The 51545-nt window shown below is 37.9% G+C and overlaps 2 protein-coding genes across 3 annotated transcripts; both read right to left on the bottom strand.

Moving 5' to 3' along the window:
- Nucleotides 1-22943: 22943 nt before the first annotated feature.
- On the bottom strand, nucleotides 22944-30649 carry zglp1 (zinc finger GATA like protein 1). Of its 2 annotated transcripts, none has more exons than XM_057844112.1 (5): nucleotides 30533-30649; nucleotides 26846-27831; nucleotides 26653-26750; nucleotides 23951-24044; nucleotides 22944-23513 (listed from the first exon to the last, which is right to left on the bottom strand). In XM_057844112.1, exons 2-5 carry the CDS (start codon nucleotides 27772-27774, stop codon nucleotides 23399-23401), a joined length of 1236 nt encoding a protein of 411 aa, XP_057700095.1. In that variant the 5' UTR covers nucleotides 27775-27831; nucleotides 30533-30649; the 3' UTR covers nucleotides 22944-23398. The 2 variants fall into 2 exon arrangements, with proteins under 2 accessions (XP_057700095.1, XP_057700096.1); XM_057844113.1 differs by having other exon boundaries at nucleotides 30436-30547.
- A 1691-nt stretch (nucleotides 30650-32340) lies between these two features.
- Nucleotides 32341-38343, bottom strand: fdx2 (ferredoxin 2). The gene is made up of 5 exons (XM_057843635.1): nucleotides 38128-38343; nucleotides 37780-37831; nucleotides 37295-37401; nucleotides 34173-34260; nucleotides 32341-34070 (listed from the first exon to the last, which is right to left on the bottom strand). The coding sequence occupies exons 1-5, from the start codon at nucleotides 38303-38305 to the stop codon at nucleotides 33914-33916; spliced, it is 582 nt and encodes a 193-aa protein (XP_057699618.1). The 5' UTR covers nucleotides 38306-38343; the 3' UTR covers nucleotides 32341-33913.
- Between the last annotated feature and the right edge of the window lie 13202 nt (nucleotides 38344-51545).

The following is a 51545-nucleotide window of genomic DNA, read 5'->3' as shown; positions in this document are numbered from 1 at the left end:
ATGTGCTGCTACAATGTGGTAGCTGCTGATAAGAGCCTCAAAAGCTGCCTGTGGCCTAGAGATAAGAAACCACCACTGCCCTCCTCACCCACAATTCAACACCACCACCCAGCACACACACACTCTTCATAACACACACGCAGCTTGAGCCATGCATACACACATACTGTATGTACACTACGCATGGTCAGTAGTAGACTGATTGAGTTGCAATCAGGCAAGTGATGTACGGCACACACATGATTACCTACCTAGATCACGCATGATTATAGTCATGCTGAAAATATGGGTGTAAAAAAAGTTTGTTATTACTGCTTTCACGCACACGCAAACAGGAACCTCTATGGTGCTGTACAATACTGATACATTTTTCAAAATTAAATTGGAACACAGAAATAATAATAAACAACATTTTGGATAATAAAACCATGCTTGCTTATCAGGAAAAAAGTATACAATAAATACTATGATTAAATGCATATTCAACAACAAAAACAACAGAACTGTGCTTAATAAATGTTCTACAGTGGGATGAAAAAGTTTTGGAAATTCTCACATTTCTGCATAAAATCACCATCAAATGTGATCTGATCTTTGTCAAAATCCCACAGATGAAAAAACAGTGTCTGCTTTAACTAAAACCACCCAAACATTTATAGGTTTTCATATTTTAATGAGGATAGTATGCAAACAATGACGGAAGGGGGAAAAGTAAATAAGTGAACCATCACATTTAATAATTTGTGCCCCCCCCCCCCCCCCCTTTGGCAGCAATATATTCAACCAGACGCTTCCTGTAGCTGCAGATCAGTCTGGCACATCGATCAGGACTAATCTTGGCCCATTCCTCTCTGCAAAATCGCTGTAGTTCAGTCAGATTCCTGGGATGACTGGCATGAATCGCTGTCTTTAGGTCATGCAACAGCATCTCAATGGGGTTCAAGTCTGGACTTCGCCACTACAGAACCTGTATTCTGTTCTTCTGAAACCATTCTGAAGTTGATTTTTTCTGTGTTTTGGATTACTGTCTTGTTGTAGCATCCATCCTCTTTTTAGCTTCAACCGTCTGACAGATGGCCTCAGGTTTTCCTGCAAAACATCCTGATAAACTTTTGAATTCATTCTTCCATTAATGATTTCAAGTTGTCCAGGCCCTGAGGCAGTAAAACAGCCCCAAATCATGATGCTCCCTCCACCATGCTTCACGGTGGGGATGAGGTGTTGATGTTGGTGAGCTGTTCCAGTTTTCCTCCACAGATGACGTTATGTGTTTCTCCATAACAATCCAACTTTCGTTTCATCAGTCGACACATATTTTGCCAAAACTTCTGTGGAGTGTCCAAGTGAATTTTTGCGAACATTAAACGAGCAGCAATGTTTTTTTTTAGACAGCAGTGGTTTCCTCTGTGGAGTCCTCCCATGAACACCATTCTTGGCCATAGTTTTTCATATAGTTGATGTGTGCACAGAGATAATGGACTGCGCCAGTGATTTCTGTAAGTCTTTAGCAGACACTCTAGGGCATGGGTGGGCAAACTATTCCACAAAGGGCCGCAGTGGGAGCGGGGTTTTGTTCATACCCATCATGAGGACAGCCTTTCACCAATCTGGTTTCCTACAAGTGCAATCAGTTTATTGCAGTCAGGTGCTTCTTGTTTCTGTTCACACCTCATTGGTTAAACTGTCTGTTCTGAATCAGTTGGAACAAAGACCAGGACCCACTGCGGCCCTCGAGGACCGGTTTGCCCACCCCTGCTCTAGGGTTATTCTTTTTTCTAAGTATTCTGAGCTGAACTCTTGGCAAGTGCCTTTTCGCGGACACTAAACGAGCAACAATTTTTTTTTAGACAGCAGTGGCTTCCTCCGTGGAGTCATCCCATGAACACCATTCTTGGCCATGGTTTCACATTTAGTTGATGTGTGCACAGAGATATTGGACTGTGCCAATGATTTCTGTAAATCTTTAGCAGACCTTCTAAGGTTCTTTTTTACCTCTCTGAGTATTCTGCACTGAACTCTTGGTGTCATCTTTGGTGGACGGTCACTCTTTGGGAGAAAAGCAACAGTGCGAAACTCTCACCATTTGTAGACAACTTCTCTGACTGGCGATTGATTAACATCCAGACTTTTCGAAATGGTTTTGTATCCTTTCCCAGCTTTTTACAAATCAACACTCCTTGACCACAATTTTTCAGACAGCTCTTTTCACCGAGCCACGATGCACATCAGACAATGCTTCTCATCAAGACATTTCTTACAAGGTGTGTGTTTTATAGTGGGCAGGGCAGCTTTAAAACACTCATCAATGCTTGGGTACACACCTGACTTGAAATGTTTGGTAAAAATTGGTTTCAATCGCTCTTTAAGTCTCCTTAGGCAGGACTTACTTACTTTCACTTACTAATTTTCCCTCTTCTGTCATTGTTTGCATGCTATCCTCATTAAAATATGAAAATATATTAATGCTTGGGTGGTTTTAGTTAAAGCAGACACTGTATTTTCATCTGTGTGATTTTGACTAAGATCAGATAACATTTGATGGTGATTTTTTGCAGAAATGTGAGAAATTCCAAAAGGTTCAGATACTTTTACATAGCACTGTATATGGTGATATATTTGACTGAAACATGCACAATTTCACTATCTGATGATTATTTTGTGCACTACCTGAGAGAACCTTCATTTAGTATTCTTTATGAATTTGAATCTCAACAAGTACGATATGATATGAATTACACACAATTAAATGTTTCTGCCACCAGGCATTGCCATCACCTTGCAAACCAACCGGTTACCATTTGTTGCATGTATGGGTTTAATTCTTTAAAAGTAACAACTCTTGTAATCACCAGCATATCCAAAATCAACTACGATTTACGTTTTTTTCATTTGCAATATAACTGATTATTTTTGCATTTTGTAAAGAGATTACATAACATTGTTTCAAGAAACACATTTCTCATCAGCCATGCCATCTGCATTGGAAATTCACCACCGCCACTTTAATTCACAAGTGCGTGTGTGTGTGACAGGATGGAACATTTTCATTCATGGCATATGAGCGGGAATTTGGGATGTGCTGGCATCGCGCACCTGTGTCGCTGATGGCCAATAAGAGTCGTCATCATGGCCACTTTCCTCTCTAACTTCCTTCCTAAATGTGTCTCACGCCTGCTCTTTGTTCTCTGGCGAGTGCTCGCTGTCTGCGGGTGTCACAACCTGGGGGTCAACACCTCTTCTCCATTCCCTCGGCGGTTTCCTCCTCAGACGCTCACCCGCACACAAACACGATGTCCACTCTACTGTAACGTGACCTTTGAGGTCCTGGGAAAGAGGGCACTTTGCTGAGTAACTGTGTGACATATCTGTCATCAGGGCCATTGTTATTTTATTATTACTGTACTCTATGCTCATCATCATCGTCGGTGCACACGAGACGGAATATGCAGTCTGCTATTATTCAGGGGGTCGTTTTATGCTGCTTTGCATCCCACAGCTGCAGTTCCACTTGATCAACCCTTTTATGAAAAAAAAAAAAACATAAGAAAATGGAATAAAATCCAGAGGGAACTGACTTCAGTTACCTGAGCAACCAACTAGTTCACAGCCAGCCAAAGTCAAAGAGTATATGTAGTATGTTAGTTTGCAAAAAAAGGGAAATTGATATTAATAACACCTATTGACAGCAATAGACGTCCAATTCATTTTCTAACTGGGAAGGGCAGGAAGCAATCATTCTTAATGGCGGCCAAAGAGTGAAGCTATGTGAGGTCACAAAAAATTTATAAAACAAACTAAAAAAGAGAAAAATACACTGGTTCCACACTTACTTAAATTTCTTCATTCTTTTTCAATTTATTACAATTTGTTTTCATTTATTTTCATTAATTCATTTTGTTTTATTTAGAATCACTTATCCTTACAGTGAGTAGCAGACATATTTGCACCCCTTGAGATTTTGCAAGTTCACACACTTAGAAAATAGGTAGAAATCTGAATTTCAATCATAGACGCAGTTCCACTCATGGAGATATACTGGAATCTAAAAAAAACCCAGAAATCACATTGTATGATTTAAAAATAATTAGGGCTGTCAAACGATTAAAATTTTTAATCGAGTTAATTACAGCTTAAAAATTAATTAATCGTAATTAATTATAATTAATCGCAATTCAAACCACCTATAAAATATGCCATATTTTTCTGTAAATTGTTGTTGGAATGGAAATGTAAGGCACAAGATGGATAGATACATTCAACATACGGTACATAAGTACTGTATTTGTTTATTATAACAATAAATCAACAAGATGGCTCTAACATTATTAACATTCTGTTAAAGCGATCCATGGATAGAAAGACTTCTAGTTATTAAAAGATAAATGTTAGTACAAGTTATAGAAATTTTATATTAAAACCCCTCTTAATGTTTTCATTTTAATAAAATTAGTAAAATGTTCAATCAAAAAATTAACTAGTAGCCCACCATTGTTGATGTCAATAATTACACAATGCTCATGGGTGCTTAAGCCCATAATATCAGTTGCACCCAAGCGCCAGCAGAGGGCAACAAAACTCCAAAAAACACAAGTAACAAGTTGGCATTGCACTGTGCTGTCATTTTAATCTGTTTGAGCGGGGCATGTGCGGTAATTGCGTCAAATATTTTAACGTGATTAATTTAAAAAATTAATTACCGCCCGTTAACGCGATAATTTTGACAGCCCTAAAAATAGTAATAATACTTTATTTGTAATTTACAGGGGTTCATAAGTATTTGTACCCCTGCGAATCAGCAGTAATTATGACACTCAAAGAGTTGTCAGTCTACTTTAAAAAAAAATTTAAAAAAATGGCCACCTTTAACCCATGAATAACCACCCACCCCCCACCCGTTGGAGCTCAATATTGTCACCTCTGCACCCCACAGTCAGTCATAATCCAACTGCTACCATGGGCTAGACCAGAGAGCTTTCGAAAGACACCAAAGAAAAAATTGTTGAGCTCCACAAAGCAGGGAAAAGGCAATGGGACAATTGGAAAGCATCTTGGTGAGATTAAATCAACAGTTGCAGCAATTGTTAGAAAATGGAAAAGGCTAAACATGACTGATAATCTACCTCAAACTTGGGCTCCATGTAAAATCTCTCCTCGTGAAATCCTCCATCATTCATGATGAGAAAAGTGAGATCTCAGGCTAGAACTACAAGGCAGGAGCTGGTCAATGACCTGAAGAGAGATGGATGCACAGTTTCAAAGACTACTGTCAGTAAAACACTGTGGTGCAATGGTTTAAAATCATGCATTGCTCAGAAGTTTCCTATTTAAGCCAATGCATGTGAAGGCCCGTCTGAAATTTGCCAGGGACCATCTGAATGATGCAGATGGGTCATGGGAGAAGTCATGTGGTCAGATGAGACCATAGTAGAAACTTTTTGGTGCAAACTTTACTCGTCGTGTGTGGAGGAAAAAGAAGGATGAGTAGAATTCCAAGAACTCCATCCCCACTGTGAAGTATGGGGGTGGAATCCTCATGTTTTGGGGCTGCTTTTTGGCAAAGGGGGCAGGACGACTGTACTATATAGAGCAGAGGATGAATGGTGAAATGCATAGTCAGATTTTGAGCCACAACCTTCTTCCCTCAGTCAGAGACTTGAAGATGAGTCGTGGCTGGGTCTTCCAACATGACAATGATCCTAAGCACAGAGCAAAATTGACCAAGGAGTGGCTGCGTAAAAAGCATATCAAGGTTCTGGAGTGGCCTAGCCATCTCAATCCAATAGAAAACCTGACCGATATAAAAAAAGATTTGTGTGGAGGAATGGGCCAAAATCCCTATTTCCATATATGAAAACCTGGTGAAGAACTACCGCAAGCATCTGACCTCTGTAATTGCAAACAAAGGCTTCTGCACTAAATATTAGCAATGATTTACTCAGGGGTACAAATACCTATGAACCCCACAAAATAACACAAAAAATATTGAAAAATCATAAAATGTGAGTTCCGGATTTTTTTATTTATTTATTATTTTTTTTAGATTATGTCTTTATAAGTAGAAATGCATCTATGATTGAAATTTCAGACCTCTAAATATTTTCTAAGTGGGTGAAATTGCAAAATCACAGGGGGTGCAAATACTTCTGCTCCTAACTGTATGTATTTTATTTATAATGGTTTTTTGTTTATTTTATGTTTTGTTTTGTTTTTTCCCTGCAGGCAACACTAATACGAGATATAATAATTGGATGTCAAATGGAGGCCGCAAAATATTGCCCCGAGGGCAGTAATTGGCCCCTTGGCCGAAAGTTTGAGATGACTGTCCTATATAGATAATAATCATATTTAAAGAAAACAAGTTATTCATGCAACCCTGCCTGTTTCCCATAGTTGGCACAGAGAGGCTCCAGCGCCGCCACAGCCCTTGTGAGGATAAGTGGCATGGAAGATGAATGCATCAAAGGGTTTGAAAAAAAAACATGTCCACACTGCCATTTTAAACCTCAAGCTGACATAAATTTGTAATTTATTACATTAAAATATATGACTAAGCATTACATGAATCACTCATAAAGACAAAGATTAATGAAGCACATGTAGTTTCACTGCCCAGAAATAGCTAAATTCCTTACGCTTGTGTGTGTCCACTCGAACAAACAATACTTTCAATTCAACACTGAACAGTGAGGACACACACATTCAGAGTGAGACACACTCCAACAAGTGGAGTCCATGGCCATGTTTCCTCCCCAGCATGTAAACACTATTGTGTGCACAGTGATAATGATCATGGGACCTAATTGTTTGAGGCAATATTCACGGCGCAATTGATGGAGAAAGTGACAAACAACGGTGCAGACACTCGCCTTGACACATGCTCTCTTTTCCTCTATTCGTCTTCTGCGACAAGTCTTGCTGCTGTTTTATTGGCTTCTTTGTTCTGGGTACTTAAAACATCAATCAATCCATCCGTCCATCTATACAACTAATCCTAGTCACTGTCGCGGGGTGCTACAGCCTGTCCTAGCTAAAAAGGACAAACAAAATACTTTCGTAACTGGTCGCTGGTCGAGCACAAGGACATATACAGCGATTGAAAACCTTTTGCACTACATAAAATTAGGGGTCATGATGAAACAATTAGGGCTGTCAAAATTATCGCGTTAATGGGCGGTAATTATTTTTTTAAATTAATCATGTTAAAATATTTGACGCAATTAACGTACATGCCCCGTTCAAACAGATTAAAATGACAGCACAGTGCAATGCCAACTTGTTACTTGTGTTTTTTGGAGTTATGTCACCCTCTTCTGGCGCTTGGGTGCGACTGATTTTATGGGCTTCATCAGCCATGAGCATTGTGTAATTATTGACCTGAACAATGGCGGGCTACTAGTTTATTTTTTGATTGAAAATTTTACAAATTTTATTAAAACCAAAACATTAAGAGGGGTTTTAATATAAAATTTCTATAATTTGTACTAACATTTATCTTTGAATAACTAGAAGTCTTTCTATCCATGGATCGCTTTAACAGAATATTAATAATGTTAATGCCATCTTGGTGATTTATTGTGATAATAAACAAATACAGTACTTACTGTATGTATCGTATGTTGAATGTATATATCCATCTTGTGTCTTATCTTTCCATTCCAACAATAATTTACAGAAAAATATGGAATATTTTATAGATGGTTTGAATTGCGATTAATTAAGATTAATTACGATTAATTAATTTTTAAGCTGTAATTAACTCAATTAAAAATTTTAATCGTTTGACAGCCCTATAAACGATACGATATCGATTCTTTGGGCAATGATACGACTGTCGACCATGTTTAAGTGTATTTGAACAAGATACTGAACCCCTTAATGCTTCTGATGCTGTGTCATCAGTAGGAAATTGTGCCAAAGTGCTCAGAGTAAGTTGAAGGTAGAAAAGCGCTGGACAAGTGTGAGCCCATTTACCATTTTACTAAGATCGATTTGGTTGGATTATTGCAGTGGTTCTTAACCTTGCTAAAGGTACTGAACCCCACAAGTATCACATGTGAATTTACCGAACCCTTCGGAATGAGAAATTAAGCATTTTTTAATATCTAAGCTAGCAAGCTAATAATTTAGTAAATTCCCATTCAAAATTCTTCTCATTTTGACAGAATTTCTATAAACGGGTCATTATTTGAGACCATGCTGCTCATTGGTCTGTTTTATTCCCTCATACCAAGTGCAAGTCAACCTTCCACTGAGCAAACCAGTTTCTCCTCCTATCAGAGTGAGGACTAGCAATTAAAAGAAATAGATTAAACCTGTAAATTGGGAGCAAACCAGTCCAAAGCCTGGTCTAAGAAGCCACTTTGCGTGGATTTAATCAGCATACGAAAATAGGGCTCTGCATTTCTTTACCTTCACCGAACCCCTTAGACTCACTCACTGAACCCCTGGGGTTCGATCGAACCCAGGTTAAGAACTACTGGATTATTGCATAGGCAATCAACATATTGACCCTTATTAAAATCATGAGGAAGATAAATGGTTAGAGTGGCACAAATCCTGTGTTGCAAATCCTGAGTGGCACATTTCGATTCTTGATTAGTGAAAAACAAATCCTGAAACTGAAGAATGAATTCATAATACGGTGATCCCTCGCTACTTCACGCTTCACACTTCGCGCCCTCAGTCCATCGCGGATTTTTTTTTTCCAATTTAAAAAAATATATAAATAAATAAATGCAGTATTTTATAGAGCTGTTCCAATCCGATCACGAAGTCTCTCACTCTGGCTCCTGCCGCTTTTCTTGGTCAGGCAATACACTGGAATTGCTTGTTAAAGTTAACAATGATTGACAGACATTAAGGTTTAATCTTGCCAGAGATGCTTGGAAGCCGAAACTTCAAAGCGCTGCATGCGTCAATCATCATTTAACTTGTTAAACAGTTGCTGTGGCAACTCATTGTGTGTAAGTGAGCAGCTTGATTTGAGTGGACTCTAATTTTAAAAAAGACTTTAAAGAATTTTTCTACTTTATTCTTGTTTAAAAATAATTTGGAGGGACAGTAACATGTTTAAAACGTATCATAATCATTACGTTTGAAGTGCTTAAAAACAATTTATTAAAATATACGTATATATATTAGAAAAAGGTGTTTTTTTTTTTTTTTTATTATAAAAGTGAATAAAACGTGTCTTATATGTACAGTGGGGAGAACAAGTATTTGATACGCTGCCGATTTTGCTGGTTTTCCCACTTGCAAAGCATGTAGAGGTCTGTAATTTGTATCATAAGTTCTCTTCAACTGTGAGGGACGGAATCTAATACAAAAAAACAGAAAATCACGTTGTATGATTTTTAGATAATAAATTTGCATTTAATTGCATGAAATAAGTATTTGATACATCACGAAAGTCGAACTTAATATTTGGTACAGAAACCTTTGTTTGCTATTACAAATACCAAATGTTTCCTGTAGTCCTTGACAAGGTTTGCACACACTGCAGCAGGGATTTTGGCCGACTCCTCCATGCAGATCTTCTCCAGAGCCTTCAGATTTCGGGGTTGCTGCCGGGCAACACGGACCTTCAGCTCCCTCCATAGATTTTCTATCGGGTTCATATCTGGTAACTGGCTAGGCCACTCCAGGACCTTAAGGTGCTTCTTACGGAGCCACTCTTTAGTTGCCTTGGCTGTGTGCTTTGGGTCATTGTCATGCTGGAAGACCCAGCCACGACCCATCTTCAGGGCTCTCACTGAAGGAAGGAGGTTGTCAGCCAAGATCTGGCGATACATAGCCCCATCCATCCTCCCCTCAATACGGTGCAGTCGTCCTGTACCCCTTGGCAGAGAAGCAGCCCCAAAAAATGATGTTTCCTCCTCCATGTTTCACGGTTGGGATGGTGTTCTTGGGGTTGTACTCATCCTTCTCTTTCCTCCAAACACGACGAGCCGAGTCTAGACCAAAAAGTTCAATTTTGGTCTCATCCGACCACATGACCTTCTCCCATTGCCCCTCTGGATCATCCAGATGGTCAGTGGCAAACTTCAGACGTGTCTGGACATGCACTGGCTTCAGCAGCGGCACCTTGCGTGCGCTGTAGGATTTTAATCCATGACTGCGTAATGTGTTTCCGATGGTTTTCTTCGAGACTGTGGTTCCAGCTTTCTTCAGGTCATTGACCAGGTCTTGCCGTGTAGTTCTGGGCTGATCCCTCACCTTCCTAATGATCAGTGATGCCCCACGAGGTGAGATCTTGCATGGAGCCCCAGAATGAGGCAGATTGACCATCAACTTGAACTTCTTCCATTTTTCTAATAATCGCTCCAACAGTTGTTAACTTCTCACCAAGCTGCTTGCTTATTTTCCTGTAGCCCATCCCAGCCTTGTGCAGGTCTATTTTATCCCTGATGCCCTTACACAGCTCTTTGGTCTTGGCCATTGTGGAGAGGTTGGAGTTTGTTTGTTTGAGCATGTAAACAGGTGTTTTTTATACAAGTAACAAGTTCAAACAGGTGCAGGTACTTCCGGTAATGAGTGGAGAACAGGAGGGGTTCTTAAAAAAGAACTAAGAGCTGAAATATTTGCTAGTTGGTAATGTATCAAATACTTATTTCATGCAGTTAAATATAATTTTATTATTTAAAAATTATACAATGTGATTTTCTGGATTTTTGTGTTACATTCCGTCCCTCACAGTTGAAGAGAACTTATGATACAATTCACAGACCTCTACATGGCTTGCAAGTGGGAAAACCAGCAAAATCGGCAGTGTATCAAATACTTGTTCTCCCCACTGTATCTCTCTACAATGCTAAATCTTTTGGGGGTGGGGGCTGTACTTCGCAGTGTCACTTATCGCAGCGTGTTCTGGTCCCCATTAACCATGAAAAACGAGGGATCAATTCATTTATCATTCACAGACCTCTACATGGCTTGCAAGTGGGAAAACCAACAAAATCGGCAGTGTATCAAATACTTGTTCTCCCCACTGTATCTCTCTACAATGCTAAATCTTTTGGGGGTGGGGGCTGTACTTCGCAGTGTCACTTATCGCAGCGTGTTCTGGTCCCCATTAACCATGAAAAACGAGGGATCAATTCATTTATCATGCACTATGACTATTGAAATGATGAGTTTCTTTATTTATTTACTTATTTCTTATGGCACTGTTACTGCATTGTAACTATTATTTTTTAGCTGTCATTATTCTTACTTTTTTGTAAGATTCAGGCTTTTTTTCTTGTACAAAATGCCCATCATGATTATAACATTAAAAATTGTGATTTTGTCACTTAATATTTTATCATACCAATTATATAATAGTAAAACCTTTGCTTGTAAAATTGCAACATTTTATCATATTACATACAATACATTTCATTGTTTTATTTTTCTCCATCACTATTCATGTAATGCTAAAACTGTATCTCTTAAAATTTAAACTGTCATGTTCAATTGTTGTTTTGATTTAATTCTCCAACTATTATGACTTTATTCTTGCATTATCTTATTATGTATTTTAATTGGCATGATGTAAATTATATGAGTATTTTTAAGATTTTTTTTTTTCTCGTAAAATTTATGGGCGATTCTTCTTTTTTTATTATTATTTTTTTACCATCCCTATTGCGCAGAATATTTTCTTTGGATTATTTTCATTTTGTGGCAACTCTCAGGACTGAAAGAGCCTCAGTCACATATATCGACGGTCACACATCGCTCATTTTCCCAGGATGCACCTGGCACAGGGCGAGCGAGCGGATGCAGACTCCAGCTGTTTCCTGTGCACACTTCCTGGTTTGGTTTTTACAGGCCTGATGGTTGGTACTAGTTTTAGTGATTCGGATAGAGGTGACTTACACAGGTTTTCCCACGTAGGGCTTGTCTGCCATGGCTACAGGTGTGAGGTTAGCATCACTCACTTTCTCATATGCTGGGGACTCCAAGCACACCTTAAACACAACACAGGGAAAATCATTGAATAATTCAAGGATAAACAGGTCTCCTTATTGTTTGCTATCTCTCTTTAGACTTCCTTAGGCAGTCAGGGGGATTTCAGACAGGGGCTAATGAGAACATAATGGGTTCAATCAATTGTTTCCTTGATTGAGCACACCCTCTACTTTCCTCATCAACACTTGGCCACAAGCCAAAAAGAATACACTCACTCGGGATTTCAATATGAACACTTGCACAGTGTAATGCGGTTTAGTCCCAAAAAAAGTTTCATTTATTATATGTACTAGTATATTAGTTATGATAGTCAGGTTTCAAATCCTGACTGGTTTTGATCTTTCTGTAGCATTACTGTTTACACTTGACAAACGATGCAGCAGACACCGAAATTGTGGAAATACATTACACACACAATTTAATACTAATTTCGATGAAGCAAGAGTGTGTGCAACATGGTTGTGCAGTTGTACCCTCAGGTCACGGTGACACAATGTGAAACAACAGTGCATTGTGTCTATCTTGTGTCATATTTCTCATCATCAGCGTCCAAATTCCACAGTTGCGTCGGAGTTTGGCTTATTGTTGACCTCCATCCTGTAATAATAGGAAACACCGCATCACTTTCCAACTTTCTCTCACACGCTTTTCTCATTGTCCCTCTGCTTGCTTGCATGAGCTAAAATATTGTTGCACTAAATATCTGTCCATATTTTTCATTTAACTTAATTTCATATCTATATGTGTGCCTTAAAAAAAGAGTCAGACCAGACATAATTTGTGACTTGAGGCCTGTCTAGCATGTGAAAACATTTCAATAGCTTGGTGCTAAAGATTGGGGGGGGGGGGGGGGGGGGGGGGGTTATATTAGTATTAGTAGTAGTACGCACTATTGTTTATTATTGGAATGTGACACCAACCGATTTTTAATAGTGTTTGAGGGTGAGCTGAGGTCTATCCTAGCAGATTTTGGGGGCATGCACCAAGGACTTTTTTTTTTTTTTTTTTTTTTTTAATGATTCAGTGCTTCTCTGGGGATTTTAATGACCATCCCTGTCCAAGATATAACATGCAATGAATGAAACATAATAATGCTGGCTTTAAAAAAAATACTAATAATTAATATTTATTTATAGGGCTTTCATTCTTTCTGCTTTTGTCAAAATGCTTTCGTCTTGATTGGTTTTGACAAAGATAGTTTACTGAACCAAACCATTGAAGTCAGTGCAGTAATTTGATTGTTTTGCCTCTAGAGGGAGACAAAGGTTTTAACATTCAACGACGAGTTAACTGCAATACACAGCACTCATTATTTAAAATACGTAATGAATGCACGAATTACTAATAATTCACCCGTCTATCATTTTTAGCTAAGAATTAATTGATGTCTCATATTTAGTTTTTTTTTTTTTTTTTTTAAACGACTATATGAAATTATAATATTTTAAACTTTTAACCCTTTTGCCAAATGTATCACATTTGATACGCCTAAAATTTCATGATTTTGAGAGATTCAGAATTTTGACATTTCTTTTTGGGGAAAAAAAAAAAAGATGGATGCAAGTCAACACATGCATCTGCAGGTTCCATGAGAAAAAAAAGACAGGATTTAGCTAGAGTTATAGATATTACAACGCTTATTACACATTCATTTCGACATTTCTTTTTACAAATAAAAAATAAAAAAATTAAAAAATTTTTTTTTAAAAGGTATCACTAGTACCTTATTTTTCAAATTTTGGCATTCTCTGATAATTGCTTCATGTTGCAGGTCTTTAAGGGTTAAGCAAATTACGTCACAATAAAAACAAATAGCAGAAGATTGAGATTCTAAGCTTTCCAATGATTTATCCACACATCCATATAGGATAATTTTGAAATTTGGCCATATTGGGGGTCTCAGAGTGGAACTTCAAGCATTTAATCATGAAGTCTCATTATTTTCCCTGCAGTGCATCCTATAGAAAAAGATGCTGCCTCAAATTTACTTCATTACAATATTAATGAATGAGAAGAATGTTTATGTCATGTTTGTCCTCTTACAGAAACCATATTAAAACAAAAACAAAAAATATATATTTCTCATCCCCATCTTTTTCCATCCTCAAGCATTTTCGAAAAAGCTTCAGGGAGCCACTAGAGCAGAGTTAAAGAGACGACGTTAGCGTCTATAGAGACTCAGGTTGCTGAACCCCGGTCAAGACAAACCAAATTAGACTATAATGCAAATTGTGTGTGCAAGTAATTTTTTCTATTAAATAAAGGTCAAGTATAAAATGTTGACCATGACTATAATATCATCGAATCAGATTCAGTGAATGTATCAAATAATTTTTGTAGTGTATGATCTACTTCCGATCATTTTGCTTATCTTTTTTGTGCCATTCGAAGTGAGAGGCCTTCATAATATCTGCAAGTTGGCATAGATCTACGGTTTCGGAGATGGTGGGCCACACATGTGTGGGTGGTCCAGTCCAGGTGGAGGAGGGAAGGATTAACACCATGCGTGCCATGAAGAGATTGAAGGAGTAAATAAGAGATGGAGGAGAGATGAACATCTGTCAGACACATGTGCTTTGAGGCTTGCACGTGGACCTGCTTCACGCAGGTCTCCACACTATAAACGCTCATTTTGACTTGAATAAATTAAAACAATGCTTTTTACTGATGATGGAAAATTATGAAGTAATATTTATTCTTTTTTTTACAGAGGATGGTGGCTTGCCATGAGCTGAACTCAAAGCACTAAAAATGTTTCTATGGATCCAGAAGGCTTACAGCAATTCTCCTTAATATTGTTCATAAAAAACAATCTGGTGAGCGTTTTTTCTGGTTGGTGAGGTCAGATTGATTAGACTGCATTGTTATCAAAATCATACAGAGTTGCATTACACTACCTATAATAAAATGCCACCCTAAAAGGTACGTTTTCTTATCAAGAGAATTTAGCTCCATTGTGTGCTTGTAACTTGTCAGATTGTTTTCTTTTCAATGTGCATTTTTTAAAATACATATGACAGAAAACACAGACAAGGTTGAAAAAGCAGTTTCTGCTTTTGCACCCCTCTTTAAAATAAACTGCTGTATTTAAAGTCAAAAGAACTATTGTGTTTGGCAGAACAATATGTTTATGTGCTGCCATAGCAGTTTGATGGCGTATTAAATTCCCGAACGATTTTTATTTTGTCCGTTTTACCCTGGAGACCCCCGTTTACAGACACCGTGCAACCGCTTGTTTCAACCCAGCCAGAAAAAGATAAGTAATGGTATTTATTATTCAAAATGTCTATCATTTTTAGCTTAGAATCATTCATTGATGTCTAATGTTTAGTTAAAAAAAAAAAAAAAAAAAAACGACTTTATAAAATTATTCACTCGCATATTTTAAACTTTTAAACAAATTACGTCACAATAAAAAAAAAAAGTCTAAATAGGTTACGGATATTTACCTCATAACTATCGCTTAATTGTATTTTTTTTTTTTTTTGTTACTGTCGCATTTCACCCCATATTTTAGATGATAATCAATAAAATAAAAATAAAAAAACGTTTAAAAGCTTAAATATTTGAAAAAGAAAATCTCGACCACTCCTTGATGTTTGCGATTTCTGCATTACGACCCTTGCTATAGTACTGTGTTTCACCCATAAAATCCCCCCAGAAGTCCGGCTTTGGCCATTCACAACCGTCTTGACACATGGTGAGACATGCTACACAGAGTTTTTGGGTCGAAACAAGCTAGGTCCGCGATAATATCTCGTTAAAACATGGTGTCTTTAATTATGCTCTCTCATGGTCTCACCTCCAGTTAGGGTCTAGGGGTTTATTTTTTTTGTTTTTTTTTTTAAATGCCCCACTGTTCAAAATGTTTCTTCCCCCAGAAAATTGAGATTTTAAGCTTTCCAATGATTTATCACATGTGCATATAGGACAATTTTAAAATTTGGCCAAATTGGGGGTCTCGGAGCGGAACTTCAAGTCACCTGAGTGTTTTCCGCCATATATACAGTATTTTTTGTATGTCCTATTTCCAGCAGCTCCCCTCACCTTCCTACTTTCTCACCTGTTCTGCATCTATTTTAACTCCATGTAGTCTTCTTTCTGTGCTGCATCTGGAAAATTATCCTATTTTGTTCATGTTTCAAAATGTAATTAACCCTTCAATGAACAATGATCACTTTTTTTTTTTTTTTTAAACCCTTACAAGGCACTCATTTATCATTGACTGCCATTGAAGGTGCTCGACGCCCCATTCATTCTGACTGGGAGGAGCGAAAGAACGTCAAAATGGATTGGATGTCAATGGCAGTGAAAACATGAGCATTCGGGACCAATCCTCCAAGTTAAAATGAATTGAATATCTATCGTCATTAGTGGCATTCCATTGAGTTACTACTATGAATGAAAACATTTAGAGTGCTACCTGTTGCCGTAACCAGAGTGTACCTTATTTTTTGGACTATAAGTCGCACCAGCCCAAAAATGCGCAATGAAGAGGAAAGAAAACATGTAAGTCGCACTGGAGTATAAGTCGCATTTTGGGGGGAAATTTACTTGATAAAATCCAACACATAGAACAGATATGTCATCTTGAAAGGCGATTTAAAATAAAAATACAATCGAGAACAACATGCTGAATCTGTGTACAGTATGATAATGTAACATGATGCATGAACAACGAAATGTGAACGTGGCCGGTATGTTAACGTAATATAGCTATTAACTCATTTGCTCCCAGCCATTTTCACCGGAGCAAGGTCCTCCGCTCCCGGCCGTTTTACTGGATTTTGACTGATTTTGCAAGGCCCACTGAAAATTCTGTTCTATTGGTATATAAACATGGAAGCCACCAAAAGAAAGATTAGACTATTTTCTTTTAGCAGAAAAAAAGTAAGTTCATATCTTTTTCCATTGTTTAGAAATCAGCATTATAAAATAGCTTAGTTTGAGCAATTTTCCAATTTCTGATGAAAAAACGGAAAAAACGAGCTTTTTGTAAACGCATACATTTTAAACATAACTTTGACTTTAACACAGCTATTTCCCAAACACATCCCAAACATCTGAATAATGTTTTCCTTTTACAAAATAACATACACAACCAGATAAACAGAGCTTTTGATAGCAAAGTAACAATTTATTCACACATACCTGAGAGATGCCGATTGGTGGCCGCGACAGCGGGTTAAACTTTTCCCTCATTGCCGACTGTCTCGTAAAGATGGATTTTTTTTAGTCTTTCTTTTGTGGTGACCACTGCCTCGTTCGCCTGGGGAATTTGTGTTCCTGGGGGGGAACTGGCTTTGGCCATGCGTGTTTCCGTGCGGGACACTGGAGGGTGCGGGGGACGCGAGTGGCGAGCCTGCAGAGCGGGCTCTGCTAGGCGAGCAGCACGGTCACAACTACGCTGTACTGATTGAATCGGGTTGGGGGGGGGGGGTTACCAAATGCGCTACTGCCCTCCAGTGGCCAGTTTTATTGCTCTAAAATGGATGTTCAGCTTTGTGCTTTGGAGCTCAATTGAATCAGAACCCAGAGATGTCTAGTATGGGAAGAAAAAAAATGTAAAAGACGTATAAATAGGTTTTTAGGACATTGAAGCAATTAAAAATAGAACGTATTTATACGTTTTTGGGAGCAAATGAGTTAAGAGTTATTCAGATAACTACAGCATATAGAACATGCTAACAAGTTTACCAAACTATCAGTGTCACTCCAAAACACCAAAATAACATGTGAAAAGATATAATAATGTGTTAACAATTTCACACAAAAGTCGCTCCAGAGTATAAGTCGCACCACCAGCTCAACTATGAAAAAACGGCGACTTATAGTCCGAAAAATACGGTATTTGTTTTTCTTCATTTTATTTGTAATTATATTTTTTTTAAAAAAATGATACTAAATGTAATTATTAGTCATTTAAAAAATTATATAATACTTGCTCAAATTTAAGTTTTTAAGGCCCAAAAATAATCAATTGCTTTATTAAGGGTTAAAGGTCTTCAGTGTCAACTTTTGAATAGCTGTTCACTGTAGTGACCACTGTCCCTGAAAGGGTTAATAAATGGTATAGCGTTCATATGATGATTAAAGTTTATTGCTTTCAAAGACCCAACATTTGCACCCAAGATGTGGGGACCTAAACTAAGACAAAATAGTCTTGTAAATGTATTTATATCTGGAATACATTTACAGGTCTAGCTTTTGACCAACAGTCATCAAAGTTAAAGTATTATATACTAAAATGAGCCAACTTCCATTTGAGGAATTACAGCGTGAGAGTTCTGCATTTGACCTGTCAAAAATCATTATGATCATGATGACCACTTTTACAGTTTTATATGCTGTATCTCAAAGTGGAATGTGTTGTGTTTGTGTGAATGCTGTATAAATGCTGCAGCCAACAATCTAACAGGATCAAGACAGTGTGCATTTATGTTTTTGCTTACATTTAAACACTTCCTGTCTTGGCCTCTACCTGACCTTTCATGTTTAGTCATTGCCAGCTACGAGGTGGTGTGTGTGCACCCACAACATATGGACAACATTAACATGAGTTACCTGGAACTGTTAAATATCATTAAGGTTTACGCTGTGCTTATTGAGACTACAGTGTTCATTGCAGTGTGTGCTTGTGTAGCCAACATCATGTCATCGTGTACATGTTATAAGGAGCAGTAAATGCTGAGCAATTGAGTGCCAGGACCATTTAAGTTAAGAATCCTACAATCTTACTGAGAGAAGATTCTCATTGGCCAAAATATTTGGTACACCCAACAATCATGAGGTGTAACAAAAAACAAAAAAAAACCTTTTTTACATTCCCAAGGCGCTGTAGGTTATTTTTTAAACACATTTGTTTAAAAACCGGATCGATTTACATTAGCAATGTGATTACTCATCAAGCTGTTTATCGTTTTTACAGAAAATGAATGAAAAGGAACAACTACAAGTCATACATTTATTGTGTCATGTTTTGAACTTGTTTTGCTTCCTCTATACTCATGAACGAACCCTCACAAGTTTAAAACGAATCAGCACAGTGTACACTGGAATTGAATTACATTCAGAATCCTGAAAATCTAGAAAGCCAGATGCTTGTACAGTATGTTGTAAAAAGGAAACGTAACATGTGATATTCATCTAGTACTACAGGAGACAACTATTAAACTGTTACATGGAAGGCATGTTTTGATTAAAGCAGACAAATAAAATACCATAAAAATGCTGTCTGGAGAACATCAGTTGTTAAAGCTTAGTTTATTGTCACATTTATACAATAAACTATATCATGGTTATTTTATTTAGCAAACTGAAGAGTAGTTTGAAGAGAAAGTATGCTTAATTATATTTACTTTTTTTGGGGTACATTTTTCCAATAAATTGCTCATTTTGAACATGCTTATTTAGGCAAGGCAAATTTATTTATATAGCACAATTCAACACAAAAGAATTCAAAGTGCTTGACATCACATGACGATCATTAAAATCACATTTAATCAATGGAATGTAAAAAAGATAATCGAAACAGGAAATAAAATTATACATAAAAATCGCATTTAATAACGAATAGAGTAAAAAAAAAATAAATAAAAATGCTGCTACTAATACTAATAATTGAAATCAGCAATGGCGATAAAGCACATGAGGAATCGAAAGCATATAGATTGAAATATATAGATAGTTATGGATAAGCTGTGCTAAACAAGAGCGTTTTTAGCCATGATTTAAAGGAGCTAACAGTTTGAGCATACTTTAGACCTTCAGGTAACTTGTTCCAGAGGTGAGGAGCATAACTAAATGCTGTCTCACCCTGCTTGGTTCTTGTTCTTAGAACATACAGGAGACCGGTTCCAGGCGACCTTAGGGGTCTAGATGTTTCAAAGGAATCTAACAAATCAAGCATGTATTTTGGCCCAAGGCCATAAAGTGTTTTGTAGACGAGCAGTAGTATTTTATAGCCTATCCTTTGACTCACTGGAAGCCAGTGTAATGATTTGAAAACCGGTGTAATGCGGTCCATTTTCCTTGCATTTGTGAGGACTCTGGCAGCAGCATTCTGTACTAGCTGCAGCTTCCTGACTGATTTTTTTTTATCTAGACCTGTAAATATACTGTTGCAATAGCCCAATCTGCTGAAAATGAAAGCATGTATGTTTTCCATGTCTTGGTGAGTCAGAAGCCCCTTAATTCTGGCTATATTTTTTAGGTGGTAATAAGCAGATTTAGTAACAGACTTTAGATGGCTATCAAATTTTAGGTCTGAGTCAATAATTACGCCAAGATTTCTGACTTAATTTGTAGCTGTAAGTGACCTTGTGCTAAGGTGTCTGCTTAACTTTGACCTCTCCTTTTTTGGTCCAAAAATGATCACTTCTGTCTTCTCCACATTTAACTTAGAAAATTCTGGCACATCCATTCATTGATTTGATGAATGCATTTACTCAGGGAGACTAAGGGACTATAATTATGTGGGGAAACAGAAATGTAGTGTTGTGTCATCTGCATAGGTGTGACAGGAGATGTCATATTGTTCCATAATCTGAATGTTAGATTTGAAACAAAAAATTGTCAACACATTAAAAGTAGGCAACTCATTAATATACTGTGGTTATAATAAGTCGATACAACACTGGTTCAACTGCTAGTTGTTTAGCAGTGACATCTCAGTGGTAGCTCTGAGTGCACCATTGATTGAGGTCCTTAATGAACCGAACAGTTGGGCTATCTTTGGGGTTCATCAAAGGCACTTTAAACGGTGCGTGGTACTTTCAAATAACTCCTTCAGTACTATTTATGACAATAGATGTCCGATTGCGGGCCTAAAACCTGCAGCTTAAAAGCGTCAAGTGACTCCCGTCATATTTCTGAAGTGAATTTAAGTTTGTCACCAATGAAATGAGTTAACATGAGTTTAACATGAGTTTTGAACGGGTGAACAGTTAATCACATCCCAAATTATAAGAGGGTTTGCACACTCATTTTTTTGTTCCCACTGACTTATTTTTGAATTGAGTTTCACATGTTGGTCACAATGATGATAAATGATTTATTTTTTTAATATCACAAAAACATTTGTAGGCTGTTTTACAACCTATGTCTCCTTGCTTCATTCTTAAAATCATCAGCGTTCCAAAAGTAAGCCGATTAAAAAAAATTTTTTTTTTTTAAACAAAAAATATTTGAATATGTCATAATAAGATCATCAAACATTTAAAGTGCTGCAGCAGGAGGCGCGTCCAGGGTGAGTAAAGATGTAATTGGGTGTCTTCCCTTGAAATGAGATGGCATGCTTAGAGGAAGGTGAGGTTCTGTCCAAAGGTGGGATGAAGGTGCAGAGATCCAAAAAAGATGGGAATCTCTTGAAGAGGAGTGAGGACAGAGCAGGAAGAAAAACTCTTACAGGAGGACCCTCGGAACCAGCCAGGGTGTTTTGAGAATATCCAGGACTCTGATGGTAGCGTGGCTCCCTTTCCACTTGAGGGATTCTGGTAGGTCCAGGATGAAGAGGCACGGGTATGGAAGAGTCCTTCAATGTTTTCCAAGGCAAGGGTTGTCTCTTGAAGCGCTTCCTCCGCCTAAGAAAGCTCCCATTTGCAAACATATCAGCCGACATGGGGTCCAAAGTCCAAAAGTTTCCCTTCCCGGGAATGCCGGGGTCCCGTGGTACCTTGACAAAGCAGTCATTGAGAGACAAGTTGTGTCGAATTGAGTTGTGCCACGTGGGAAACTTATCTCGATAGTAGGCAAACTTCTGGCTGATGAAGTCACAGATCTGACCTAGTGTGAGTCTCTTCTTAGGGCTCTGGAGGATGGCCATGGTGATGAGAGCAATGTAAGAGTAAGGAGGCTTCACTGGTGAAGCTAGAGTATGGCCTGGGACGCCACAAATTTCAACCATGTCTCTCTGGTGGTCCTGTACTGAGATATTTGTATCTTCCTGCTCAGCAGCAACACACATGCCCAAGTCAAGGTGTGTGTCTTTAATAGCGTAGCAATCCAAATTCATGTCACTCCTCAGTTTGCCTGGGTCCAAACAGGCTTTTGGTCCAACTCTTCCACTCCGACTGCATCTTTGACTTTTATCGTCCTCTTCTTTCTCCTCCTACTACCTAAATAGCACCACCTCAAACAAACAGCCTTTGAGGGTTCCACTACATGTGGTGCCATTATAGTGAGAAACGGCTTTAAAAAAAAATTTTTAAAGAAAATAAAAACTCATTCGCTGCCATTGCCTGCATGACTAGCAGTAATCATTGTGTATAAACTCAGCATTTTTGATGCACACAGCTAAGCGTTTGGTTCTAATAAACATATTATGTAGCTATATTTATATACCAGATTTTAAGAATGTGATTACATCCACAAATAACATCTCACTTGTTTCTCAGTCTCTGAGTGACAGCATTTTTTAATCTTTCATAAATTTAGGTTTAGTATTTAGATTTACAGATGTGTAAGATAAAACCATCTATTATATGTTCATGAAGTCGTATTTGAGCTGTAACTGTTTATATTTGATGTTACAAAATGAACACAGCAGCCAATATGTTCATGATGTGTATGATACATTTCAAAAATTTTTTTTTTTTTTTTTTTTTAACAGGCCTACTTTTATGTTCTTGGCTTATCCAGCTCATTTCCTTTAGCAGCCCCACTCAGTGGATGTTTTGGCAAAGTCAAAAAAGAAAAGTGTCTTTAGCTGTTTGGAATTAAAGACGTCATGCGTTTCGTAAAACAATAGTTTGCATAGCATCCTTCCATGTGAGGCCACCCACTATGAAGAGAGGTGCACACCACATGTGGGCTCATGGAATGGAGAAGTGTTATTAATGCATACAACTTCCCTCCTGCTATTTTGTCTACAATCGGGTATACCAAATATATGCATCATCCTTCATCGTAGATGAATGCAATTACTGCATTAAAAATATTTGATGAATAAAAATTAGGCAACAAAACATGAATTTCACACAGACTTTTATGCAGACCAATAGCATTGTATTTTGTTCACACAAAATTCTTTTTAATTCTTTAAAACTTGCATGACAAGGAAATCAATTCCACTTCAACCAGTAAAGCCATCCTACCACCAAAACCATAATGAACCCAAATAAACAAAAATAAAAACACACTGACACACAAATTAGTAACATAATTGCAACAAACATCTTTTCAAACACAGCTTAGTTCAGCTGATGCGCGAGGAGAGGTTTGGAAAATGAATGAAAAATTCCAATGGACCCATACTGAACTGTGTATGTCAGCATCACATTTTCAAAGAACTCAAACCTCCTTTTGAACAGCCACAACAAGCATTTAAACTTAACTTTTTCTCATTGTGTTATCTTCCCTATACAAATAATTTAAGAGGCATCTAAAACCCTGATTTGCCTTACAGCAACTCTGTCATATCCTTTGTGTGGGGATAAAAGTGCAACTTCTAGACTATGTGTTTCAGCCTCACATTTCCACACTTGAGGCAGAATGAGGTAGAGTTGTATTCTTTTCTCGGGATATTCCAGCAGTTAGTACAGCGCACCCTGTACTTTTTGTACCTTTAAAAAGACAATAGAAACAAACAAAGCTTAAAATAATAATTTGCACGATTCATTTGAAAAAAATCTTTTAACCAATGGAAGTAAAAATAAACAACACATAAGTGTCCACCACATTCAAACTTGTGAAATAGAGAAACCACACCTGTCTCCATTTAAAGTACAGTATATGCTTGTTCAACCATGCATTTTTGCTTCCCCTTACCAAAATATTTTGTGTCAGGGCCTTCAAGGCTTTGTGGGCCTACTTGCTTTCAGAAAAACTCTAAATTTAAAACTTCTTTAAGCACTGCATAAACCAAGTTGATTAAAGAAAAAGTGATTTGTGTCATCGTTTTATCATGTATTTAACACTTAGAACTTGAGATGGATTTGTAGACACATCTACTATGAAGTGTATAACAAAAAAGAACAATACATTCATAAGCATTCAATACCTTATCCCACAAGCATTGCAGAGAGGGGTTCCATCCTCTGCATCTCTCCACATCGGGGTCTTTCTGGTGCAGCACGATGCACACATTTTTGCCTCTGATAAGAAGATTAACATGTATTAGTTCAGTAGTTCCCAACTAAGCATAGTGTGCTTAGAGAGATGTCACTTTAATTTCTCTAGCTGTATTACCAGTAATTAAAAATATATTGTTCATCCATCTAAACTAGAGATCAGTAGTGACATGCAGGGTGGGAGGTGAGAAGGCAGGGCCACCTTTAAATACGGTAGCTGTTACAATTTGTGTTCGATTTCTAGTCCTAGATTTTAAAGAGTCAATTTTGGTGTAAAGTGAATTTATAGGAATACAGCATATTCCTTTTTTTCCCTAGTGTGTACCATTAGATTTATCTCCTACAAGTTAACTGCTTTGGCTCAAAGCAGTGGTTGACTTTGCAGTCAAATGTATCCCTGATGGTACAGTATAATTATGAACCATGGTATGACACAAAACATTCTAGAACATGGTGTATAGAAGGTTTGCGTCCGATTGTTTCTAAAGATCTTTGTGCAGCAGCGCCTCCCAGCGGGGAAAAACATGCAAAAATAACAACAAAATGTGTAAAAACATTTTCTTCCTCAAATCCTGTGTTTTCCACATTGTAAAGTACTAGGACCTACACAACGCCTGGCTGTTTTATGTTTTCAGTTTCAAAGACAACAGGCCTTGATCAATAAACTTTCTAGTCAACAGGACAGCCAACTTTGCTTTAGTTCCAGTGACGATGATAGACATCCAACCACGTGGCTAAGTTCATCCTTTTGCTTTGAATTGAAATTATTTTTGCCTGGACATGTCCACTTTTGACGTCCTGTCTGTGGCATCCGGCCAGGTTTTATAAATTTGTGAAGATGTCCAGTTTTTATTATTTTTCACAGGACCAATTAGCGCGTGTTGAAATTGACACTTTGCGCAGAATACTACAGTAGTGTGCTGCCTGTGACATATTCCCAGAGAACCTGCCCAGCTGTTGAGTTTCTTTACAATCAATACGTATATAATCAAATGCTCATGTACTCAAAAGAGTAATCAAGTCGAAAATACCTTTGTTCTACTTTGAATACAAATTTGCACATGCGTGCGCAGTCAAGACTGGCTTTATCATGGCGTTATCTGTCAATTCTCATTCACAAACAAACCTTTGTCAGAACAGGGGCTCACAGGCTACAGGTACACTTGCTCAACTTTTTTGCAACTGTTGACTTCTATCGGAGCTTTGTATTGGCGTGATCTGCAAAATCCCATTTGATTTTGCATCACTGCGCTGCCGATGAATGTAAACTTTAATAGCAATGTTTGATTTGTCTACCGGTGCTCACTAATAGGGTGGCGATCAGCGAGATAAGCAGCGCTAAGCATTACGGGAAATGTAGTTTTGAACTGCTGTGTTTGGAAACATGCAGGTTTAATAGTTTGTCAGTTTATTTCGGTTATTGTTTGCGTGCAATCTAGAACATTGAATGAGAACAATTGAGTGGCAATAATTTGTCAACGACATTGTCGTGATAGTAATTTATAAAAATGTTTAGTTGGCACATAGCCGACTGTGTGTGTGTATTGACTAAACAACATTTCCATGGGTGCATTATATTATTTTTTATCAATATATTTTTTTTTTTTGGTTGCATTTTTATTGTTTGATCATTTTCAGGAAGAATAAAGCCTATTAAGTAAACTCTGAGAATTTAAATTGTTCTTTGGTTATATACTATATGGCAATATATATATACCGTATTGTATATATAAAACTGAATTTTTCTATCCAGACGGAGGAGGCACACTTTAAATATATTAAATTGATATAGGCACCTTCGAGTGAACTTCGAGTAAAATTCAAGTATCTCGAGGCCGGGCCGAATGTCCTTTTTTTTTGGAAATCAAAATATGGTCACGCTAGTGTATATGCATTTCTATCTAGTTTTATTAGACTGAAATTTGACAGTTGAGCATTGTTTTAGTGCATTGAATGGGCATACGCACAGTATTTCTTATGAGATGGTATAGCTGCTGCATTTTTGGGAGGCGGGGGGTTTCAAAATTTGGCAGGGTTGTTGCAACATTTTCCTGTGACATGTCAACTTTCCCATGATATTTATTTTTGTTCTAGACCAGGGGTGGGCAAATCGGTCCTCAAAGGCCGCAGTGGGTCCTGGTCTTTGTTCCAGCTGATTCAGCACAGATAGTTTAACCAATGAGGTTTCAGCGGAAACAAGAAGCAACTGATTCCACTTGTAAAAACCAGATTGATGAAATGCTGTCATCATGATGGGTTTGAACCAAAACCTGCTCCCACTGCAGCCCTTTGTGGAATAGTTTGCCTATCCCTGGTCTAGACGCTAGAGCAGGGTTCACTAAATCCGGACCTCGGTGCCACTTTTCCTGTCGTGTTTTCCATGTCTCCCTCCTCCAACACACCTGAATCAAAATAATCAGGATCATTATCGGGCTTTTGGAGAGGTTGCTGATGACAATCATTTCATTCAGGTGTGTTAGGGGAGAGAGACGTGGAAAACACGACAGGAAAAGTGGCACCGAGGTCCGGATTTAGTGAACCCTGCGCTAGAGGGTCTTCATATTACTGGACCATAATGTTGTAAAAATGACAGTGGTTGAACTTGTGCACAATAGGTACAAAGTTTACACACTTCGAGTAGCAGTTTCAATATCCTCGTCAGAGCTGCCGGTCATTTGTGACCCCCTCCTTCTCGTTCTCCGTTTCCGCACACTCTTGCAGAGTTCCTTACTGTGGTAGAAACGGACAAATTGCGATGCATAGTTGTAAATGATCACAATGTACACCAGTAAGCATCCTCCAAATGCACCCTGGCGTTTCCGCACCTGTACTTGGATGTTATGAGGAGTCGACACTCTTCCCTGTTGTCATCCAGTTCTACATTTATCCGGAATGTCACTCCCTGGAAGTTTGGGTCTTTGATATCGGCACTGCGGCAAGGATTGGGTTGCTTTCTAGGTTTTTTGCTTCTCCACAAGGGCCGCGGATTTTTATTTTCCTCATTTGACTTCAACTCTGAGGTCACTGTGGCTGCAGAAGAGTGCTCCCAAACAGCAACATTTGGGCCATGTGGCATGGATGAGACAATGTCATTTGGTTTAGAAGGAGAGCGACATTCCAAAATGTTTGAATTTTGGTCGAGGCAGAGTGATCGCTCCAAACCCATTAACTTATCAGGGAATGCGTTAGCCATGTGTGCTGAAACATGGGCATTAGAATGGTGATGTTTAGCCAAGAAGCTGTCATGACACACCTTCAAACTGTCAACACTCATGGCTAGCTCCGTTTCCGAAAGCAGAGGTGAGTGTGCTGCTTTTTCTGGCATGATGGCATCTTTGTCAGCAATCTGTGATGAAGACGTGAAGTCTTTCTTACAACTCTTAAGTTTAGACCCAAAGCCATCCTCATGCTTGTCAACCTCAATGCAAACAGAGATCCCTGCAGCAGGCGGCGATCTTAAAGTGCATTCAATACAGCCACCATTTTCAAGTACTGATCTTGTGTCTGGTTCCTGTTGTTCGACATGCATAAGCTTCTCACACTGCATATTGATCAAACTCAATGCTTTCGAAGAGCTGTTGTCTCCAAGAGGGGACTTTGCTAAAGTTTCCACCTCCATGCAATTTTGAACCCTTTTTGTATGACTGTCTTTACACAAGTAAGACAGCGATGTGGTTTCCAGTAGGCCGCTTTGCAAAGAGGCCTCAAGCTTAAACCTCTTGGAAAAGGTACCCAAGTGCAGATTCTGAGCCATCTTGTCCTGCTGCCCCCTAGAAGCAGGCCCCCTGTGACCTTTGATCTCTGTTCATATCTGCATTTGAACATAAACAGTTTAGAAGATTAAACCTTAAATATGCTGGATGACAATCTCTGAAGAAATTGAAACTGAGCAAACTGTGTCAAAAGGCCTTTTTACACTGCCATTAACAAAGTCATTCTTATTACATGTCGCGATAAGGCATTCCCTCCGCGACGCACCCAAAAACAGAAAAGATATTGAAGAGTGGCTTCAAAAAGAAGGTCCAATAGTAGTGCAGTAGTCAGCACTTACAGAGTACCTTCTGAGTACCAACTATAACCTCAAGGGAATAAAAGCCTACCTGTTACTGGTTTGGTTCAATGCCAGCACTTCCAGCTACGCTGCTGGCCAAAAGTATTGGCACCCCTGCAATTCTGTCTAATACTGTAATGCTCAATTTCTCCCAGAAAATAATTGCAATTACAAATGCTTTGGTAGTAAAAAAAAAAAAAAAAAACCCAAAAGAGAATGAAAAAAATAATCATTATCATTTTACACAAAACTCCAAAAATGGGCCAGACAAAAGCATTGGCACCCTTTGAAAAATCATGTGATGCTTCTCCAATTTGTGGAACCAACAGCACCTGTTACTTACCTGTGGCACATAACAGGCGGTGGCAATAACTAAATCACACTTGCAGCCAGTTAGAATGGATTAAAGTTGACTCAACCTCTGTCCTGTGTCCTTGTGTGTACCACATTGCGCATGGAGAAAAGAGAGAAGACCAAAGAACTGAGGACTTGAGAAGCAAAATAAATTTGATTGATTGATCCAAACAAGTTCAAGCTGTCCTGTAGTCCGACAGTACAACAGTGTCAATCCGTACTATCAGTCTTCGTCTGAATGAAAAGGGACTCTTTGGTAGGATACCTAGGAAGACCCCACTTCTGACCCAGATACATAAAGCCAGGCTGGAGTTTGCCAAAACTTACCCTAGAAAGCCAAAAAACGTTTTGGAAGAATGTTGTAAATCAGATGGGACAAAAGTAGAACTTTTTGGGAAAAGGCATCGACATAGTTGCCAGGGGGAAAAAATGAGGCCTTTAAAGAAAAGAACACTGTCCCCACAGTCAAACATGGCGGAGGTTCCCTGATGTTTTGGGGTTGCTTTGTTGCCTCTAGCACTGGACTGCTTGACCGTGTGCATGACATTATGAAGTCTGAAGACTACCAACAAAATTTGCAACATAATGTAGGGCTCAGTGTGAAAAAGCTGGGTCTCCCTCAGAGGTCATGGTTCTTCCAGCAGGACAATGACTAAAAAGCACTAGAAAATGGTTTGAGAGAAAGCACTGGAGACACTGGACAAAGAGTCCAGACCTGAATCCCATAGAACACATGTGAAGAGATCTGAAAATAGCAGTTTGGAGAAGGCACCCTTCAAATCTCAGAGACCTGAAGCAGTTGGCCAAAGAAGAATGGTCTAAAATTCCAGCAGAGCATTGTAAGAAACTCATTGATGGATAGCGGAAGCAGTTGTCCAGGTTATTTCATCTAAAGGTTGTGCTACCAAGTATTAGGCTGAGGGGGACAATGCTTTGTCCGGCCCATTTTTGGAGTTTTGTGTAAAATGATAATGATTTTAATTTTTATTTCCCATTCTATTTGGGTTTTTTTTTATTGCAAGCAAAATAAATGAAGATACTACTACCAAAGCATTTGTAATTGCAATCATTTTATGGGAGAAATTGAGCATTATCTGACAGAATTGCAGGGGTGCCAATACTTTTGGCCAGCACTGTACGGGCAAACTTGCACTGAACATTATCGCCAGTGGTGAACCGAACGACAAAACCAAGCGCTGTGTGAAATGGCCTTTTGAGCATGCAATTCAATGGGTGCCCCGATTAACCATCAGCTAAATAATCAACTTGAATATACTGTATAAAAAACGTACCTCAATACAGTGCCTATTTCCCTCTCCATGATGTAAAAAACAAGGCATTTGTAACATTTAGTGAACATAGCAGAGAAGGTGATTCTGTATAATGGGGAGTCTACAGGCCAGTCCTTTAATGGGGACATGCTCACAAATCATGACCCGTGATTTTCATTAAAATTAGGGATTTTAAAAAATCGTGTGAGATTAAAAAGACATCCCAGGTAAAATCTTGACTGTCAATGTTTCCTACTAAACAATTTAACTTGAACTGTCGATATCGTTAAATACACATTCGCACTGATGGAGTCTCTTGAATTCTGTTATAGAGCTAAAGTGCTAACATGCTAATTTACGATAGAGATTAACAACAGCACCAGTGATCAATTTAATTTTCCTCGTTTGACCAGTTCAAGTCACGTTAAGAAAAGACACTTTTGAGGAAATACTTGAATTTAAGTTAAAACCCATTAACGTTATCTTGAGAAAGTTCTCAAGCCACGCTGAATCGAGTAATTTTTTTGGAATTTAACTCCACGATTCGAAAAATGATCACATATTTCAACGTATTCTAAACAACGTGTAGTGGTCATGGAGCGGATTTATCAAGTTTAGTTCGAACAATACTGCTAAATATATTGAAGTCGGGCTTTCACACCGTATGATGAGAATTTTTCCATGCACCATACTTTAGAATGATCACAAATTCCTCGTGAGGATAGGAGTGTTTACTTGCCTCTAATTGAGCAGTATTACAGTACAATATAACGTCATCGTTATTTGGCCACATAGTAATCAAGATATAAATGAACAAAAACTTAGGTCTTGTTTACCTTCAAGAATTCAAGTGATTTTGGAAGTAGATGTGGTGAATGGGCTGCCATCAAACGAGTGCGCCAGACAGGTGGTGCTGCTTAGCCTGATTGGTAGCACCTGAAGTCGACCTGTTGATTCCGTGAATATTCAATATACATACATACATATATATATATATATAATTTAAAAACTACATATATATATATATATATATATATATATATATATATATATATATATATATATATATATGTATTAAAAAATATATATATATACATATATATAAAAACAAAATCACTCATAACTACAAAGTCTTCGATTTATTTATTCTTAAAAGTAATTCTCTTTGTGAGCAGGAAGCTACAAAATGTCCAATAACTTACTGTCTGCCAACGAAAGGCGTCCAATTCTTTTCAAGTGGAATGACTATGCATTAAATACTCATCTTTCAGTGCCATTGACGGCACTAGACGTCCAATCTATTTTGACTGAGAAAGGTCGACAGCAATCACTGCTGCCAACCCATCCTCGTCAAAATGGATTGGACGTCTACTGCAGTCAATGGCAGCCAGAGTTAATGGAGTGATTGAGGGACCTTTTCAACACACACTTACAACCCTTAATGAGGACAAGGGCTCCATACAATGGATGAATGATAATTGACAAAATATTGGGAGAAATTACATAATTTTGCTGGCTTTTCCAGGAAAATTGTTAAAAAGACCAAATTGCATTCCTAGGATAATGAGGACTCAGTTTGGCTATCCCTTGCTCAAACTAGTCTGTTAGACAGAATTACCAAATACCATAACTAGCAATTAATTAGGAGTGCACGATATCCATTTTTTGAAACCGATACCGATATTAATAACTTCCTGCTCCTCAAGGCCGATACCGATACGATAACCGATAATATTTATAAAATTTTCAAATGTATATTTACCTGAGTTTTGAACACCTGCAGGTTAAAAATACTAGTGGTGGATTCAGCATAGATTTGCCTTGACCTAACCAGAATTTTCATGATGACATGAACATTATTATAATGAACAAAACTAGGACAAGAACAGTTTTGACTTCAAATAAAGTGCCCATATTTACTTTTTTCAAATAAATATATTTTGAGTCAATCACAATCAATTAGTCGATATCATTGACGATGTGTTCCCCTGAACAATGAGCAGTGAACTAAAACATAAACCCAACAGGTATTGCGCTTTGTCAGCAGATAAAACATTTGGTGCAACAGGAGAGGAGACTTTTGTGGTCTTGGTCCATGAAACAACTTTCTTAACCTGGCAATTATAGGACAGCAAGCCTATCAATAACCAAAAGGCCTCTCAAGAACTTGTAAACACAACACTGTAACATTTGCTCATTGCCACAAGGTTTATCACTCAGTGATGGAAAAATACGGCCTCTAGAATAGTAACAAAAGTTTGCATGCTCGCAAAACAGGAGTGGAAACAAATGCACACATCCCAATCCACCGACACCGTGCCAAAAAATCATATATTATCGGGCCAATAAATAATGTTATCGGATTTATTGGGATGACGTCATAATTCCTAAAATCGGTCCGATAATTATTGTGCACCTCTACAATTAATGACACAACTGGAACAATAACTGAAGAAATAATTAGCACAGCACATGAATTTTTATTGTCATTTACATCTGCAGCACTGCAATGCATGCTAGGAGGCATGTTGGACGACAACAGTGTTGACAGCAGAGGTTGACTGTCTCCCCGAAGGAGGCAGTGATGGCCAAATGAAGCTTCTTAAATCAATGAAGCCTTGCAGCTAATTGGTTCAAAGCTTCATGGAGATTCATTTGGTCTTATGACAGTCGTATGATGACGCTGTTACCGGTAAATATCTTTTGGTGGAAATATCCCGTAATACAGTGGGTACAGCTGCGGCTTATAGTCCGGTGCGGCGGCTTATAGTCAGGTGCCCCTTATAGTGCGAAAATTAAGGTACTTTGACATTGTGTATCAATAAGTACTGTAATATTACGACTACTACTTTGGTTACAGATTTAGAACAATTTATCTTGCACTGTGAAGTGGTAGAAAACAAGAATGTGGTTTTAAAATAGTACTTTATTGCACAAATTTAAACACATGATAAGTGCCATACATTAGTGACTCAAATGTGTGGTTGGACAAGTACAGTAGACTAAAGAAATATGTTCAAAGTTGGTCTGCCACAACCCTGGCAGACTTTCCTTAGAAAGATACACACATTTACACAGAACATTTGAAATGTTAATTAGGATTTTATACAAGGATTTTAACATAAGAACCGCCATATGCCCCACTGACAAAGAATCAAAGCAAAATGGCGTATGTATGAACTTTCTTGACGAGCATGGTGTACGACCTGAAATGACATTATTTCGCAACTTGTGCATAAAAGGCTGTAACAAGGAATGTCCAATGCAGCAGTGTACAGTTATATAAAATGAGTATTGACAAACACACCAGGGTTGGAGGGAAAGTTGTGAACGAGAAAAAGGCATATATGAAAACATTTGTACTTTAATCCTTTTTATTTTTAAAGTGTAGAACGAGTCGCATTTAGAAAAAAAAATGCTAAATTTAAGTAATAATTTTCTGAAATTCTTGCTCTTTACGTACAACTTTGAACACTTGTGAAATTCTAGTTTTTAGAAAATTAACACCATCAGTACAAACACTTGAATGTGGTTGTGTTCACTTTTGATTTTATTCAAACATCTATTTCAAAGTGCTTTTGTCAAATATCATTACCTGATGGAGGGAAGATCTCTACTAGTATGGTTGTTCTAGATTGTTGCATTTCTTTGCGTTTCTGAATTTGGACATTTACTGGTTAAAATTACAAATGTTTTCCTATATTGAAGATGTACCCCTAAATTCTGATTTCACAACTTTAATGACTTCATTCTCATAGGTGTTTTCCTTAATAATTGTACTACTGTATTTCCCTTGTCAATGTTGCCTTAATACTCCTTCGTAAATGTGAACTTTGTTTCTTTAAAATGTCTCCAAGCTTGAATATTTTTTTGGGAAACAAAGAACCTTTAATAAGACATATATATTTTTTATTATATTTGTATTTTATAAATATATATTTAGTAAGACACACCCTCAACGCTGGCCTGAGGACATTCCACACAGAGTTATGGACATGATATGTTCCAGAAAGTAACCATTGATTTCACTGAATTCTGAGGAGGTCTGCAGGCCCACGTCAGTAATCTGTTATTTGGGCAGTAAAGCTCTTCAAGGCCGTCGCTACGGAGTTCCCAAGCCGTAGAGTTCTTCAAAATTAACCCACTACCTTCTTTTCATAGCTTCCTGGTTGCTGGGCCACCCCCCTCAATCCCACCTTCATTTGAAGTACGTATTCTCAATGAGGTTTAGGAACATGTCCGTCCACGTAGAAGTTCCTCGTGACTTTAGGTAAAGTCACCTCCATCCCCTCCAGTTCTTGGGTCAAGATAATCTGGCACCCTAGTCGGGAGTTCTCCTGCAGCATGGGCGCCATGTCCAGCATGTCATCCTCCCTGTAGCATTGGTAGGTTACTTGTAATTCTTTTGCCTACATCTCAAACATTTGCCACTATTGAATGAAATGTTGCAGAAATACAATTAAAAGTGACTCCTACCTCTCAAGGGGCTCAGGAAGTTTGTCAAAATAATCTCTGTTTACATACACATGACATGTTGAACAGGCTAACGAAGCCTCACACGCCCCTGAATGGAAAATTTAAAAGCAATTAGTATATTAACTTCAATGCAATGATCCCAGTATTGGGTAAATTTACAGAATTTAATGGGAGCCAATCCATTTGCTAATTGGGAATTTTCAGACTTTTTCATAGACAAAAATTACACAGCCAACGTTTTTTACAGGCTGAAAGCCGATCAAGTTGCCTCTCAGGTTGCTACAGGCTGAAGGTCTGTCAAGGTACCACTCATGTTGTTGTAACTCTTGTGGACACAAATTTTGAAGTCCTACTCCTCCATTATGTGTGAACCGATCACCTTGATAGCTACGTAGTATGGGAGAGTATCTATCGATCCAGATTAACTAATTGTGGAATTATAGTTAAGAGCTATCCAGTAGAGGGCAGCCTTCTGTAGGTTGGGAATTTTACAGTAGAGGGCATGTGTGGACAGCACATGAATTTATTATTGTCTGGGTTGCCTGTAAATTATGAGTTAGCCAGTAGAAGACAGCACACATGCTTGTTTTGGTTGAGTTTCTGTTGCATTATACAGGGTGATTCAAAAAGAATGTTCCAAAACTAGTGCGGTACTTTAAAAAAAACAACAAAAAATAATTAATAACTAGCTGGACATAAGTATTGTATATAACTTCAAGTTGTTATTTATTTTATGCTTTACAACTACTCAATGTGACTACCACCAGCGGCAGACAACATCAACCCGATATGAAAATTCCTCCCAAACGCGCTTCAGGATATCCTCATCCACTGTGTTGATTGCAGCTGTTATTCGATCTTTCAAGTCAAGAGCGTAAATAAACAAGTGATTTTCCGACAAAGACTAATTGAAATTGTCCCCCAGTTAAAAAAAGGATAGTTCCTGTATCAAATGACCGCTAATTCAGTCTATTTCAATGATTTCAAAACGAATAAATGCACGATGACTTTGACACATTCTTTTTGAATCACCCTGTATTTTAGTATTTTTTTTAACTACCATCATTTTTTAACTACCATTTTTTCTGTATGATTTAGGCTATGTCCAGACCTAGCAGGGTTTAAAAAAAAAACAACAACTGATGATCATAAACATTCCGGGGGGGATTTACATCTACACCAAAGCGTTTGTAGAGAGCGAAAAAAACATCCACAGCATTCATTCATTTTTAGGTACGTTCATAACAATTCGCAAAAAAAAAAAAATGTCCCTAATCTCTTCCTTCGCATGTCTTCCTCAATTTGGAGGAATGCAATAGTTTGTATATAAATGGAAGCAAAAAGCACCTGTTTAAAAACTGAATCCAAACCCACTGCAAAGGTATCCATGTTGACTGCAAATGTAAACATTGGTCTTATATTTGACGTAGGAACAAAGTTTGTCGCAGACAGTGATGTTTCAACAGTTAAATCTTAGGTTATCAGTCTCCATATGATGGCGCTTCAAATTAGAGCTGTCCCGACTAGTCGACATAGTCGACGTCATCGATGACGTAAATCCGTCGACGAGCACAACATCCCGTCGACGGTTAATGAAGGGTTAAAAATATATATATATATATGCGTGGAAAGTTCAGAATGTCGGATGCTCTGTATGCAAGCGTGGAAAGCGGCACAAAGCCAAAAAAAAAAGCGCACCAGTGTCCAAAACATTGACTTATTTCAAAGAAACAACGGAGGGTACACTCTTCTGTCCTGTCTCTTCAATGCCAAGCTTGGCTGCACGTCGGCCGTGAATAAACACCTCAAGCGCCGTCACCGTTTGTAATTTTTTTTTTCATGTTTTGTACACCAGAGGGTGCTGTCGCCTTACTGAATAATAATGTTTCATTGACAATGGGCCTATAAGTGCTATTAGTATTGTCCTTAATGCTAACTGAAAGGTTTATTTCATGTTATGGTTTATTTTATGGTAAAGAAAATTATATAAGGTTAAAAGGTCATAAATATATACAGTATATACAGTGATTGCACTTAAGGGACAGATTGTCAATGATAAGGTAATAAATTAAGGTAAAGGCAATTCATTGATATATAAATAAGGTTTAAAAGGAAAAAGTTGAAAAGTTTTTGTTCATTTCTAATTGTGTTGTTTTATTTGTGTGCACCATAGCTCTTACGGTGTGATTACATCAAGGATGGAATAAAAGTTGTAAATCATCAGTTTAAGAGACCACCTTTTCAATCGGGATGCTACACTAGTTAATTCTGTCAGCATTTGAACTCATTGTTTATTTGTGATTTATTATTATTTATGTGTTTATTTGCACTTTAATAAATAATTTAAGTGTTCCGATATGTTTTTTGTGAATTGATAAGCGTCAACAAAAATTTCATTGCTAAATTAGTAAACAAAAACAAACATTTTTTTTTTTTTTTTTAATTATTAGATTAGTCGACTAATCGTAAAAATAGTCGGCTGACTAATCGGGAGAAAATTAGTCGTTTGGGACAGCCCTACTTCAAATGCAGAATTCGCACATCTTTACTTTGGTCAGAGTTTTGAAGAACCCTCTTCATCAATGCCGAAAATGTGCATGTGGCTAATAGGCCAAACCGTAGCAAAACTTCCTTTTTCCCTGCTACATGTACACATGGCCTTAGTTACATACATACAATCGGCATTTTTCATATTGTTATTATTATTTTTTTTTTAACAGTTCTTTATACATATAAATATATTTATCTTTCTAAATTGTTACCATTTTCATCTTATCATGGAGAACTTTAGCTGGAATGCAGTACAGCATGTCTAATTGTCCCTATTGTTGGTCTCCTGTGTCTGCAGTTTGCATTGCACAAAAAAAAAAAATCTTGATTTGAAAACAGTACTACAACTTACAGGGGAAAAAAACAGATTTGGATTCAGCACCCTGAAATAACATACGTCACACGTGTTTGAATTGCAACCATTTTTCTAATATTTTAAATCTTAATCTAGTTCTTGCATTGGAGCTATGCATTCAGACAATGTTGAGTGGGGAAAAAATTGTGTAGCAACTTTGTGGACTGTGGACACCCTACTCATAACGTAAGAAGGCAGTTGAGAAGTATGAAAGTACCTTCAAGCTCAATTCCATTCTTGTGAGCCAAGTACAAAATATTGTCTCCCACTTTGGCTTTAACTGGGATCCTCTGGCCTGACCGGTCTACATACACCACATTGACTCTGAAAGGCAATTAACACAGGTCAAAGAAATCTATAATTAAAAGGAGGTATGATTTTTTTTCCCACGGAGAAGAACTTAATTTCAGATTTTATATAGAGAAAAACACGACTGTTTTCATAATGAACAAATTGAGTGACGTAATGTTTCAGTGAGCACCATGCTTTTTGGAAATGAGCATTTTCCTTACAGAAACTATGTGCTATATGTATAAATATAGGTTAGTTAGACCTTTAAAAAGTAGCTCGTGAGAAAAAAATGTCAGAACTCCCGTTTTAAACATTTGTAATTGAAAAAACAAAAAACAAAATAACCCCACTTCCGGTATCACTCTATTCCAGCTGACGTCTCCTTTCAAAATAAAATCCATGCAGACTTACACTTGGTCCTGGTTCTCTTCGTCAGTGCTACTTTCCTCACTTGGGTCCGAACCTGAACACAACAATACAATGCTAGTAAGCACTTCGTGCCCTCAGAGGATGACTAATAAAATACATCATGAGAAAAAACGGTTACTTTTTGAAAAAGGTTTCACAATGCCTTGCGAGTCAGGTTACACAAGCGTTGCTCAGCGAATACTTGTTTAAGTGCTAACATTAATACCGTATGAACATTGTTAGCCTCAGAGCAACTGCTAGCAAACACGTCAAATCATCTTATTGTCATCGCCATAAAGTGAGATACGTTAAAATACAAACAAGAAGGAATTGTCAAAGCGAAGCACTCACCTATACTCGTCTGCAAGTATCTATTGATGGTACGAAAGCTGTCCACGGAGTCCTTCCGCCGTAAATGAGACGCGTACGTCTTCAGCCTGGACAAGGGACATAAAATACAGTCTGGTAAAACTCGCGAAAGCCTGAAAGTCAGCCCCATGCTCGAGCGTACTGCCACGGAGGCCGCCATGATTGTGTTTTGATCACGTGTTCGCCGTCATCCAATTGGAAAAGAGCTCCCTCAGAATGTTGGTTTGACAACAGATGTCGCTGCTGCTTTACACTGTAGTTTAGCAGTCCGCGCAAATAGAAACTGAGCAGTTATCAGTCAATTTAAAACAAACAAAATAAATAGTTGCCAATATTTTCGTGGCTGATCGTATATCACAATAGCTCAACAATAAAAGAAAGAGAAATATTAGAAATATCTTTTGGTAGTTTTAGTGTATCCATGAGCGGATTTTAAGGGGGTGGCCGAATAGTGTCATTGCATGTAATTGACTTTCCTATACATATATATAAAAGTTTCAAAGCAATAAAACTGCAACATAAATGAATGAAATGAACAAAAAACATATTTTTATAATGGGTCAAAAAAAATTTTCGAGCACCTTAGACAGTGACAATTATTTGCTTTTGCATATAATTTAAAATATATATGTATATATATGTATTAGAGAAAAAATATTTTAAAAAACATTTTTTTCCTTTGATTGAAAATATATATATTTTTTGATTAAAGCAACTTTTTTGGGGAATGAATGATTTAGACACAAATGTCCTAATCATAATATGGCCCAAACACAAAAATGGATTGCTTCAATCAAAGAACATTTTTTTCAATGAAAAACTAAGTGTTCAAATGCAAATTTTTCAATCTCAAATATTTTTTCAAGAACAAAAACTTTTTTCTATGATTGAATTTTTTTTTAATTGAAGTGTTTTTTTTTGTTTTTTTTTGAAAATCTATATTTTTTAACGTATTTTTGATTGAATTACTTCAATCAAAAAATGCTTCAATAAAAAAACTTGACTTCAATCAAAAATAAATAAATATTAAAAAAGAAAAATAGCTTTCACATGCATTTTTTTTTTTAGTTTTTTGAGTTTCAAATTTATTTTTGCATTCAAAAACTTTTTTTTTTTTATCACTGTTTTACTCCTCCATACTCTGCCCCGTTTTTTTTTTTTTTTTAAAGGGATCCACGGATCCAGACTTGTAGTTCTTAAAAGATAAACATTATAATGGGTTAATATAATTTAATATTGAAACATGACATTTATTGTAATGTAAAGGATCCTGTTTTAAGTTTGATATCCATCTCATTATGTGAAATACTGTAAACCATGTGAAAATGTGAGACAATTTTACTAAAATATTAACACATGCGCCTAAAGTAGGAGTGAGAACCACTGGGTACCTCGTGATACGATAAGATTTGTGTTGGAGGCTCACAATAATGATTTGCACAGTACAGCGATACAACAATTAACGATACATGGGTCAGGAAATCAATCTACAATATTTTACGATACAACTATTACAGAGAAAAAATCAAAACGAGCTGTTTGAAAATGGGGAAAAAGGATTTTTGTATTGTTTCTTTCAATTTTGCGGACAATGTGTCAAAAACTTGTCTTCCTGAAAATATTTTAGTGTTACAATTCTGTAACTAAATACAGAAACACTATATTAGTCTGTTTTGTTCTAAAGTAAGCCTAAAGCTAACATGACTTTGGAGCCTTGAAATCCAAAATTTCCATTTTGATAAGATTTAACTGAATTTGTTTGATACAGTATATAGCTTTACAGAGTGGACACCTTATGAGCAAGCACACTCAACGTACTCTTAAAACTGCAAAATCAGGTTTTTAACTAAATTTTTTGTTTTACAGAAAATTAATTGCTTAACACAGTTGAATTTTCTGCCACTGATCTGATGTTATCGCAGAAGAATGAGGTCATTAATAAATGGGAAATTTTCTTAAAGGGACACTCACACAGCAGAGTGGATACTGATGACGAACAGAACCCCCCCCCCCCCTTTTTTTTTCCAAATTAAATATTTTAATTTAAAAACAGTTTATCCAGGACAATAAAATTATAATTATTTTAGATTGGTTTTGCTACTTATATTAGTTCTTTTATAGACTGAATTTGAATGAAACACACTGTGGACACAGCAAAAAATCCATTACAACCTTTTACCAGAAGCAGATTTAATTCAAAAACTAGAATTAAGGAGTCTGTACCCTTGAATTCATAATAGACGGCAATTGATAATACACAAAAAAATAAGTTAAATGTCGTAAAAGTACAGCTTAAAGGGATCCACAGATAGAAAGGCTTGTAGTCCTTAAAAGATAAACATTATTATGAGTTAGAATATTTCAATATTAAAACCCCTCTTGATGTTTTCGTTTTTATACAATTTGTAAAATTAGTTTAACTAGTAGGTCGCCATTGTTGTTGACGTCGCAGTGCGGTGACGTCACATTGTTGCGCTGCCGGGCATCCAGAATATGACTCTAGCGACATAAACATGTCATCTGTTCAGCCTTTTCAATTTGAACCCGAGAGGATATTGGATATATATGTCGATATTTTACAAAACGAGCAGCAAAGGCAAAATGAATAGGAAAGATGGGATGAGACGAGACGAGAGTAGGAGGAAAAAAATGTTCTGCCAAAACAGGCAAATTTGACACCTAAAGTACTATCATGGCCTTTCTGCTTGTTTTGTTTGGATGCATACAGACAGACAGAACATACTAAAGATGCCTTAAGTTATATAAGTATAACACCATTTACCATTTAAGAAAATACTTAAACGTAGTAATATCAAATAAGAGTGGTTTTAATATGCTACGTGACTAATGTGGTCAACAGATCAACAATCTGCTATAAAGCAGAACACAATGCTTAAAAGTATGAGAGGGAAAGATATGCAAAAAGTATTTTGAGGCAATGAAAAGGTAAAAAAAGACTCAATAAAAACACAAAAAGTAAATACTCGCTGCTTTTAACCGATGAGCGCTTGTATTGGACGTCTCGCCGCGTAGAAGGAATTGCAGTAACCCGGTAGTATTCGTCGAGTGAGAGTGACAATCTACGTCATCACCCCGAGCATCCATTCCACTCTCAAAACTTGTACTAAATATTATAGATGATTAAATGAATGGCAATATTTTATGTTTTAAATACCCTATTTTAGTAAAAGAGAACAATTGTGGCTTACTAGAGCCTACAAGTCTACAAGTCCAGTGTTCCCTTTAACATGAGTCCCAATAAAACAATAATAATAATAAGCAACTAAACATCATCTTTCTATTTCTGTACATTACTGCAAATTAAGATTACACAGTTATGTTAACTGTCATATTGCTGATATTAGTTACAAAGTATACGCTGTATTCTAAGATCAGTTAGCTCAATAATAGTTCAGTACCATTTCTGAATATTCATGCAAATCTTGCAATATGTTGCTGTTGCATATTGCATATTGAAATTTCTGCTGTGAAGTTGTAGTTAGTTACCCACGCAACAACAATTACACACATGCCGTAGTTTACAGAAGCAAATTCAGCATTTCTGCCCATCAGCTGACAAATCAAAAAAGGCTTCTAATGCCGGATGATTGAAGAGCATACTGTATAATGTTACATGAAGATGGAAAAGAGCTTTAGGTGAATTACACAGTTTCATATTTCCATGTTGCCATAAGTTGACGTTCACTTGAAATAAAGCAGAAAAACGTCTTTTTCGTAAAGAAAGACACTATTAGCTGCCTTTTGAGAGTTGTAAAAGTCAGAGGACCATAATGTTGACATTTTCACATGTGATTTATACCCTTGTGTGCCTCTATAATGACTGTTGAGCTGTCCCGCTGGGATGACACTGTAATTTATTTTTTTCTTATCGTTCTTTTTTTAAACATATATATAAAATTTGCACATTGCGAAAAGGGCCAGTCCTAAAATTGGTTTTGAGACGTATACTTATATCTCCCATCTGGCTGCAACGCTTCCTCCCAAGTGGAGGGCAAGACGACATTAATTGGGCCCCAGTGTGTTGACTTTCATATTTAATAGTGAGCAGAACACACAGGAATATAAATCGTCACACTTTATATGCACCTGCAAACGATATGTATCCTGGGAGAGTTTACCTTACTTTGAAAGGAAAGCACCCATGCGGCACTGTACGTTCTGTCTTGCAGGTGCTTGCATTTGTCCGTGTTTAGGGGTGTGGTAGTTGGAGTTCTTCACACACTTAAGTAGTTCCTGGCTGGCTGTTCTATCTAAATTTACAGTGAAAACGCTGAAGTCAAACACTGCAGAGTGGGAAAAAAATGTAACATGAATTCATTTGGTTGAGGTTTTAAATGTCTCCGTTGAATTTTTTTTTTCTTTATGAACGCACAGTCATTGTTTATGTAACATTCTCACACATGTAAAAAAACAAAAAACATTTAACAAGTGTAACAATAGTAAGTAGTACCAGCATACTATATGAAAGACATATTACAGCACCGCACTTGATAAAATGTTCTGAAAAATATATGGATACGCACACACACACTGTGGTAATGGCAACACGTGAATATAGGTTTATTGTACTGCCTATCAGTAAAAGAGCGTTTCATTAGTGTGTCAATATTTGTACCTGGCAGGGCCACACACACACATAAAATTCTGTGCATAGAGTACCACGTGATCTGAGGGATACCACAACAACAGAAAAGCCAAAGAAAAATTACAACACACCATGAAGTATTAGTCTTCTTTAATTACAGTGACCTAAATGTCTACATCAGGCCCGTGCAGAGACCGATGGAGGGGCAGGTGCTCATAGATCAAAAGGGGCACATGAACAAGAATTTAATACACTTTACAACAACATAACTTCCAGTTTAACCAGCTTTACAGTATAATTGGCTGTGACTGACAGACTTTAATTTGGAGGGGGGAATAGTGAATAGAAATCAACACTGTCATCAACACATTCTGGCTGTGACTCAGTCAGTCTTTGCCTATTTTCTTCCTTCAACCTCTATATCAAAACTTCCTTACTCAACTCGTTGTTCATATGAGAAAAAAACAAATTAGATGTTCACTGAGCCACCATCAGCACAGTTTTTTCAAAACTATCATTTCATTATTAGAGAACTTAAAGATGTTTACATTTCTCGATAACGTTGTGAGGAGAACAGACAAATATGGTTCCCTATTGAGAGTAGAGACACACGGATCGAAGTAGCCTTAAGCCTGAGTTATGCTCCCGCGTTGCGGTGACGGCGTAGCGACTACGGCGTCATTCGACATTTAATGGTTCTCCACCAGGGGACGCGTTGCTCTGTAATTCACCGCCAAGCCACTAGAGGGGTGTTGTGTTATGCTTGTACGGTTTTGGGGCATGCTTGTTGACTTCCTCTTGTCTAGTTTAACAGAGAAAAAATTAACATTGCAAGATGGAATGCTTGAATGTGGATCTTCAGCTCATCAACGTTGAATAAATGTTGATCATACAAATGTTGAGGCGCAGGCGACGCAGAAGACTGTTTCGAGGTGGTCTGTCCAATTTTTGATGCCGCATAGTTCTTCTTGCCTCGGATGAAAACCAGCTAGCTGTGACGGCCAGCTTCAAACTGGCGTCGAGCACTGCGTCCAGCGTTTTGTCCGAGGTCTGCAAAGCCCTCCAGCCCGATTTGTTTGCCGTGTCCTACGACCAGCCTATGTGAAGCCTTAGCAGATTTCTGGCGTCTATGGAACTTCCCAAACTGTGTTGGAAGCCTTGATGTTAACGTTATCATAAAAAGCACTGAGGCACTCTCAATCAGTGATGATGTATCGTGTGTGAATTGTCTGTTATTGAAAATTAAAGATCAAAACAACTCTTTTGACACTAAACCTGTGCTTTATTCTTCATATACTTAAAGTGTGACACGTAAATAAGACACAGACTCACAGCAAACATATGCACACAATAAATGATGAAGTGCATCAACCAAAAACAAGACATAAAGTGATAAAAAGCTGGCAGTTTTTGGCCGACTGGGTCACCGCTTCGTGTGGCCACTCGATTCCGAACACACACGTCTCGGTGGTTCTTCCATTTTTTTATTCAATCGCTGACCTTGCCATTTGGCAAACTTTATGACGTCTTGACGAGACTTGTTCTTCAATGATACTCCCGTCGGCTTGGTACATTTTTGCGTCTAGAAAATTAATGTTTTACCATGGCGGTGATTTCACGCTTAACCGGAAACAACAGTCTGAGCGAACCAATCAAAGTCCATTTCCGCCACGTCATATGCGTTGACATAAAGCTAGGGTTTGAAAAATCAATTGGACCGCGTCAGGCTACGGCGCATGGTCGTAAATCGGGTCTTCCTTGATGGCGCAGGTCTGACGCGGAAGTATAACTCGGCCTTTAGGGCTGGGGGTAATTCATTTTTAAAGTAGAAAACTATATACGAGAAAATTACATATTGTTAACTATTTTTTAGAAATCCCCACAATAAACCTAGTGTAACAATTTTCACTAGAGTATTTGCTCGAACATGGTTTAGTAGGGTAACAGCATTTGTTTTCAAGCACCAGATGTCCTCAAACTCCTCACTACACACCCAGGTCACAAAGGAACAGCTTGCAGGGAGAGAAGGGTGCATTAGGAGTGGCTTAGCGGCACACAGACGGCTTTTAAAAAAATCTATTCTTTTTAAGGTGTTTTCGGTGTTCAAGTAAAGTACTCGGTGGTGTGCCTGCACAGTCAGCCAGCACAAACATACGCACAAAAAAAGCCCAGGCAAAAGGGGCACTTTGAGCATATAGGGGCAAAGGCGCAGGTGCTCAAGCACCCTCCGCACCACCCACTGCACGTGGCTGGTGCACATAATGTCACAAATCACAGATAGGTTTTGCTGTTGACTTGACTTATTCTTCCTCAACATTTTGATTGCTGTACAAGTTGTTCCACTTTAGGGCACTGTACTTCGCTCACTTCTTGCTCATTATGCAGTTTTGTAAATCACACACGGCCACTAAGTCCCAGGCCTCTTTTAACAAGAAATAGATGCAGCTTGAAGAAAAATGTGCGGCTGGTTAAGGCGTGATAAAACGATCTACTAAACGTCCCCCTGAGAAGACTTTGCGTGTGTAGGAACTGTTTGTGTTTCCAGTGACGGATAAAATATACAGTTTTCCAGCCATTCTTTCAGCTCCATCAATCAGACCCATCAGAGCTGTCGGCATTGAGCCTCAATCATTAACAATTGCATACAATTTTTCTAACTCTGCATAAATTCATGGTTAATTCTTGTGATTTTTTTAATTACTACAAATGATTGCAATTAAATCAATTAGGTAGGAACAACCAGTTCATGCGCTCATTTCTTTTTTGGGGGGGCTGGTGACCGGTTCATGGTGTACCCTGCCTCCTTCCCAAAGTCAGCTGTGGTTGGTCTGAACAGTTTTAATGTTTCACATTGAGGGTATGACATACTCCCATTGTGATCATTCAAAATACCTTTTTATTATGACAAAGCAATGAACAGGAAGGGGTTATGGGGAAACAGAAGAAAAGAAACACAAGAGAAGAAAGAAAAGAAACACAAACAACAACAAGAAATACATTGAACGCCTACACTAACTGTTAATATGTTGGTGCTATTGTCAGCTAGATGTATTACCGGTTGGCACCATGCGTGGGGCCTGATTACCAGGGAAAGAAGAGGATGGTGGTGGGGGAGTCTATAAGCTAAGTGATTTAAAGAGGTAAAGTGTACACAAATCAGCTCTGTGATCTAGAACCCTGTAATCGTGTGAATCCCTTGTGAATGTAAGCACGTTGGCGACAGACCCTACGCCGCCCCCATCGCCACTCCCGGCACCGGGACCCCCCACCCGAGCATACCCAATCACAAGCCTCAATTTCAGATAGTTTCCATGGTTCATGTTGCTGACATATATATATGATATGATATGATATATGACACAGTGGGGAGAACAAGTATATGATACACTGCCAATGGGTTTTCCCATTGACTGTGTATCAAATACTTGTTCTCCCCACTGTATATGATGACAATAACTAATATATACTCATATATATATATATATATATATATATATATATACTCATATATATACTCTATATTATACTCTATATATACTCATTGCTCATATTGTCAAATTTACAGCATAGTGTTTACATTTAGCAATAAATTTCTCAACAGTTTAACTTGCAAAACAAAATTCAGAGCTTACAATAAATATCACACACCTAAATCTTTGATCTTTATTTTTATTGAATGATTGGCACCGCAGCATATTAATAGACATTGTGTTTAATGACTTTAATTGTCCCAAACACTCAGAACAAAAGGATGTCCGAACTCTCCTTCCCCTCCTTGTTTCAGATTTTACTTCATGTGTCCGTGGCAGTTCTTTGTCCTTTGGCCACCTACAAACTCACGTATGGGAATGGTCTCCCAGCTGCCGCCAGACTGACCTCTCTTTTCGACATATGTCATACTGCACATCTGTTCTTTTAAAGACGACACAAATTTAACGTTAAGGCAGTATAAAATGCTACATAATACAACAACTGGCGAGTCGGCAGGTGGCCACTTGGTTAGCACGTCCGTCTCACAGTTCTGAGCTCAAGGCTTCAATCCCGGGCTCCAGCCTCCCTGTATGGTAAGGCTGTAACGGTACATGTACTTGTATTGAACTGTTTCGGTATGTGGTGCTTGGTTCGGACGTAATGTAACCCTTACTTTTCGAGGCTGTGAGTCGATCAGGTTACAGTTTCTTTGTGTAAATTATATTTACTCCGTCTTCTCTACTATAATGAGGAGCAACACGAGAGGACAGTATAACCCAGAAACGTCAACGGCGCGACAACGTGGCCGCCGCGAGAATGCAGTGAAACGCGGGCGTTAAAGTCAATCAGCCAATGCACACCAGTCGCAGTGCGGCCACGTGTTAGACGTGTCCCAGAAGCGGCTCAACACGACACACGCGAAAAGAACGGCAGAGTTTATTACTTGACATGAGACGCGACCATCCTACGTCAATACTACTACCGGTAGCCAGGATCGGGCAGACCGGAAGTCACTTGTGTGAATATCCGGTCGATTTTCAAACTAATATGCAATCGTAACCCACTTTTTGAGTTCATCAGATCTCTTGAGTGGTATATCGGCGCACAATTGACTTGTCTTTGTTGATTTACTGCTGTCTTCTCTGCTATAATAATAACCAACACGGCCCCGTGTTGGATACAAAACCCTCCTACCACAACAAAACAAGTAGGAACTAATATTCACATGGGAATTAAAGTTATACAACATAAAATATACAATTTAAATGAATACTACATCACATTTGTAAAATATAAACACATAATAAAATAAATAATAGCCCTTTTCAATTTAAAAAAATTGAAATGAGCTAAAACACGTGTAATTAAATAATAATAATAACACACAGATCCTGCTTACACAATAAAATTTATTAATTTTTGTGTGGCGCTTTAACTTGAGAAAATCCACCAATAAAGCTTTTGAAAACCGTTCATAAGGAAAAAAGTGATTCATTGAGGTATTTCATTTGTAAAATACATGTTAAAATCTTTGTCATTGGGATTGCTTTTCTCTTTAGCACAGGACTTCTTTTTTCATCTTTCTTTCAGAAAGAAAGCTGACCAATACGCGGGGTCTGAAAGGCAAATTGTTGTTGGATTATCTTTAAATACCTGCTACTTTTTGAGCAGAATTCTAGCTTTGTATAAGCTAATGTTCCTATTGTTGAAAGCACAAAGGTCTGTAATAAACAACGAGCACATTTATATGTTGCATTTTGTTTTCTTACTGCACCGAAAATGAACCGAACCGTTACCTCGAAACCGAGGTACGTACCGAACCGAGATTTTTGTGTACCGTTACACCCTTACTGTATGGGGTTTGCATGTTGTCCAGATGCCTGTATGGGGTTTCTCCGGGTACTCCAGTTTCTTCCAGCATCCCCAAAACATCCATTGTAATCTGATTGTACACCCTAAATTGTCCCAAGGATTGAGTGTGTGCGAGAATGGTTCATTGTCTCCTTTTGCCCTGCGATTTGCTGGCAACCGATTTAGGGTGTCTCCTGTCTGCTGCCCAAAGTTAGCTGGAATAAGCTCCAGCACCCCCTGCAACCTTGTTGACGACAAGCGGCTCGGAAATGAATGAATGAATACAACAGCACCGCTCAGTGGTTACAGCTAAATTAACAATTGTGTCAAAAACAATAACAACTGTGTTAAAAAAGTATGACAGAGCTGGTCAAAAAGGTGTCGGATCGGCCATCAGGAAAATAGTGAGGCCAAAATCAAAACATCCCGGATCCTGTTTCGGCAGGATGTGGCATAAATCTACCCCTGGATATAGGCAAGGCAAGGCAAGGCAAGGCAAGGCAAGGCAAATATATTTGTATAGCATAATTCAGCACAAGGCAATTCAAAGGGCTTTACATCACATGAAGGTCATAAAAATCACATTCAAACAGAAGAACGTTAAAACAAAGGCAATTGAAAAAGGAAATAAAATTATACATAAAAATCACATTAAATTGAAATCAGAAATGAAAATAAAGCAGAAAAGGAATAAAAAGTTTGAAATACAGTATGTAGACAGTTATAGATATGCTGTGATAAACAAAAGCGTTTTTAGCCCTGATTTAAAGGTGCTAACAGTTTTAACACACTTCAGACCTTCAGGTAATTTGTTCCAGAGGTGAGGAACATTACAACTAAATGCTGCCTCACCCTGCTTGGTTCTTGTTCTTGGAACATACAGGAGACCGGTTCCAGACGACCTTAGGGGTGTAGGTGTTTCATAGGGATCCAACAAATCCAGCATGTATTTTGGTCCAAGGCCATTAAGTGTTTTTTAGACAAGCAGTAGTAGTCTTTCCTTTGACCCACTAGGAGCCAGTGCAACGATTATAAAACCTGTGTAATTTAGTCCAATTTCCTTATATTTGTAAGGACTCTGGCAGCAGAATTCTGTACGAGCTCCAGCTTCCTGACTGATTTTTTATCAAGACGTGTAAATATACCGTTGCAATAGTCAAATCTCTGAAAATGAATGCATGCATAAGTTTTTCCATGTCTTGTTGAGGCAGAAGCTCTTAATTCTGGCTATATTTTTTTAGATGGTTATAAGCAGATTTAGTGACGGACTTTAAATGGCTATCAAATTTTACGTCTGAGTCAATAATTACACCATTACTTGATTTGTAGCTGTAAGTGAGATTGTGCTCACTTCTGTCTTCTGTCTTCAGAAAATTCTGGCACATCCATTCATTGATTTGATGAATGCATTTACTCAGGGAGACTAAGGGACTATAATCATGTGGGGACACGGAAAGGTAGAGTTGTGTGTCATCTGCATAGGTGTGATAGATGTCATACTATTCAATGATCTGAGCTAGGGGAAGCATATAGATGTTAAATAAAAGTGGTCCAAGAATGGACCCTTGAGGGACTCCACACGTGAATTTGGTTCGGACTGATGGTTTCCGACTGAAACGAAAAAATCCCTAACATGTAAATAAGATGTGACCCACTAAAGAAAAGTATCAGTGAGCCCTAACCACTGTTCCAATCTGCTGAGTAGTATGTTGTGATCAACCGTGTCAAATGCGGCACTGAGATCCAATAGTAGCAGAACACATGATTTGCCTGCATCATTATTCTGACGAATATCATTTAGAACTTTGATAAGCATAGTCTCGGTGCTGTGTTGTGGCCAAATCCAGACTGAAATGAGTAAAGAAGATTGTTTAACATCATAAAAACCTAGGTCTGTTTCAACACAACCCTCTCATTAATTTCCCCCATATAAATAAATTGTGTTATGAGTTTGGTAATTTAATGCATTAAAACAATAAAACTCAGTGCCATTTTAAATTAAACAAACAATTCTAACAAGTTAACTAAAAAGTCAAAAGAAAACTTTGGAATGAATATACAAAGAGGGTAGAGGAGGGAGGCTTGCTGAGGGCAGCTGTTCCATGCATCACGTTTTTTGACGTTCTTGCTGTCATGCAAGTGCATAAATAGGTTAACTGCTGTAAATCCCATGAATGAAGGGCAGCTGGGTCTCTGCGTCAACACTTTATAACATTCTTAGCTGTCATGCAAGTGTAAAAATAAGTTAACCAAATTATGAATGAAAAGCATTTTGCTGTAGGCATTGCAATTTATAGCACCTTTAACTGTCACATATATATATATATATATATATACACCAGTACTTGTGTATTAATAATTTCACTGCAGGGTTGTAAAACTTAAAAAATGAAAACTTATGACCTTGACAATAACTTTCTCAGAGGTTTGCGATATCACTTTCAGTGCAGACAACATTTCTGTTGCCATTTTCATTTACACAATAGCCAAATACTGTGAACACTATTTACAGGTGCATGTCTGCCATCTTTAAAGGAGTGTCTTGTTGCATGTTTACTTTGAAGTACATTGACATTCCATCGTTGTGATGATGCTTGTGTAGAGTTTAGGACAACAAGTCCGTTTTAATAATAATCTAGTGCTTAACTTTTAGTACCGGTAGGATTTCCTGCAAATTGCTCTGGTATCTATGCCCGTAAAAAGTTTGATTCCATGAATTTATAGTTATGTTGTAAATCCACAATGGTGTCAGGTAAAGCAGATGGTAAAACTTTTTTTTTTAATGTGGTGTTCATTTCTTTCCCCCAAAGGGTCATTGCAAATCTCTTGCATGCATGCCATACAGTAATTATGTATAGTATGTTTTATTTCCCCCCATTTGATCCTGTGTCCACCTCCCTTTAAGTACATTATCAGGTGTGACGGTTTCTCACACATCTTGCTTGAATGACAGTGGCTATTTCATTTATGTCATTCATTTTTACAGCTCTCCTTTGGGCCCAATGTGCTCGGTGAGTGATAGTTGTCAAACGGAAAGTTTAAGAGAAAAGCAGCAAGGAGCAGGAAGGACACGGTCAAGGGCATTTAGACTAAGGCTAAGCTCATACCGCAGCTCTTAATGCACAATTCCGATTTTTTGTCGTATCTGCGATTGGCTGGCAACCAGTTCAGGGTGTCCCCTGCCTACTGCCCGTAGTTAGCTGGGATAGGCTCCTGCACCTCCGCGACCCTCGTGAGGAAAAGCGGCGTGGAAAATGAATGAATGAATGAATGATTTTTTTGGTGTGCCCATTCAGACTGCCTTTGTCCATTGAGCCCATTGATGCACGTGCGTGCATGACGCACACACATATACATCAGTTTGCCCCGACTCTCGGCCATTTAAACCAGTGATCCCAACCACCGGGCTGGGAACAGGTACTGGTCCGTTGTGCATTTGCTACAAGGCCGCAGAGAAATAAGGGGATAATTT

This window comes from Corythoichthys intestinalis, chromosome 8 (genome assembly GCF_030265065.1).
Source record: "Corythoichthys intestinalis isolate RoL2023-P3 chromosome 8, ASM3026506v1, whole genome shotgun sequence".
In the NCBI taxonomy this organism is placed as follows: Eukaryota; Metazoa; Chordata; class Actinopteri; order Syngnathiformes; family Syngnathidae; genus Corythoichthys; species Corythoichthys intestinalis.
This window is presented reverse-complemented; position numbering and strand designations above follow the sequence as displayed.

Excerpts from the sequence above, each read along its gene's own strand:
- zglp1 (XM_057844112.1), bottom strand. The coding sequence starts at position 27,774 with ATGGCTCAGAATCTGCACTTGGGTACCTTTTCCAAGAGGTTTAAGCTT. Across the intron at positions 24,045-26,652 it reads TATTGAAACTGCTACTCGAA|AGGCAAAAATGTGTGCATCG; the intron begins GTGTGTAAACTT and ends TCTTCTTATCAG. Across the intron at positions 23,514-23,950 it reads TGCAATGCTTGTGGGATAAG|GTACAAAAAGTACAGGGTGC; the intron begins GTATTGAATGCT and ends GTCTTTTTAAAG.
- fdx2 (XM_057843635.1), bottom strand. The coding sequence starts at position 38,305 with ATGGCGGCCTCCGTGGCAGTACGCTCGAGCATGGGGCTGACTTTCAGG. Across the intron at positions 37,402-37,779 it reads GAAGAGAACCAGGACCAAGT|AGTCAATGTGGTGTATGTAG; the intron begins GTAAGTCTGCAT and ends ATTGCCTTTCAG. Across the intron at positions 34,071-34,172 it reads CTTCCTGAGCCCCTTGAGAG|GGAGGATGACATGCTGGACA; the intron begins GTAGGAGTCACT and ends CCAATGCTACAG.